This window comes from Strongylocentrotus purpuratus, unplaced genomic scaffold (assembly GCF_000002235.5).
Source record: "Strongylocentrotus purpuratus isolate Spur 01 unplaced genomic scaffold, Spur_5.0 spur5_scaffold_6, whole genome shotgun sequence".
Lineage (NCBI taxonomy): Eukaryota > Metazoa > Echinodermata > Echinoidea > Camarodonta > Strongylocentrotidae > Strongylocentrotus > Strongylocentrotus purpuratus.
In genome coordinates this window covers 13,177,140-13,247,987 of record NW_022145612.1, presented here as the reverse complement: position 1 = coordinate 13,247,987, position 70,848 = coordinate 13,177,140, and the positions used below count along the sequence as shown (strand labels likewise).

General features: G+C 38.9%; 6 protein-coding genes and 1 long non-coding RNA gene across 12 annotated transcripts in view; 3 read left to right on the top strand and 4 right to left on the bottom strand.

Moving 5' to 3' along the window:
* Positions 1-8,529, top strand: part of LOC105447346 (loricrin-like) — a 20,754-nt gene extending 12,225 nt beyond the window's left edge. Inside the window, exons 10-14 of the mRNA XM_030973111.1 lie at positions 6,252-6,467; positions 6,621-7,178; positions 7,215-7,457; positions 7,934-8,101; positions 8,501-8,529. Of these exons, the coding sequence (XP_030828971.1) occupies positions 6,252-6,467; positions 6,621-7,178; positions 7,215-7,457; positions 7,934-8,101; positions 8,501-8,529 (1,214 nt within the window). The remainder of the gene's footprint in view (positions 1-6,251; positions 6,468-6,620; positions 7,179-7,214; positions 7,458-7,933; positions 8,102-8,500) is intronic.
* Positions 8,530-10,267: 1,738 nt separating this feature from the next.
* On the bottom strand, positions 10,268-15,795 carry LOC584432 (spidroin-2). The gene is made up of 5 exons (XM_030973646.1): positions 15,686-15,795; positions 15,074-15,155; positions 13,935-14,717; positions 12,769-13,527; positions 10,268-11,137 (listed from the first exon to the last, which is right to left on the bottom strand). The coding sequence occupies exons 2-5, from the start codon at positions 15,144-15,146 to the stop codon at positions 11,103-11,105; spliced, it is 1,650 nt and encodes a 549-aa protein (XP_030829506.1). The 5' UTR covers positions 15,147-15,155; positions 15,686-15,795; the 3' UTR covers positions 10,268-11,102.
* A 3,594-nt stretch (positions 15,796-19,389) lies between these two features.
* On the bottom strand, positions 19,390-23,329 carry LOC100891540 (vegetative cell wall protein gp1). The gene is made up of 5 exons (XM_003727600.3): positions 22,784-23,329; positions 22,570-22,651; positions 21,523-22,164; positions 20,437-21,216; positions 19,390-19,953 (listed from the first exon to the last, which is right to left on the bottom strand). Exons 2-5 carry the CDS (start codon positions 22,640-22,642, stop codon positions 19,919-19,921), a joined length of 1,530 nt encoding a protein of 509 aa, XP_003727648.2. The 5' UTR covers positions 22,643-22,651; positions 22,784-23,329; the 3' UTR covers positions 19,390-19,918.
* A 3,328-nt stretch (positions 23,330-26,657) lies between these two features.
* LOC100894058 (protein fem-1 homolog B) lies at positions 26,658-33,554 on the bottom strand. Of its 2 annotated transcripts, none has more exons than XM_003727462.3 (2): positions 33,310-33,554; positions 26,658-30,111 (listed from the first exon to the last, which is right to left on the bottom strand). In XM_003727462.3, exon 2 carries the CDS (start codon positions 30,078-30,080, stop codon positions 28,743-28,745), a length of 1,338 nt encoding a protein of 445 aa, XP_003727510.2. In that variant the 5' UTR covers positions 30,081-30,111; positions 33,310-33,554; the 3' UTR covers positions 26,658-28,742. The 2 variants fall into 2 exon arrangements, with proteins under 2 accessions (XP_003727510.2, XP_030827810.1); XM_030971950.1 differs by lacking the exon at positions 33,310-33,554 and adding an exon at positions 32,728-32,861.
* LOC575820 (steroid 17-alpha-hydroxylase/17,20 lyase) lies at positions 32,965-51,121 on the top strand. Of its 5 annotated transcripts, none has more exons than XM_030971947.1 (10): positions 32,965-33,105; positions 38,699-38,884; positions 39,870-40,043; positions 41,456-41,549; positions 42,233-42,391; positions 43,255-43,463; positions 43,627-43,749; positions 44,365-44,604; positions 45,864-45,962; positions 49,180-51,121. In XM_030971947.1, the coding sequence occupies exons 2-10, from the start codon at positions 38,716-38,718 to the stop codon at positions 49,434-49,436; spliced, it is 1,524 nt and encodes a 507-aa protein (XP_030827807.1). In that variant the 5' UTR covers positions 32,965-33,105; positions 38,699-38,715; the 3' UTR covers positions 49,437-51,121. The 5 variants fall into 5 exon arrangements, with proteins under 5 accessions (XP_030827807.1, XP_030827809.1, XP_030827806.1 ...); XM_030971949.1 differs by lacking the exon at positions 32,965-33,105 and adding an exon at positions 34,441-34,533; XM_030971946.1 differs by lacking the exon at positions 32,965-33,105 and adding an exon at positions 36,575-36,621.
* A 2,609-nt stretch (positions 51,122-53,730) lies between these two features.
* On the bottom strand, positions 53,731-57,052 carry LOC100888526 (skin secretory protein xP2). The gene is made up of 4 exons (XM_030973109.1): positions 57,010-57,052; positions 56,253-56,954; positions 54,695-55,588; positions 53,731-54,267 (listed from the first exon to the last, which is right to left on the bottom strand). The coding sequence occupies exons 1-4, from the start codon at positions 57,050-57,052 to the stop codon at positions 54,233-54,235; spliced, it is 1,674 nt and encodes a 557-aa protein (XP_030828969.1). The 3' UTR covers positions 53,731-54,232.
* A 4,911-nt stretch (positions 57,053-61,963) lies between these two features.
* On the top strand, positions 61,964-63,599 carry LOC115929967. The gene is made up of 3 exons (XR_004066770.1): positions 61,964-62,048; positions 62,474-62,613; positions 63,164-63,599. It is a non-coding gene; the product is annotated as an uncharacterized LOC115929967 (long non-coding RNA).
* The last annotated feature ends 7,249 nt before the right edge of the window (positions 63,600-70,848 follow it).

Here is a 70,848-nt window from a genome sequence, read left to right as displayed (position 1 = left end):
ATACAATAACGTACAAGAATAACAGATCAATATTGAGTCCGCTTGAACAGGATAACCCACGAAAGCTTGAGAGCTTATTTCCAGTGGGGTCCCTGTACACATGTACATAATTAAGAAGTTGAAATAGTAATATTTACGTACAAGAAGAAAAGATTAAGGAGAAGAAGAAAAAGAGGGAGAGGAGGGGAGGAGGAAGAGGAAAATAATGATGAATATGTAGAATTTCTATAACGTACACAAACAAAATGAAAAAGTATGAACCGGCAGAAGAATAAAGATTTCAATCATTTAAAATGTCATTCGCTTCTTTTCTCTGACAAGTGTTAGGCATTCCTTTAATTTCCTCTTAAGATGAGCAAAGTTTTCTATTTCCTTTATATCATTTGGAAGTGAATTCCAATGTTTTATGCCATTGTAATAAAACGAATTACCGATACTACTCTTTCTGGTAAGTTAAAGTTGAATCGGCTATTTCTTGTATTATAATCACGTTTAATAGTCAGTAAGAAGATCGAAGTTGGATGGAATATAATGATTCAACTTAGTATTGTGCACGTGGTGCAATACAAGTTGTTTTGATCTTTGGTTGACTTCAAGAAAACCAGCTTTAGAAAGTTCGCTGTAGCCAACATGAGTTTTTTGGACCAGAACAGTTGATGAATCTCACCATTCTTTTGATCTGACTTGTTTATGTTATTTTACCATGCGGGTTTATCATAGTCAAATAAACATTGAATAAGAGCAAAACAAAGTATACGTCTTGCTTTTAAATCCATACAACTTTGATATAAATTTCAGACGAGAATTTGCTTTACAACTGATTCTACTAAAGATGAAAGTGAAATTGCGCTAGCCAACTCAATGCCTAAATACTTCACTGATTCTTTTCTCTTGATTACTTGATTATTGTGTGTCACTTTGAATTCAAATGACTTTTTAGAACTACTTTTAGAACAAAACAAAATGGTTTCTGTTTTTCCCAAGTGTAAAGAAAGCTTATTATCACTCTTCCAATCGACACACGTTGACAGCTGTTCACTGAGCTTTTCCTCAAGATATTTTGGATTGGGCTTTGAATAGAGTAGTAGGCCTTCGCTGTCATCTGCGTACAGTTTAAAGTCTTTTATACAAATTCACATATCATTGATATAACTTGAAAATAGAATTGGGCCTAAAATGCTTCTCTGAGGAACACCGCATGTGGAACGAATATCGTGAATGGCCACTACTTTGTTTCGATTAGACAAGTAGGATCTGAACCACTCTAAATTTGCTTAAACCCATTGCAGATCAAGGACAAAGGAGTACCATACCAACAGAGCGCTCCTGGGAAGTTTCTGTCCTCAAATAATCAGTCTAATGAATTAGACATGTTTCAGTCGAATAGTCATGTCGAGAACCAGATTGAAATTCATAAATTATATCATTTTCTTTGAAGTATTTTTCAATTTGAACACAGACCGATTTTTCTAGAATATTTGATGCTACGCTTAAAACACTAATAGGTCTATAGTTGCTATTATACGGGTTCTAGAATCTAAGTACTCTGATTGGTCAATTTACATCACGTGGACGTGCATTAGTTTTTTTCTACCGTGCACAAAAGTTCCCATCAATTTTTTGTTTTTGTTTTGTAGCATTCTTTATTGCATTCATTCAGTACAAAAAAGAAAGAAATCGTACATCTTCATTGATTAACATAACATATCAAAATGTAAAGAAAATTGTACATCCCTCAGAAATACATATTACAGTTTAATACACATTACATAATGTCTTCAATTAATTATACTGAAATATACTGAATTATACTGGGGTGTGTTCAGGTGGACCACTACACCGGGGTTTCCCGTACTCTTATACGAATAGTGCAGTTGGTTCTTAACGTGCAAAGGTAGTAACTCTTCTCTACACGGGGCCTATATATTTTTTAAATTAAAAAAAAAATTATATAACACACGCCCGATACCTGCCGATATTTTTTTCGCGTAATTCAGCCAAATTTAATTTGTGCATAATGCCAAGGTCACATTTTCTCTTCAGCTAGGATACGGCGGCCGTACGCCTCCGAAATCGAGAGATACTTGCGGCGGCCACAGAAGATCTGCGGTGGCCATGTCACCCTAGGTCGTATCCCTATCTTTACAGGCCGTATGGGTTGCCGTGGGATTATAATGCGGAGTTATAACTGTTTACATTTGTAGTTTTGCCGTAGAGATTAGACACGCCGTAGCCATGCCGTAGAGCGGTTCCACGGCGACCATACGTCAGGCGTACTGTAGCCTTGCGTTTTATAAACTCCAGGGGTGAACATATGGAAAAGTGATGTCTTTTGGTGAGTCTCGAACGCATGCTCGCGCGCATGTATTATAACCAATGGACACAGGCTACAAATACCGTTCTTTTGTCAAAGATATTGGTGTAACTAAAGCTATGGTCACAAATCAGAGCAGCGACCGACCGATCAGTAGCCTGCTCGGTCGCTGCTAGAATTAGGCATCGCCCAGCGATTACGTCGGTGCCCGGGCGGCGACCGCCCAGGCACCGAGCGTATTTTGGGCGGCGAGTGAAAAGTGAGCAGGCGCCGCCCAAATTTTAACTCCGCGCTAAAACTTCATCGGCGACCGAGCGATGCCCTTTATAGCGGTGCCTGGGCGGCCGCCGCTCGGTGGCCGGGCAGCCGCCGGGCAGAATTGGTTAAAAACTCGCCGCTCGGCCGCCGAGCAGGCTACTTTTGGGTAATGTGACCATAGAATTAGCAATGCAGCAAAATACAAGGCTGGCGCGAACGAAATGCTATTGTCTATATTTTGTTCTTGTATTCGCGTCGGAAAAGGCCTTGAAAGAAAGATTTTCAAGTGAATTTTGACACCAACCCTTCCATAGCAATGCACGTACTTGCACAATTCGAAGCAGGACACATAGTCGATAACCCCGTGTTTGAGACTCTGTATCCCAGCAACGGATTACCCTACGCATACAGCGCGTTCACTTTCCAGTGCGGATTTTATCCCTCTCTCTGTCATATATCAAAATCAAGCTGAATGGTCTAGAAAATTCGACGGAATCCTTGAAAAAGTAAGAAACATAATCTTTTCCGTCCAATCACATTTGTCGACACTCCGAGCTCATTAGCATAGAGAGTTATGACGTCATATCACGCCATGACTCGCCTTTGTGTGGCTGTGTGTGTAGGGTCATGAATTATTCATGAGACGTACTTGCGCGCGCTGAGCAAAGAAAGACACGCACAAATCCACTTTTTAGCTTTAGTTCTAGAAATCGTGTCACCACTTTTATTATTATTTTTATCTATTGACATTAATTAACTATATATAGGCCAATACAGCTTTTAAAGGCATTGTTTAAAGGAATCGTTGAGTTCTTGTTTCAGACCGCAAATGTCTTCAAAGTGCATGGTTATTGCTCTTATTCTTATTTATGATTATTCTGGTGCTCTTTTAGGACCTGAAATTGCTATGAAGATAATTTTAGACCCCAAAATGTGTGAAACTTAGCCAATACGCTCATACCAATTAATTCCACTTTCAAAAAAATATGGTGACCTTTAATTGATTCATTAGTTAATATTAAAAATACACAGGCCGGCTGATTGTGCATATTATAGCCAACACGAAAAGCCAACCGAAAGCCAACAAAAAGCCAACACCGGCATTGGCTGGAATAGAATGTATAAGGCGCTATTCAGTTTAGTTTTCAACGGCTGGTTCAAATTTTCGAATATTTGTGGTGGTACACAAGTATTAGAAATGTATATATTTATGGATATTTTAGACGTCTCTGAACCAATTTTGATCAAACAAAGATTATTTTGTAATTTAAATTGTATGTTCTTTCAAATTTGATAATCAGTTTTTCATTATCTCACCAAAAATTATTTTTTGTAGCGCCCTCTGCAACAGAACTCAACTATCCGTTTAACAATGTTAAATCTGAGATACACTGCTCTACGTGTTATCAGTGTCTTCAAAATGATCAAAAAGTGCCTCAAAAAAACAAAAACCTTTGAGTGACCGGTTTACCATACTCGTTTTCCCGGTAGACTGTAGTGTTATGAAAACCGTTATAAAAACGCAAAATTTGGTTTCGATTTCGAATAAAAAATATCTTGATAATCAGACAGGCTATCAGCCTGTAAAAGTTATGGGGTAAGACCAGGGGCGGCGATTTCTTTTCATAACTGGGGGGATGACATGCACATTTTTTACAAGGATGTTATGCGAGGGAGCGTAGCGACCGAGCAGGAATTTTTTTCTTCATCTTTATTAGTCTAAACGCTGCACTCTTGGGCCCTCTGGACTTAGATGTGTGTTGCAGTCATTATTCAATATTTGCTAAACATTTTTTTCTTCACTTTTTCAAATGTTCGGGGGGGGGGGGGGCGGGCGATCCCCTCTAAAAGAATTGAGGGGGACGTGTCCCCCCGTCCCCCCGGGATCGCCGCCCCTGGGTAAGACTGACTGACATAAAGGTATATAAATATCATTGCAGCATGAGCTAAATCCAGGATTTTGTTTCAGAATCTGAGACAAAGTTACCGGATCCCTTTAAAGTAAACCTCATCGAAGACTACATTAAAAGTGATGTGACCCATTTTGTAAAAAGACAGAATTTGTATTTAATAAACAAAAATGAATAAAATAAATAAATCAATTAATCAATAACGACAGTTAAATGTTGGACCTAAGTGTAATGCTAAGACGAATAAACAATGGCATTTTCTCTCATATTCTTTCGCCACTTAACCATAAAACGATATAATCAGTTCGTCTCAATGCCCGAGCCTCTTAATCTTCCCAAATTGTAATGAACTATGTTTCGCTGATATACTAAGCACGTTAATCGTTTATTAAATCCAAATTCATTTTCAGAGTAGAGTCATTTAGCTAGAGTTGGACGGGTCAGCCTAAATCCATCTGGATTACTCTCACGACTACATTACGGATAAAGAAAATGTTCATCTACAATTGAAATCAAAGAATAATTTTAAGATGGTGTTTAAATGACTTGAAGATTACCTGATCTTTGTAAGATATTATTATATTGTGCCTTAATTAATCCAAGCTAAAGTGTCCATGGGATCATTGAAACCATATTTTGACATGTACATTCATGTATATCGGCTCACATTAATGTTAAAACGCACATCCCCCCTTTTTGTTTGTTGGGAAGGGCGTTGGCGCGTGCTACATTATGTGAAAAGAAAAGAAGAAAACACAACAAAGGAATGTGTTAACTTTTCGGAGTCAAGTAAAAACATAGTTCTCGTAACAGTATAAATATGGAGACTACTCTCGAAGAAATCATCAGTTGAACTCTCTCTGAAAAGCTAATCACAAGCAACAGAAGCAGCGGAGAAGCAGCTAAGATATATGGAATAAAGTATCTGCTGTTTCAGAGTTTTTTACGACAAGTTTGTGTAAATTCAACTTCTATTTGCAAAGAACGGTAAGTGTACTTTTACTATTTTACGAAGTCTCAGTCTGTCTGTCAGTCAATAAGATAATTCAGTTTTATTGTGGAAAAGGTTGTTAACAAAAATATTTCATGACATTCGACTTCATTAGGGGAAGGGACGCCATGGCTCTGTGGCAGATCAGTGGTTTCGTACCGCCTTTATTGTACTCTCTTTGACAAGATTTAAAGCAGAATCTATGAAAACGAGTCGACGTGTTTGGGAGAACATCGATTAGGCAGAACGGTTATCATGATTATACTCGTGATGATTATGGGCTCGAAGTGAATGTCTCACAGTTGGTAGATATATTGTTTTGTTTTTACACTGGTAGAGTAAAGGTCGATAAAGGCAACACTATTCTATGCACATGCCATGGATGATAACATAAATTACACTTAAAATAACTGATCATAACAATTTATAACACCTATAATGTTTAATTACTTACATATGTATTTCTTGCTCTTCATATGATCAGGAAAAGACGAGCTGCACCATGAACCGGCTGTGGATTTCTCTTGCACTTCTTCTCATGCTGTCTGCATTATCAACCGCTGCACCAGGTACATCACCATTTTAACATTTTTTAAAGCAAAATTATAATATACTATGATAATAAATAATAATTTATACATACATAATCTATTCTCGAAACCCTATGATCGTATTCATATTGTCAAGGTAACCTTTATGATCACTTCAAACCAAAAATGAATCGTATGAGATGGCATTGCAAATTTCTTTCTTTCTTTCTTTTGTGTGTTTACCACAGCGGAGAGAACTCGAAGGAGCAGCAGCAGTAGCGAGGAATGCGACGGGTGTGATTGTGATGGTACCTGCGATGGAGATGGTGGCGGTGGTGATGGGGATTGTGGTGGAGACTGTGGAGGAGACGGTGATGGTGGGGACGGTGGTGGTAACGGTGATTGTGGTGGAGACTGTGGGGGAGACGGTGATGGTGGGGACAGTGGTGGTGACGGTGGGGATGGTGATGGTGGTGGTGGTGACGGTGATGGTGATGGTGATGGTGATGGTGATTGTGGTGGTGATGGTGGTGACTGTGGTGGAGATGGTGATGGTGATGGTGGTGACGGTGATGGTGATGGTGATTGTGGTGGTGATGGTGCTGGCTGTGGTGGAGATGGTAATGGTGATGGTGATGGAGATGGAGATGGATATGGAGGCTGTGATGGTGGCGACTGCAACGGGAATGATCATGGTGATGGCAGTGGCGGCGGCGGTTGTAATGGCGATGGTGGTGACTGTGATGGCGATGGCGATGGTGGATGTAATGGTGACGGATGTGGCAGTAGTGATAGTGACAGCGATAGCAGCAGTGGAAGTGATAGCTGCGGTAGTGGCTCTGGAGGATGCGACAGTTCTGATTCTGACTCTGACTCTGACTCCGACTCTGACTCTGACTCCGATTCTGATTCCGACTCCAATTCTGATTCCGACTCCGACAGCAGCGAAGAAGGAGGATGTGGTGGCGGCGGCGGTGGTGGTGGTGGTGGTGGCGCCGTTGGTGGTGGCGGCGGAGGTAACTGTGGTGGTACCAACACAATCTCCGTTCCAGTATCAGTACCAGTATCAGTACCAGAAGTGCATTACGAGGTAGTGAAAAAACCAGTATACATCCCAGTACCAGTTCCTGCAGGTGACGATGATGACGGCGGTGATGACATCGGTGATGATGGCGGTGACGATGGTGGTGATGACGGTGGCGATGATGGAGGTGATGATGGTGGTGATGATGGCGGTGATGATGGCGGTGATAATGGTGGTTATGACGGCGGTGACGATGGCGGTGATGATGGTGGTGATGATGGTGGTGATAGCTATGGTGGCGATTACTATGGTGGCGATTACTATGGTGGTGACGACTATGATGGTGACGACTATGGTGGTAATGGCGATGGAGGAGACGATGACGGCGGTAATGACGATGGAGGAGACGATGACGGTGGTGATGACGATGGTGGAGATGATTATGGTGGTGATGATGATGATGGAGGTGACTGTGGTGCATTGGGAGGTGGTCCTGGATGTGGTGCACTGCAAGCTGCCGATGATGACTCTCCAGGTGAGAACATGTATTTTCAAAGCTAATTGGGATTTTTTTTTCTCCTTATGGACACTAACTTTAAGAGAAATTCTCAATTGGATCTCCTAAATATGCAAAGTTAATTTCATGCTTGAAATTAGTGAACTTGTATCATATTGATAAGAATCCATTGAGGCAAATGAAACGTGATCGCAAACTTTCGAAAAAAATAATTAAATAGCCTTTTTCATCACGTTCTGAAATGTACGAACCTTACAATAACATATTACATCATGTGATAGCTGTAAATAATGCAAAAGGGTGTTTAAATCGCCCTTGCGTTGATTGCTTGAAGGGCTTTCAATCGGTATACTTGTTTATTATGCTAATCATGATCTTATTTCTCCTAGATGCTATAATGGGCTCACTTTGCTCTGCATGCCCCCTCTTCGTTTCCCGCACTGACGCGGTATGTGGATCGGACGGAGTGACATACGGCAATCTATGCGAGCTGCGTCATGCTGCTTGTCAACTAGGAGGCAACTCACTGCAGGTCGCCAGCGAAGGGGTGTGTGCGGGTAAGTAATCCTATTTCAACGCTGTACACCACTGATTAAAAGATCTCCTGCTTAAATACATGGTATGAAGGGATTTTCTTTCTCACATAGTATAAAGGTTCTCTTGTTTCGTGAAATTGATATGTAAAAAAACAAAACATATAAAATAGGACCTAGATTTACATGCATGTCATAGCTTGATGTTAGACCGAGAGTTGGGTTAAAGTTTTAAGAGGATGCAATTTTAATATTAAAATCTAAGTAATTGATTACAATGTGCATTTAAAAAACACGACCAAATGATGGCAATTTAATCTCATGGCATGTATAACAGAAGTGACCCAGCAAAAGAGGGCGTAGTACAATTCTACCAGAACATATTTATTAATGCGAATGCCATTTTCTATTTCTTTTTGACAGCGAGTCTTATTCAAGCTGTTGCTCCATAAGCCATTCATGAAGTGATTTTTGTGATGGACGATCCGATCAAGACAACTTATTGTGGACTTCACCATGTTTACAGAAGTTAAGTGCATATTGACGTTGGATACCAATTACATCGTAAGAATATGTAACGATACTTTTCGCGTGTGTGAGTGCAAAAGCAAGCTTATGACGTTGAGGTAAACTGAAGCTTTATATAATTTTAATCATTCATATTTACTCTTGCTAAACAGGTGATATTGCTATGTATATACATCTTTTCCTGCATATCTACTGTTCTATTGTGTTATGGTACTTTAAATTATCAAATTTTCTGATGAAAGTGTACTGATTTCAATTTTTTTTGCTACGTATTTTCGTTGCTATTTAACTCTTGTTTTTATATGTGATATTTCATGTATAAAATACATTATGTATACCATAATAAGTTATCTCTGATTCTAAATAATTCTTGTCTTTGAGCACAGAACGTTGTTGTGAATGGGTTGCTTTGATGATAGTAAATAATGCGGGAGTGGCATGTCAAAGGAGAGGCATTGTGACGAGAGGAATAGAGAGATATAGAGATATATTCAGGGGCGTAGACAACGGGGGGGGGGGATGAGGGGGATGCATCCCCCCCACCTCACAAGGTGGGGGGGATGGCATGTACAATCATCCCCCCCCAGGTTTTGGGGAATGATATTTGCTTACTAAATAAGTCATAATGATGATAATAATAGTAATAATAATAATGATAACAATTATAATATTAATTATAATAATAATTATGATGATGATAATAATAATCCTCATCATTATTGTAATTGTGTTTATTGTTATTAGCCGCATTCACACGGTGAAAGCTAATTCAGACGGTAAAAAAAAAGAAAATCTTACAAGTATTTTGTGGTTATCTTGTGGTTTAGAAACCACAAGATAACCACAAGATTAAACAGGCGCGGATCTACGGGGGGGGGGGTTTAGGGGGTTTAAACCCCCCCTTGGGCGGCCCAAAAAAAACAAAAAAACAAAAAAAAGGAAAAAAAAAAAGAAAAAAAAAAAGAAAAAAAGAAAGAAAAAAGAACACACGCTGGAGAGAAACCCTTTCAAGTGCAAATATTGTGAGATATTCAACTCATCTGGTAACTTAACCAAACACATGATAACTCTGGATATAACTGTGTATTTAACTGTTACTTGATTTGAAAAGACGTTATCATGCACTGCTTTTTATGGTCTCCATTGTGTTAATAGATGCCAGGAAAACATCACTTACGGGGTTCAAATAAACACCCCAAAAAAAAAATCGGCTCGCCGCTTCGCGGCTCGTGGACGATGCTCCGCATCGTCATCGTCATTATTTAGGTCAACCCCCCCCCCCCCTTAGCAAAAAAGCTAGATCCGCCACTGAGTCATCCCCCCCAGGTGTACGAACCTGTCTACGCCACTGGATATATTGGTATAGTGAGGGGAGTGAAAGAGAGAGAGAGATGGAGAGACAGACAGACAGACAGAGACAGGGAGGAAAGAGAGAGAGAATAAAACGGAATGTAAGATATGTAGAAGTAATATTTGTTGTTGTTGTAGTTGTAGTAGTAGTGGTAAAATTAGTAGTAGTATTGACGCAGGAACAAGCACATACAAATTATTTTCACCTGGTAGTCTTATTCACAAACATACATATTTCTTGCACTTTTGTCCTGCACCTCAATTCCAATTCAACCAACAGCACTCTACAAAAAAGGCGCTAAAGTTTATATCCGTTTTATTATTTCGTTTAATCACTTTTTCGAAATAAAAGAATAATAATAAAACAAAATGACATTTAAACTAACTGATCGGGGAAAAAAAATCATAAATATTGACTCTTAACAATAAAATATGTATATTAATAAATAATAGGACAAACAGGTCAGTACTCCATGAATATAATGCCACAATGAAATTCGATTAAATGAGAACTTTCACAAAAAAAGTACAATAGGATAATGGAGAGTTTTGACAATACATTTACCGATGGATGATATACACTGTATTGAGCGTCCTAATGTAATTACCTTTCATGTCTGCGTTTGAGCAGTCAAAACCACCCACATTCAGGAGTTTCAAATGTTACACAATAGCATATACATGATCGATATGAACCGTAACATTTGTTCCCAATTCCTTAATAACAACAAGATTTTTAACCAACTGATATCACAATACAAATACCAAAATAAATAAAAATTGAACATCATACTTGATTATAATAAAAAAGACGGTGAGGTCTTTATAACAGCAGCCTTTGAGAATAGTATGAAACTAACAAGTTTGTAATTCTTCACTTAGTCTCTCAACAGTGTCACTATAAATAATTGATTTATATCCTAAGTAATGTTAACAAACTAAAGACAAAAATAAATAAAGGGATAATAGGGTAAATAAATATAGATGCCAACATTCACTCTCGAGTTGCACCAGTGCCCGACCTAAGGGTAGATGTTTTCTCCAAAGCACATGTTAAGACGTCAGATGCACGTAGCCTTCAGTATAGCTAGGTTTATCGCTAGTCATGTTAATGTCACAGATCATTAGCATAGGACGTTTAGCACTGTTACTCGTTAAACAAGTTGACTTTCTTCAGCGAAGCTGTAAGGATTAAAGAGAGAGAAAGAGAGTACAAAGGGGAAAATGTTTTAAACTGTATTAAGCTTATCTTATTCGAAATGAAGTTACATGTAGCTTTTCTCGTTGGTTTTGTTCTTAGTAAGAAAATGAACATTAATACGTTTGTTTAATCTACTGGAATAGGGAGCATATTTTGTCATTAAATTACAATTATAGAATATTAACATAAAGTGGTCGAAATGGTAGTAATATTTCATCATCGCCATCTTGCATTGTTACAAACATAGCTGTCCGTCATTCCGAATGTAGATGGCGCTGTGCAGAAATAAGTTGGAACGAAATGTGATCCGCATTAGAGGATCACGTACTAGTACTAGTATCTGTCATCGGCTAATCATCTGTGGGTGTGAATCCCGATAGCATCAATTCATAAATACAAACTTCCTCTAAAATAATCCATGCACGTACTAGTTTTCAGCCAACTAGCGGATAAAAGAGGTCGAGTCTCGCAAGGAAGAGGGAAATAGGGGTAAAATGAGGCCGCCTGCAGTTACATTAATTAACCAATACGGCAGGAAATCAAATATCTTTCATATTTTTAGCCAAAAATTTGTATAGATAATTTGAAGCTCTAATAGGAACTAAAAAGACAAGATAAATAAATTAGGCCGACAACAGAAAGTTAAATTACAAACAAACGTTGGTTGAATATTCAAAGTACGAACAAATAATTAATTGACAAATTGTAGTGCCAGTTTTTTGTAACTTATGAACGGACGTGATCTTCCCCTCGTGTTCATATCTGTGTTAAGATATTGGCCGTATGGGTTTTCTGATGCAAGCATGCCAAGAAGGCATTGTGGCTGAGACCTTTTCCAAGCTGTCAATAAACTGCCGGTACTCATATTTTTTTTCCGATTAACCCTGTTGACATAACTTCTAAGGATTAAAACTTTGTCATTTTTTCTACGGTATTTACAGATAACAAGGTATTTTACATAAAGGGTAATTATTGTAGATTTTTTGTTGTTGGTATATAAATGACTTAAAGTGTCTGATTTCTTCATGATTAAGATTGATACACATTTGTTTAATTGGTCTAAATGTCCTATAACTTACAAATGCAACTGCCGATCTTTGCTAGTTTAAGACTTGAGTCATACGTTCTGCATGCTGCCAACTTTAGATGACATAGGGTTTTGTAGGTTCGATTGTTAGTGCCGCATACACGCTGCGCTCGAGATGTGTGGATTGGGCAATCGGTGCAGATAGGATTTGCCAATCTGGCTGTGCCTGCTGGAGAACACGAAAATCGAAAGAAAGATTTTCGGTTTCATGAGTGTTCCATTAACCCCCCCCCCCGACCAATGATTCTTTCTTCTTTTCCTCATAGATATTATTGCACGGACCACTCGGTTCCATTGGGTTTACTTTGGTTACGGCAGGAACCATGAATAAACCAGTAATAATTATTATGACGCAATTTTTCCTTTCGGTTGGCTGTGAGCTATCAAACTATTTACAGCACCGAGGTTCCTATCAATGATTATAAACTGCTGCCCTGAGATCCCTTATTATATTATGTCATACAGTAACCATGCAGGTACTAATTATGCTTTATTTGATACTAATATTGCTTTTGGAATAGTTACCATTGGGCCTTGTGTTCCCCTCTTCCTTTGCGCAATCGGCTCCACTGCAACCCTCCTCATTATCACTGTTGTCTTCCTTATCGCCATTGTCTTCCTCATCTTTCTTATCCTCCTCATCCTTGTCTGCATCTTCCTCTTCGTCTGCGTTGTCTTCTTCTTCCTCCTCTTCTGCATCTTTGTCTTCTTTGTCTTTATCTTCTTCATCTTTGTCTTCTTCGTCTTTATCTTCTTTATCCTGGTCTTCCTCATCTTTATCTTCTTCATCCTGATCTTCTTCGTCTTTATCTTCTTGATCCTGGTCTTCTTCGTCTTCGTTATCTTCTTCATCACCTTGATCATTTTGCTCTTCTTCGTCCATCGCAGACGATGCATCATGATTGGGGCCTGGAGCATATGGTGCAAACGGAGCACCGGGAGCGTATGAAGGAGCACCTGGGATGGGAGCATGTGGGGCATATGGAGCACGAGGTGCAGGAGGCGCGTGAGGATAACCTGGTGCAGGGGCAGCGGCTCCTGGAGCTCCACCTCCTGGTGGGGCAGCTAGACCGCAGCCATCTTCATCACTGCTGTCGTCACCACCCTCTTCACTGTCAGATCCACCACATCCGAGACCAGTGTCAGAAGGAGCATAGCCACCAGGAGCTGCTGGAGCATACCCGACAGGTGTGGCAGGGGCGTATCCTCCAGCAGCTGCTGGGGCATATCCGACCGGAGCTGCTGGGGCGTATCCTACAGGAGCACCGGGGGCAGCCTCTTGTCCTAAATAATAAAATAAACAAACAAGAAAATTATAGTTTCCAGTTTGTTTGTTGGGGAAGAGGTGTGTGTTTGCTGTGTGCGAGTGTGATTAGGGGGGAGGGGTTAGACCATGCTAAAGAAGAACGTCATGTTCAAGTTCAATTTCAAGTTCATTTTATTTCCATTTCTCGTATAAAAATACATTTAACAATACATTATACATATAAGCAAATATATAAATATAAATAATCAAAGGCTGGGCTCCAGTGTCCTCAGATAATGTTCGAATATTATTAACTAATATCTTTAACAAAAATTACATAATACGTTCGTCTGCATGTCTCTTACCTTATAATAGTAAGACATAGAAACAGAAATATCAATAATCAGAAGATGAGCGATTAAAAAAGAAAAGAAAAGAAAATTACCATGATAATCCTCCCCACTATCGCTGTCGTCTCCGTCAAAGTCGTAGCCTAATGCGCCCTCTTCGGGAGCATAACCAACACCGGAAGCAGCAGGAGCATAACCAACAGCTGGACCTACAGGGCCATAGCCCGTCTCTCCACTTGTATCACTATGAACTCCTGCTGCTGGAGCATAAGGAGCATACGGAGCCCCTGGAGCGTAGGGAGCAGGTCCTCCAGGAGCATAGCCAACAGCTGGACCTACATGAGCATAGCCCGTCTCTCCACTTGTACCACTGTGAACTCCTGCTGCTGGAGCATTAGGAGCATATGGAGCCACTGGAGCGTAGGGAGCACGTCCTCCAGGAGCATAGCCAACAGCTGGACCTTCAGGAGCATAGCCAGTCTCTCCACTTGTACCACTGGGAACTCCTGATGCTGGAGCATGAGGAGCATATGGAGCTCCTGGAGCGTAGGGAGGAGGAGCATAACCGACAACGCCTGGAGAAGGAGCATGTCCATATCCAGTTTCTCCACTAGTGCCAGCATGGACACCTCCTGCAGGAGCATGGGGTGCGTACGGGGCGATTGGAGCATACGGTGCCGCTGGAGCGTGTGGTGCAGGAGCACGAGGAGCCGCAGGAGAGTGACTTCCTCTAGTGCATGATCCTGAATGAGCAACCTGTACCCCTCCATTTCCATTCGTATCATCATCGTCGTCATCAACATCGCACGCATCGTCGTAGGTAACACCGTTATCGCCGCATACAATACCGCTTACTCCTCGTGTACATTTGTTTGAATCTGTAGTATGGAAAATATAGGGATTTTTGTCAGTTATTACCTTGGAACGAAAACGATGTCGGAAATCTAATGGTAGGTAAAAGTAGAAGAAATATTTGAATATCAGATTTTTATTACACTTTAAATATAATCAATGTTGGAAACATGTTTTAATGACTGAACAATATATCAAATGCAAGTGTACAATTTACGATCTTATGAAATTGTTGAAACTGGCTAGCCATTGGTGGTACTGCGTGCATTGAAGTATGAACATCAATCATTGGTGGTACTGCGTGCATTGAAGTATGAACATCAATTAGAATGAAATCGATGTCTTAAAGAGTCAAATCAATGATGAAAAGTGTTTCACTTACACGGTGCTGCATTTGAAAGCACAAGTAGACACAACACCATACCCAAAGCGGCCAATAACTTTGCGTGTAACATTTTGGAAATCTGAGGAGAAAGAAAAAAATGAGATAAAGCGAATGAATCAATAAATAATAACGGACTTAAACTATGAAGCGATGGACAAGTGCCTCCCGTACACATCTGAAGAGTAGTTTACTGTCGAAATTAGATGCAAAAACTATTTGTTTACTTTTAATGAGTGTTTCTCTGGCATGTACTCAAGAGATATTCAAAGAACGATTAGGCATGGTTGCAACTCTGCAATTAAGGACAAACATAATTACTTTTCTCGGTTTAATATCTGGTGCAGGGAGAGAAGGAAATATGATAAAGCAATGATATATAAAATATCGTTTCGGTTCGCTCTAAAAGTAATAATTACCATATTTGCATACTAACACGTTTTCTTATATAGATAAATGCAAATCAATTTTTCAAAATGATTCACAAGTACACTTTAAAACATTACATTTTGTTTGATTGTCAACTTCTGAGATATTCTTCTTTGCTGACAAACTTAATGCACTAAGAATATAATATGAAGAGTGCGAAGAAGAACAAACATGAATATTTACCCTTTGCTGGTTCGAGTGTAAGTGAATTCTTTTGCTGTTGTAATTCTGTGTTGAGCTCAGATGAGCAACTGATGAAACTGGTCCGAATCAGTCCGTATTTATACACCTCTCTCGACCCATCCTGTTCTCCAAAAATGAAGGGGGTGATTGAAGAAAGATCCCCTAATCCTTTATTAATCCTTTCCAACCAATTTAATATATATTGAGGCATAATAGGCGGTGATGCCCATCACTGCCAGCAATTAACAGAATCTCATGTTTTCCTGCTTTAGTGAAACAGTAACCGGACAACAGGAAGCACTTCAACTATTAAGTAGGATTATTTATCTTAGCATTTGATTATTTATCGAATGTAATCAATAGTCATATCATCAAGACATCGTTTAGCACTGTTAGTTAAAAACAAGCAGAGACCAAACGTTGCTTGCTATCCTTCCGTTTGCACTCTAAGATTGAATTGTTATTTTGGATTAATCTAAATCCAGTGATTAAAATAATTTCTTAGTTTGGAAAAAGAAAAGAAATTACTATCAAGATGAAGGATACTCCAACACTATGAAGTTACTTCATGCTCAAACACATTTATACAAATCAAAACTAACCATTTTATCAATGGAAGAACAAAGAAAGACATAAGCTCTCTATGTTTCACTATTATTTTTGAAGAGTGTTGGAAGGAAAATAAACTACCTGCTACTTTCAAACTTTATTTTTAATGAGAAATAAAGAAAGAAAGTGATCGTTGGATCAATGTTTATTTGTCTATACGATATAACATACAAACAAGTAGTGTGATATTACTCATGAGCTATTTAGTATACCCAGTTTATTAAGATGGATCCGGAGTGCACCCCCATGAAGGCCAAGGGGACAATATTGTTTCAACATGTACGTAGAGTTGCCCTCTTAAGTTACGCACCCCTCCCCGAGTGGACAATTTCTATCCCCTAATTACTAATTTCTAGATACACATTACACTCTCATGCCTTACAATAAATCTTTAAAGAGGGGGAATCTATCTCGTGCGGGGTGTCACTGGAAAAGGAAACCAAAGTTTGTTGGTAATTCACTCAATAATTACAAAAAATTTCCGTTTTTAAAATGTGCACAAAGCTTTTAAAAAAAAATCGTAATGACATATAATCATGATCCGTGAATCATGCATTAACAATTTCAGATAGTGAAAAGAGAAAGTGTGAGAAACCCAGTCGTTCAAAAAGACTGCTGCTACAAATTGGATTCAATATGGCTTTGACAATACAGGAAATAATTTTCTATTGTTGATATTTGGTTATGAACATAATGTATAAGATCATAGAACAACTTCAATATGAGTCCAATAATCAGGATGGAAAGACCACGCATGTCTGAGTTGGTAAATTAATGATTGGTAAGAAACGTTTGTATTTGCTAAGGTGCCTCATTTAATATCCTTAAAGAAAATATGAATTCTTCGTTAGTTCGACACATGTAAGTGTCCTGCCGATTGCTCCTTACCCCCTCCAGACTAGTCACTGATATCAATATGCCAATCATGTTTTATTACTCTTTGATTATTATAATATATTCCTTCAAAACCGTTGTCAAATTTTAAACAATCCAAATAATCAAGGAATTTGCCGTTCTATAAAGATGATTAAAGCTTATGTGGAAAAGTCTACGGTTCGAGTACTAGCCGGGGAACTACTACTATTTTACCAGAGTACAGCTTTTTTGTGGGGTAACCTCGCAATTCATAAGTCAAAAGGACCGCTATTCATAACGTGGTACTTTATACACGTAAAGGACCGTTGTTCATAAAACAGACAGGGGTCACTATTCAGAATTTATATTGGAGATCACTACTCTTAAGGACCGCTATTCATAATACGAAATCGGGCTCGCTATTCATAATACGAGAAGAGGGTGAATAGCGACCCTCTTCTCGTATTGTTATTAGAGGCCCCTATGAATAACTACCCCGATTTTGGAATAGCGACCCTTTTCTTCGATTATGAATAGTAGTCCTTATGAATAGTTACTCTTTTTGGTAACTAGAGAAAAGAGAAGAGTAGAGCTGGTGGACACGTTTGTCAGAGGTCTTGATTACAAGTGACCATGCAGGAGTTAATAGTATTTTAAGACGTTTTGATATATTAAAATAAACTGCCTCTACAAAAAATTGTAAGACGATGATATCATTATCACGATGCTTTGTCATATCTGAAGGGTAATCAATTTTGCCTCCCCCTTGTAAGAAGCGTAACTATACTGTAATTTTAGTTTTATAAAATTTATGATGGAGAAAAAGAGAGTCAAATTGTATCCTGGGCCACCATTGGGTCACACTATGTCTCAGCTTTGAATTTTTTCTTTGCGCTAGTCCTAACAATGACATACGTATCTCTCATGTATTTGAGGTCGAATAAAGTTGTTTAAATGTGAAGATACCTGGTTTTATCATATCCTGTGAGCATGTTTATATTGGAATATCGATGAAGTCTCTTGGCTTTCATGCGAGGCTTCTTGGGTTCAAACATTAATCGGGGCTTTTATCTGAGGACAAAGAGTTGTTATCCACATTTGTTCTTCTTAATCACCCAAATGTATTTAAATGGGAACTCCAAAATACTGGGTGAAGGTATATAGCAGGGCTCTTGCAATGAGCAGTATCAATACTGGAAACCACCCTGCGTATTAAAATAAGACCAAATTATTAATATTATCATTCCATTCCATAACCATTGTATTGAGCGCTATATAAGCGGAATATTATTATTATTATTATTATTCTTATTAGTGATGAATCTGTGTTAGTTTTAAGACTCAGAAAAGTTGGCAACTGGTAGATTAAAATCGAAATTTACACACCTAAAAAGAGATTGGCCTTTTGTCACCGGTATCATTCATTTGGTAGAATTGTGTACCTCAATAATTAGTGTGACTTTTTCCCGTAAATATTCTGACCAAAGTATCCGAACAATATCTTGGTCAAAATAAATCATCAATTGATGTGACTGTGACCAGGATCATTGGCAATATCTAATGACATTGACTAGAATGAACAAACCAGTTACATATGCCTTCTCTCTCTCTCTCTCTCTCTCTCTCTCTCTCTCTCTCTCTCTCTCTCTCTCTCTCTCTCTCGTGACTTCCTCTGGATAATTTTGCAGTCAGCTTGAATACCAGCTATCCTTGTCCTAAACTTCAGTACACACTCCATCTCATATTGTAAATTGTCCCATCTTTACATTCTTCCGTCTCTTTCTATATCCCTTTTGCCCATCTCAGATTTTCCTTGTGTCTCATTCATCTCCCATTCTTGCCACATCACATTACTTCGTTTCTTATAATTTTCTTTATACTTTCTCTTTCTCCCCATTCTCTCCCTATAATGTTACTTTATTCCTTCTATTTCTCTATATAACTTTTCTTTTTCCTTTTCTCTCTCATTCTCTACATGCATCTTTTCTCATTCTCTATCTCTCCAACTTTTCTATTTTTTTTCTCTCCCTCTCTCTAACTTTATACATGTATGTGCCTCTTTGTCTCTATCTACCTTTTCTCCTTATCTCTCACACTCTCTTTCCCTCAACTTGGTCCCATTCAATTCGATATTATTATTTACGGCAAGAGCCCATTCACTTATTACTCTTAACATGTGGTCACTATAATGTATTTGAAGTACCATTTTCTACTAAATTATGAAAAAGGAAGAAACAAAATTCACATTCTCAAATTTTATTCATATATCATATTGAAATATTCAAATAAACACATGACCATTATTAAAAAGAGTGATAAATGAGATAAAAGCATGATAATATTGTGATACTTCGCAATTGAAGACAATTTTTTAAATCAATAACTCAGTGATGCTAATACAAAAATTAAATAAATAAACAGGTAGTTACGTTTTGGCTTAAAAGTTAAAAATAAAATATCATTAATTGACAAACACAATATTAATGGAATAAGTTAAATTGTTACGATCGAATACCCAAAACCTAAGTATATCATTAGGTGTGGGTACATAAATACAAACAGTTACAGTATTTAAATAAGAAATAAATATGGTATACAGTTAAATAGTATTTCTTCTCTTGATTAACCGGCGAGCTTCATTAACTCAACACGCGAAAGACATTGTTTACTGTATCTTTTTTTTAAGCGTGAGAATTTCTGTTCGGGTCCTGCTTTCAACATGTTCACGACAAAATCTTTACAACTAAGTCCTTATGGGTCCATGTGTCTTCATGGGGATCCAATCCATTCTTGAAGAGCTGCAACTGTGAAGTGAATCAGACAGAAACAAGATCGTTGATAAATGAAACAAGTTAATGATATTCATACATGACATGGTGATATAGAGCATTTAGTTTTTTTAGGATAGGCCCGGGCTTGATGTAATTACGCAAGACTCTGTACGAAAATGTAAATCCTAGGAAAGAGGCACTGCATTAACAAACAAAGCTATTCACTATTAGAGAGGGCATCAAACGAAACAAATAGCTTAATAATATAACATGAAAGGGGAAGGAGCAAATACAAAAATCGATTTGGTAAAGAATTATAATGTGAAACAACATGTGGCAAAGTCAATAATATAATTACTTGGCAAAGGAATCATATGCTGGCGGAAGGTGGCCATGATTGTAATAATGTTAAAGGTGCTAGTAGTATGTTTTCTATCCTGATCACTCGTTTGTCTCTTCTGTTGATTTATTTAAAAAAAACTTTAATTGCGATTGGTAGTTTATGATGTGCCCTACCATTATTATCATCATCATCTTTACATCCAGATTCAGTGCATTCTTCTCCTCCATTATCACCACCACCATCACTGCATCCAACATCACCGACTGTACAACCTCCAGAAGGAGCTTTTGGTGCTGGAGCAGCTGGGGCAGCAGGTGCAGCAGGTGCAGCTGGTGGAGCAGGAGGAGCGGGTGCCCTCGGTGCGGATGGAGCGGCGGGGGAAGGAGCCCTTGGAGCCTCTGGGGTGTCACCCTGTTTCTCTGAAGAATCACTAGGTCCGGACGGAGCTTGGGGAGCAGGAGCAGGGGCATAGGGCCTCACTGGGGCACTTGGAGCGCGAGGTGCTGGTGGTGCTGGAAGTGGTGCACGAACTGGAGGGGCATATGGGAGTCCTGGAGCAGGAGGAGCCCCTGGAGCGGGAGCAGCAGCACCTCCTGGAGCGACAGCACCACCAGGAGCAGCAGAGTCACTTCCTTCAACACTTCCGCTATCCTCGCCATCCGATTCATCACCATCACATCCTTCACCGCTACCAGAATCGTCGCATCCATCAGCGCTTACCTCTGGAACTGGGGCGTATGAAGGTCCACCTGGTGCGTACCCTGGACTAGATGGAGCGAAAGGAGGTCCAGCTGGAACTGGAGCAAAGCCAATTGGGCCTGCTGCACCATCGCATCCTTCTCCGCTGTCAGTTCCACCACACCCACCAGTTCCGCCTGCACCTGGAGCGTATGCAGTTCCACCTGGAGCAGCTGGAGCAAAGCCAACAGGACCTGCGGGGACAGCTTCGTTCCCTGCATGAAATACATCCACAATTGTTAAATTTTCTCTTACTCCGAACAATATCTTTTATTTCAGGCAAAAATAAAAAGTAATCTCATTAGAATTTAAGAATATTCATACGTGTAGGCATGTAGGCCTACTTAAATCCATTATCGGTATCGAGCTTGTAGTGCATATGGGCTGAAAATGGGATCATGATAAAAGCTAATCCTATACAAGATTCCATATTGAATTAAGAATGTTTGTTTAATATTGATGGTCTTTAAAGATTGACTTTGCAAGAGCGACCTCTAAATGCCGACTTGTTACAAACATACCATAATACTCGTAGCCGTATCCTTCTTCACTGCTGTCGCTGTCATCTTCGTAAACGTAATCATAGCCAGAATCGCCTGACGCTGGAGCATAGCCGACATCAGTACCAGCTGGAGCATAACCAACAGCAGGAGCAGCAGGAGCATAGCCAACAGCGGGAGCCGCAGGAGCATACCCTACAGCAGGAGCGGCAGGAGCATAACCAACAGCAGGAGCCGCAGGAGCATATCCTACAGAAGGCGACTGTCCATAACCGGTCTCTCCGCTGGTATCACCATTAGCACCGCCTCCTGGAGCATAAGGAGCAACAGGGGCATAAGGAGCAGCAGGAGCATATGGAACACTTGGAGCAGATGCAGGAGGAGCATAAGGAGCAGCAGGAGCATATGGAGCACTGGGAGCACTTGCAGGAGGAGCACGAGGAACAGCGGGAGCGTATGGTACAACTGGAGCTTGCGGTGCAGGAGCACGAGGAGCTGCAGGAGATTGACTTCCTCCTCCGCATGGTCCTGAGTGTGCAACCTGTACCCCTCCGTTTCCATTCGTGTCATCGTCGTCGTCATCAGCGTCGCACGCATCACCATACGTAATACCGTTATCGCCGCAAACGGTACCGCTTACTCCTCGTGTACATTTGTTTAAATCTGTGGGCAGGAGAGGAGATCTGTTTTGTTACTTTTTCTATAGAAGATATGAGGCATCGACAAAGTGTAATTACAATCTCATTTTGCTAATCAAACACAATTCATATCATCAAAAAACCATGCTAATATGCACATTTTAGTGTTTTGACATCTCTACTGACAAGTCTTGCAATTTACAATATTATGAAAACTAATTATAGAGGTTTGTAACAAACTTGAATGTAAAATTGTTTAAAAATATACATTCATATATTTATATACATTATTATGAAAATAATCACTTAACACTCCGACTATAGCTCTAAGTCACTCATGCCTAAATTAATTAATAATAATGACCATATAGGATACGGCAGCTTCACGTGTCTGCACGTTTTAGATTGCTATGAAAAAAGTTAAACTTACAGGGTGCTCCTTTCGAAAGCACTGCGAGGTACAGCACAATACCCAAGGCGGCTAATACATTGATGTGGTTCATGGTTGAAATCTGTAGAGAAAAAGTAACACAGATAAAGAAGTAAGTATTCAGTGGGTACTGTGGAAGCACAGATAATGTACATGACTGTGTAGCAATTACATTTATTTAAAGAATAACAAACTTTGAATTAGAAATACTCACCACTGCTTTGTTCTACTCCAGAGAAGAAAACTGGTTACAGCTTTTTTGACTGCTCTCGAATTGTGAGAGAAGCAACTGATAATTCCACCAAACTTTCACTCCCTATTTATACAATTTATCGAACCACGTCTTTGCGATTGGTCATAAACTTCAGCTTGGAGATGTACAAAATAACGTTTGAAAACAAGATACCCGATTCTTATCCATAAATCATTAAAAATGTTAAGAAAATAAAGAGTCTTCCTGTTTTCATGTAACTTAAGCCCATCTTGAAGATGTGTAGCTTACTAGATGAGATTTTGAGAACTAGAAAAAATCACATTGTTTAAAATTTGGACCTATTGATCGTAATCAATACCGAGATTCATAACATTGAGAATTTCAAACTATTCCATGTGCATCCATTTCCAGCTTTGCCGCTTCATTCGATATCATAATTGATCTAAAGCCGAGAGCTTCCTACAAGTCGGTACGCAATGCTCAACAAAATATTTGCCAAAACGGATGTTACGACACATGTTGTCACCTATTGCTGTACAGTCCCATGCTGACGCTCTGGCAGGCGGGATCCAGGGGGGGGGCCGAGCGGGCCTTGCCCCCCCCCCCGCAAAAAAGAGAGAGAGGGGGAGAGAGAGAGAAGGAAAAGAAGGGAAAGAGGAGAGAAAGGGAAAGAAAGAAGAGGAAGAAGAAAAGAAAAGGGGGAAAAGAAGGAGATCGGGGGGGGGGGGGGGCAAAAGGGCGTTGCCTCCCAGCTGTTACCCCCCCCCTCCCCCATCAACAAATAAGAGAGAAGGAAGGAAAGGGAATGAAAGACGGAAAAGAGGAAAGGGAAGGAAAAAAATAAGAAGAAGAAAAGAAAAGAAGGTGGATATCAGTTGAAAAATTTTCGCCAACATGTTTTAGTTCGGGGGGGGGGGGAGGGGAGGGTCCTTGCCTCCCCCTTTTGTGACAGATGCCCCCAAATATAATTCAAACGTGGTTTATTTCTAATTCGATACCGGTGATTTACAAATGTTCCTCAATGTTAAGTAAATTATACTTTTTTATGCGTTTGTTGGAAAATGGCAAATTCATAAAGAAAGAAAGAAAGAATAGTGACTTGCCTTTGTCACAAAATAATGTGTCAACATTTGCTCATCTGAGCTTTCGGGGGCTCTGCCCCCTGGATTCCACCTAAGGCCCTATAAGGCAGGCACCTGGAGGCTCATCTGACCGTAATGTAATGCCTAAAACCCCCTGTACCCCAATTCGTGACCTGTCAGTGTCACATATAAGGTATTAAAATATGCTCATCTGAGGGTAATTCAATGTATAAAACCCCTGAACTTCTTGGGGCTCCGACCCCTGGACCCCACACCAATTTGTGTCCTGCCAGTGTTACAAATAAGGTTTCAAAATATGCTCATCTGACCGTAATTAAATGCCTATCCCACCTGAGCTTCCGGGGCTCCGCCCCCTGAACCCCAAACCAATTTGTGTCTGCCAGTGTCACAAATAAGGTTTCAAACCCCTTGGACCCCACGTCAATTCATGACCTGTCAGTGTCACAAACAAGGTATCAACATTATGCTCATCTGACGGTAATTTAATGTATAAAACCCCTGAGCTTCTGGGGGCTCTGCCCCCTGAACCCCCCACCAATTTGTGTCCTGCCAGTGTCATAAATAAGGTATCAAATAATGTTCATCTGACCGTAATTAAATGCCTATACCCCCTGAGCTTCTGGGGCTCCACCCCCTGGACCCACGCCAATTCGTTCGTGATCTGCAAATTTGGCCCCCCCCCCCCCCCCAAAAAAAAAAAAAAAAAAAAAAAAAAAAAAAATCCTGGATCCGTGCCTGCGCTCTGGCATAAAGTCCTTTAGTGGCGGGGTGTCAAAAATCTTTGAGTGACCGGTTTTACCATACTCGTTTTCCCCAATAGACTGTAGTGTTATGAAAACCGTTTGACAAACGCAAATTTGGTTTCGATTTCCAATCATAAATATCTTGATAATCAGAAAGGCGATCGGCTTGTAAAATTCATGGAGTTCCTGACTGACCTTAAAGGCAGGCTTTACTACTTCAGCCAGAAGGGATTAGACCACCAAGCGAGCCAGCGAGGTCACTGTGACAGGTGGCTATCTCATCAACTCAGCTCTCATTTAAAAAAGGAAAAAGAGGATCATAGGGGACCAACAGGCACCGATTGGGGAAGTTTCTATACAGAGGGAGCAAGTAGCTACAAGTAGAACAGTGTGCCTTTAAAATTTACAATTATCATTGCAGCATTAGCTAAATCCAGGATTTTGTTTCAGAATCTGATACAAAGTTACCGGATCCCTAAAACAACCCAAATACTAGGGAAGACTTCTGAATTATAATTTCACCGTCGCGTCTTGGATTGAGGGTAGAGAAAAATACCCCGACCCTTCTCGTTTGCTTCGAAATGAAACAAGTCGACTCATTTCAGGTTCAACTTTTTTACATTTCATTGAGACTAACAAGAACAAGCCGAGAACACCTTTACCATACCCCTGAATATTGCCTCCAATATAAGCTTGCTTAAACAAAATGGTCAGGATATTGACTATCAGGTCATCAAATGCTGACCTTTCCATCTTAACTGGGAGCATTAATTAGGTTGATTTTCGGGTTATAAAATGCTCATATTTACAGAAGTGGGGAATATTCAGTGGCGGATCCTGGGGGGGGGGGGGGCGGGACTAAAGAAATTAGTGCTCACTACCCCCCCCCCCCCCCCCTACTGAGCAATTATCGGCCGGCGCGATTGCAAATTTTCGGGAGCAAAAAAAAAAAGAAATTAGTGCTCACTAACCCCCCCCCTGAGCGAAATATTGGCCGGCACGATTTGTAAATTTCAGCACACTACTGAATTTCAAATTGATTTGAAATTTGCCCCCCCCCCCCCCCCACTAAGAAATCCGCGCCAGCATACAAGTACATGTATCCACTGCTTTCTTGAGTGTGTGTATATTAAAATGCACATATCCACTGCACCTTGTGGAAGCCATGACTTAAACAATGGTAAACACTTTAATGAGCACGCATGGGCATGAATATATAAATAAATGTACATGAGCAGTGTATGCAGAGAAGGTATGCTGGTCAATAGTAGAGAGACAAATGTCTTGGTGGGCTCTGAGAAAGGATGTGATTAGAGATATATAAGACTCCATGTTGGATTTGGGTGTGTCCCTTGCAGGACCTTCATGGATATTGAGAGAGACAGAAAACTGTTGTTCAAGTCTGAACCAATAAAGATGGAACCAAATGGAATCCTTGAAACTGAATCATGCGTCCTTATTACTTGGCTCGTTACACTCAATAATAATAATGATAATAATAATATAGAACAATGATAAATTATTGATTATGGTGATGATAAAAGAGAAAAACGAAAAGAAGAAAGCGAAGTTTTTGATTACCACGCAACTAGATACCTCTCTCTCGCTCTACTTTTCCATGTAATATAATATCTCTATCTGTATAATACATGTACATGTATCTCCCTACGTTATTCCTCTTTATCTTCCTGGCACTCTTTTAATCCCTTATCCAACCATCTTTCTCTCTCTGCTTTCCAACCCCCCCCCCCCCCCCCCTCTCTCGTCCAACTCTCTTATCAGTTTTATTCGTCTCTCTCTCTCTCTCTCTTCTTCCCCCTCCCTACTATTTCATGTAAGTATACTGGGAACATTTACATGTATACGATGAAGGTATATCAATTGTGTCCATAATATACAACAGAATCTGGTATCAGCACCCCTCAACAAAGTTTTCCCAAAAAATGGATTGTAAAAAAAAGGCTGAATAAAGACACAAAGTAAAGTACACGTAGCTGAATAATAATTATAAACCGTACAATCGATTGCTTAATTGAATAACAACTATTTTATCAAAAATACACAATAAAATCAACAGATAATATTAACAGTGTGAGGCAAAAACACCCTCCAGAATGCCAATATTTATTTGATCCAGGTATTACAGCTTATAACTCATTAAATACATATACATGCATATATGAATTTGTCTCCTTTACAGATAGTCTGAAATTAACATCAAGAACAACTTTCTGTTGACGTAATACATGCCTTGATGTAATAACTCAAGTTATACGCTCATTAAGAGTGTGTGTATATACATGTATATATACACACATGTAAGTATTTAGAGAAATCCAAGGGCGATTCCTCCTATCACTTATATTCAACGTTTACCTAATAGGCTCATATCGCCTCTTTGAGAAAATATAGCCCAGAGAAAATAATTTGCAAGAGTAATGGCAGATCACAGTTTATTTCATAGAATTCAAATTCTCGAAAATATGCATGTATGTCTAATACAATACACATTTCTCCTTTAATAAATATCTTTTACGTGTTATCTAATTTGAAACAGAGATTTCTAAAATAAAAATAACTATATATAAACAATGATTAAGGAAACAATCTATTTCAAGGATTTGTGAAGACATTCAGCTGAGTCATATTCATAAGTCTGTTTCTTTAGAAAATGCCACAAGAAAATGTTCTTTTTAAAATTCAGGGGCGGGAGTTTGGTATCATTCATTGTTTTCATCTAGCTTGAATGGACACCTATCCACAAACATACAAGCTGGAGATAGTTAAAAGATTGTTCTCTAACCCCCCCCCCCCCCATTCAATTTCCCTATTCATATGACCATGGGAGACCTAAAAGTGGACATACATGTATATTCACTTTTGAAAATTTAATCTAATCCTATCGATGTTAATCTGATTGGACTGCAACATTTTCACAAGGTTTAAAATGACAAACTGTACATACGTACAGTGCATGTTTACAGCTGTGGAAAGTGTATCATGAGGCCCATCCATATTATGCTACAAACAAGAAAATTCACGATATGATTACTTTGCATGAAGATTCAGGACCATCTGAATTCTTTTTATCTGAATACCCCATGTCGGGGAAGGTATTAGCTTTTAAATCTTGGCCCTGTTTCATAAAATGTCTATCAACAAGTTACAATTAACTATTATGAGCTAGTAAAATCATTGCATTTGATTGGCCGTTAGCAAATTTGAAATGTAACAGCTGTTACTAAATATGATAATATTAATATCATTTCATTTATAAAGTGCCTTTTCATAAGATACAAAGCGCATAAAAAGAAAATACTTACAAAGCAAAAGAACATTACTATACGAACAAAGCATACATTGATTACAAAGAGGAATATAAAAAGAAATTAGAAAAGATGTATTGCAGATGCAGACATGCCTTGAAAGCTGCAAGAGTATGGCAGTTCAGGCTTTTGGGGCAGTAACTTAAAAAGCGCTAAGCCTATCATCTATTTGTTTACTGGTTCAAGGGAGGGCAAGTGTATTACTAGTGGCCGAGCATTTATTATTAGTTTAATGAGACAGGACCAAGGGCAGGGAGTATCATGTCAATCAGACATTAAAAACCATCAGATACACTACCATCATGACTGGAATTATACCATCCACAATACTCACTTGCACTTGACTCACAGTCACTAGGAGAGTCTTCTAGGAAGAGTTCTGAGTCTGAGTATTCTACTTCCCCTGTAACAAGAACAGACAGATGTCTTGGTACTATGCCCTCATGCGGGATCTTGCAGCGAAGGATTGTTCTTGCTGCTATTTCTTGGAGAGGTAACGCTGTTCTTGGTGGGGATAACAGGGTCATTAGCTCTTCATTTTCTGGTGCATCTGGATCAAAACGGCTACTTTTACAGATTATCTCTTCCACTGTCAAACCAACAGCATTTTGCGCTTCAATATCACACCCATTGCGGATGAGGATCAGAGCAGTTTCCTTTGTGAAATGCTGTTTGGCATAATGACCATCACCCAGTAACGAATGCAACATTGATTTCCCGAATACGATTCGAGTTGCATCTTCAAATCGCACCATCCTTGAGATCAAGTGCTTCATACAATTCTCTTTCACTTGCTTTCGTCGGTACTCTTCCTCCTTCCCCCTGTTTTGGAAGACCTCCAATATAATTCATCAATGCGTTCCAAGATACAGCGAGTGATTGATGCACAAGATTTTTCACCAATTTGTATTCTAATAACTCTTACCATTCTTTCACCAAACTGAAGCAGTGATTCAAACATATTCTTTGACTTGGCACAGTCATGATAGAGAGCAATATCGAACAATAAATTGCCAACTTCATTCACCAAATGCCAGTTCATCTTGTGCAGATGGTCCTGGGAGTCTTTACTAAACACCTGAAGACAAAGATCTAGCAACTTGTAACACTCATCAAATACTTCATCTTCAAGTTTTGTGAAACGGATACCATTCACTATCTCTAAAAGGACTGATCCAAGCTCAAGTTTTGATTCCAGCTCCAATTGTATTGATTCTCTACAGATCTGACAACCTTGAGACAGTGTTTCCTGGATCTTTCCCTTGTGAAACATCACGCCATCAAGCCCATGCTGGAAAACTCTTTGCAAGATGTAGCCATCTTTCATTTCCTCTGGGAGCACTCTTTCTGCAACCAAGAAGCACTGGTTCTTTAAAGACGAATGATCTGACTTAATGTTTTCCCAGTCTTCTTGAGTCTTGCATTCCGTTGTTTCAGAGAAAAGAGAGAAAGAAGCAGCTGCGTCAGACTTTCCATGATTTCTAAAGGATGTAATGCCACTTTCTTCGTGAATAGACAGAGCTTTGCAGAAATGCGTACATGGGTGGTTCTCACCTGTGCAAGCAGGTGCATTGAGGTTGGTATTAAGGCCCAGTGCCACTCCAAGAATTTCATAAACTCTTGCCTTTTCTGCATTGCACAATTGCAATTCATGGGTTTTCCCCTGGATAAAGAATTCAACGATGTCTTGGAAGTTGTAAATTGCTGCGATGCAAGGAGGATCAAGTCCATTTGAGTTACAGGTCAGTGTTGCGCCATGATTGATGAGAAGTCTGAGGATCTCCTTTCTTGACTGTATGTCCCAGCCATTACAGTGATCACTAGCAAAAAGTGGAATATTTGTACACTTGTAGCCCACGGAAGCACAGTGCATCGGTGTGTTTCCATCTTTGGAGCCCTTTGCATTGGGGTCAGCTCCATGATCAAGGAGGAGCTGGACCATTTCCTTCTTATCTTTAGCACAAGCGATCATCAAAGGTGACCAACCATGCAGTTCGTCTCTAGCATCCAGATCAACATTTTGAGAAGCAAATATTCCTTTCATGTCATCAAGACTCACTGGATTAGGCAAATCCATTCTTGAAGCCAAGTTGAGTGGTTGCTGGTCCTGATTGACTGATGCCATTTTTCATCAAAAGTTTCACTTCACAGCAGATCTACAACAAGAGACAAGAGACAATATATAAACAAAATATAACAGATTACAGACATTTAGTAGGTTTATTGTTTTACCATGTAAGGAGTCGTAGTAAACGCACCTTTTTGCCACCAAAAAAATTTCAAAGTCGGGGGTGCGGTTTATAAACGGTACACCAAAAAAATTTTTTTTTTTAAATTTAAAAAAAAAGAAAGTATTTTTAAGTTTCAATTTATGCCCCTCCGCTATGCGCTATGCCTGGCAATGTCTCACAGCTCAGTAATCGGTGTGTTGACTCACCACTCGGAAACTAGAACAACAATCAAATTTTTCTGTCATCTTTCTGATAGATCTCAATATGTAGTTTGTAGTTTATAATAATAATTCCTCCAATTTTTCTTCTATTACACGGCGTACCACAAGGTTCTATCCTAGGTCCTCTACTGTTTTTTAATTTACATTAATGATCTTACACATTCAGCTGCACCTCGCACTAAAATGAAAGGCCTTCCTGCGTGGTTTTTCAACACGGACCTGGTTTGCTGCCGACAAAGTCGACCAAAAAAAAAAAAAAAAAAAAAAAAAATTTAAAGGGCGAAAAAGAGAGGTGCGCTTAATACACAAGGGCGGTTTATACACCGTTAATGACGGTAGTTTAGTTAACCTGAGAGCAGTTTAAATCCGGTTTACAAGTTCTCTCCAGGACTAAATCTTCTGAAATTGAAGTCAGCAGGACGGTATTCTGCATGTCGCTAACCTGTATGGCAGGTGGTCCATGCTAGAGTGCATTTCTAAAGCCCCAACAGACTGCTGGTCTAGGGCATTCCATGATCATCCAGTACTTGGGAAAAAGGAGTATTTATAAACATCCTTTCTGGCAAAGGGGATTTATAATGAGTATTGGTGGTTTCGTCTTAACCTTGACCCTGTTGATACTTGTATGTAATCCTTTTGCTTTAGGCCCACCTTTCCCTTGTTGATTTTGTACAGCATAACTAGACAACTTTTTTCCCTCCTGTGTTCAAGTGTTTCCCATTCTAGGCACTCCAGCAAAGCATAGAGAGTCAATGCTAATGCATATTGACCTCTAGCACTGCACTACTTGTTAAAGGTAATACAAAGTTTTGGTATGGGGTCATGAATTTGGTTCAAATGAACATATTGGATGCATATGCCGTCCTACAATATTCAGTGATCGTTGTCGCGTTTGAAATCGAGTCTAAAGTTATGAAATTGTAAATAATAAACTCTTTATGTTGTAAAGCTCCCTCTCAAGGTCAAGATATTAATCAGGCTATAAAACAATATGTCTTGACTAAAATCTACCGATTAGTTGTTCCCGTTCGGGAATTATATATGACAACTACATATTCTAAGATTTTCATGGTCGCAGCTACCATTGTATGGCCGTAGGCGCTATTTGAAATTTATCAAAATTTACCGGGAGCACCGGTAAATTTTTATATTCAATTTTTCTCGAAAGCAGAAGTAGTATAGGGGCTAAGTTTTCTAGTGCTTATAATACATCCCAGGGGCATCCAAATATATCAAAATTGTAAAGAATCACTATCCACCCAATTTTCAAAATTTCCCAAAACTTTGTATTACCTTTAATAGGCAGCATTTGTATACATGAATAGAGATATGCTCATAACACGTAAATGCACACAATCATACCGATGCGGCTGATCGACAAGACTCACAATTTTAATTTTCTTAAATTGTTCTAACATCGGTAAGTTGAAAAAAAATTGTATTTTACTGCTATTTAGGTGACATCAATTGTCACTAAAGTACCGATTTTGAGTGAAATCAGTTGAATTTTGTACAGTGGTGTTTGAAATGTTGAGAATCAATAGCACAGCTTTTATTTTTTAATACACAGCCAGGATAGTAATGCAGCTATGTGTGATTCTAGGCAGGTCTGCATTTGTGTGACACATACATGATACATCAAGTAAAAAGGGCTTTAAAGGTAAAGACCAGTATTGGAAACGCCCCAATTTCAAAAAATGAAATGGAAGCTTTCATTACCAATCATGTGAAAGAATGTGTTTTAACTAATACATGATGATACAAAATTTGCCAGGAAACCGCCTACTAATTCATATATTTGGTAAATTTGTTTCTCTCATGGTCTGTGAGAGATATAGGGTAGTCCCATATACATCTTTCTATGTATAGTGCTTGTAACTTTACGAAGAATGGGCCAAATTTCTTATCATTTTGATGATTCCAGAACCTTGCAGATGCTAGATGCTAGATGATCAACCTTTTCTGATCGATTCCACAACGTTTCTTTCACAATGCAATCGCATGACCATAACTGGTCTTTACCTTTAATTGTTAAATCCTAGAAATAAATCGATAAATATCTGCACTAGATTAGCCCTCCCTGCATGGTCACTCGTCACTGACAGGTGGTTATCTCATCAAATCAGCTCTAAATTCACATTAGATAAAGAGGACAATGGGGGACCAATGGTCACCGATTGGACATTGTTTGCTATAGATCTAGTCTACTCTAACACTGGTAAGCTCCAACACCGGCGCCGCAGGCGTCGGAGCTTCGGGTTCGTGCATGAAAAAACATTCTAACACACATTATCTCAAAATATGCAAAGAGAGTACTTACAATTTTGTCTTCATAGGTTGCTCGACTCCTCTGAGCATATGGATGACCACTTGAAATTATAATTTGAAGAAGTCTTCGATGGGAAAAAGGGGGTGATTCTTCGTCCTATCCAGACGATTCTTCCATGTTGTTTCGTCAATTCAACCGGCGAAGAGAAAGTATATATGCACAAGTACGCATGCGCGGTGGTGCGTACTTTCTCTGCGCCGGTTGAATTGACGAAACAACATGGAAGAATCGTCTGGATAGGACGAAGAATCATTCCCTTTTTCCCATCAAAGACTTCTTCAAATTATAGATCTAATTTCAAGTGGTCATCCATATGCTCAGAGGAGTCGAGCAACCTATGAACATGATGAACATGATGAAGACAAAATTGTAAGTACTCCCTTTGCATATTTTGAGATAATGTTACCCCAACCCGCTGTTACTGAGTGTTAGAATGTTTTTTTCATGCACGAACCCAAAGCTCCGACGCCTGCGCGCCAGTGTTGGAGCTTCCCGGAGTTACATGTAAGTCTACTCGAGCGAGCTCGACGCCATCGCACATATATCAGTATGTGGGACCGAGCCTGCACTTACCAGCTCGGAAAGTGTCTTGAAACACTCCAGTTCGGCGTCAGATTTGGGCTTGTGTAGACTCTAGTGCTCCGCGAGGAGAAATTTATGTACAGGATTCCGTAGTTTGGAATTCACAGAGTCATGAGCGAGCTGACACTAGACTATTATATATCAGAATCGAGGACAAGATAAGACTCGAAGCTGAAGAGGACTTGACGCGCTCCTTGAATGAATCTGGGGCCCGTTCCTAGAAACAACCGTCATGAGTCTAACTTCTTGACTATCACATTGAAACGTGTGTTATAGAATTAACACGCGTTTCAATGGGATAGTCAAGAAGTTAGACTTATGACGGTTTCTAGGAACGGGCCGCGCATATTTTTTTACACAACTGTTTAGCCACTTCAGTCAAATATACTGTGCAAACGACTAGAGACAGAGTCTAGCATTACCCTTAGCAGTTTTGTTGGATTGCTGGAGCTGCACATGCATGTGTACATACTCGTTATTTGTTTCGGGTTAAATCTATCCTCTCTTCTCTTTTCATTATGTATTTCTGTGTTCTCCTTCAATCTATCCTCTTCTCTTTTGTCATGTATTTCTTTTTCCCCTTCAATCTGCACTTATTCTCCTTCGTTATATAATTCTTTGTTTTAATTCCTTCAAATTACCCCCCAGTTTTCCTTCGTTATGTATTTCTTTTGTTCTCCTTTATTCCTCTTCTCTTTTGTTTAATGTATTTCTTTGTTTCTCCTTCAATCTATCCTTTTCTCCTTCGTCATCTATTTCTTTGTTTTAATCTGATAGATTCCCTTTCTCCTTCTCTAATGTATTTCCCTGTTTTTCAAGAGTCTAGATCTATGATCCTCTCAGCTCTTCAATTATATATTTATATGTTCTTCATTTGACTTATCCTCTTCTCTTTCCTTATTTATTTCCTTGTTTTTCCTTCTCCATATCCTCTCCACTATCCTTCTTTTCCCCTGTCTATCATCTTCCCTTCACTGGGTGTACGTGCTTGCACATTTAAGTGCGCTGACGACTTAGACTCTTTTACCAGAGCACTTCTTGAAGTTTTTTCGCGAAAATGGCTAAACAGTTGTGTAAAAAAAATATGCGCGAACGGGCCGCAGCGACTACAAGTTCAGCTTCTTATTGTTGTTGTTGTGTTTTGGTTTAGGCCTATTGGCGATTAGTCAGTAATTTGACTATTGTCACCAAAATACTTTACGGCACGTCACAGAGGTAAGAAAAAGGAAATATATGCTTCTCACTAGAAAATTATTGTATTTGTCGTCTATTTCAAAATAATAATGTTATCAATGAAATGAGTAATAAGTCTATTTCCTAAAATTATTGGAATTATCGGCACACTGGCAATATTACCCGTGAACTTTGCAATATATCCAAAATGAGGTGCCTGCCTGTCAAGGCGCTTGAAAACTAGCTTGTTATTCTTAGCTGATAACATATTCAAATAGAGGGAATTGCTTTCTGATAATATAGGTCACCGTGCCGTAGGGGGGGGGGGCACAGTGCCCCCCTCACTTTTTAAGCACCGAAAAGTGCCCCTTTTTACCTAGGAAATGTACCCCTTTAACTTTGTAGGAAGTGCCCCTTTTCACATAGGAATAGTGCCCTTTTTACTTTGACAAGTGCCCCCATTAATTTGTAAAAGTGCCACTTAATTCCACTTTTCACCTCTTATAAGTGCCCCTTTTATTTCCACACGTGCCCCTTTTCCTTCGACAAGTTCCCATTTTCATTTGCAAAAAGTGTCCATATAGTAAGTGCTCCTTTTCAGGTACGAGAATTGCCCTTTTTCACTTTTAATAAGTGACCCCTTCACCTTTGATGATTGCCCTTTTCAAATCTGAGAGGCGCCTCTTTTACTTTGACAAGTGCCATTTTTCTTGGTGCCCCCCCCCACTTTGGAAGTCGCTCGGCCGCCCCTTTGTCTGAACCTTACTGTTTAACTTTCGTGTCGACTCTGTATATTCTGAAAATGTTCGGTCATTCCACACAATACTCAATATAGCTTCAAATCCTGTTCATGCAATCCAAAAATAAGGTGCCAACCTCATTCCAGGCAGCACGTAGTTGACGCACACAGAATCATTTCAACTCCCTGGTTAATAATAGCTTCAGGCGCGTACGTAGGGGGGGGGGGGTGTTTTGGGGGTTAACAAATTGATGCTTCTTAAGCCCCCCCCCCCCTCAAATTTCGGGGGCAAAAAAAAGAAGAACAAAACATTGCTCACTACCCCCCCCCCCTCAATTTTCAAACACCATACTTGAAAAAATCCTGCCTACGCCACTGAATAGCTTGATAATAATATTATTCCATTTTTTCCCGCCTGTAATCTAAACGAATTATGCAATGCTGATTTTATGCAGGTGCAGAGGACGTGCAAAACATGGGAGAGTATCAGTATTTCCATATAAAAGATCAAACCTTTGTTTCCGTCACTATTCCACATATTACAGATCACAATGAAGTGGTAAACATTCAGGACCTTGCCAATGAGCAGATTAAACCTAATGAAGATATTCTTTTAATGTAATAAATGCTCCCACGAAACGTCTCATCTTATTAACACACCGGAGTTGTTAAATGTACAAATTTAGAAAACAATTGTCTATAGTGCGTCCAAAAAAAAAAAGGAACCGAGAATTATCGATGTTTTATCATAACTTAATCACAATTATAATTAATAAATGACACCTATTTGTAAAGCTTAGATCCTCCTCTGTCATTTGATGCACCTCATTATAGGAGCTTATTTCATGTATGATCGAGTGATTTTAAAAAAAATTGAAGAGAGGAAACCAAAAAGTCATTTGGCGGGCGGTATCTGAATTTCACAGAGAAAATAGCATTTCTAGAAAGTTCAATTTCTGCCCTTTCATATGACATCTCAATCAGAAAAAATGAGCCAGGACTAACAAAGTTCTGTTTGTTTAAATTTATGCTTGTATTCCCATAATCTCTAAGTTAAACGAGTTCGTTTTCACTGGCTGCTTGCCGTAGTACAGAGTTGACGATCAATATGTAAACAAACGGTATATATTCGGCATTATTTCTAAAGAGGGAGGTGAGACTTAGTGGCCCGAATTCACAACAATGGTACAAAACCCCCCCGGGGGTTCAAACCACCTTTGTGAATCAGAAAACCTCCCTGGTCTCAAAGCGCACAAACATTGACTGTTGTTATCAGACATAGGTCCACACAGATGCAGACACGTATCGCCTAGTGACGTGTCCAGTGTGACGTAGGTGAGACTTGATTATACAATATCATTAATCAAGTTTCTATCATTCTTCTAAAAGAGGTAGGTAAAAACTAATTTCTTTTTCGTTCGATCTCGCTGGTTAAACTTGTGCGTCAGCTGAGTCAGGGTATGTATAATGATACTGGCATTAGTTTTTACAGGTAATACTACTACTAATACGCATTGATTAGCATTGCCTACAAAATTAAAAATACATATGCTTTACTGTGCCGCGGCGTCGGTGTTGGAGCTTCCCGCAAGTCGATTTTTGCACTCTCGCAAACAATGCCTCCTGTTCATCCAAGCGTGAACACATACCACACAAATATGATACCAAATGATTTGGGATAAAACGCTCTTTCATAAGATGTATAATAATTTACTGTTCATAGTTGAGTTTTAAAATAATTACCAATTTTCTAGGTGTAAACTTTTTTTTGACTCACACGGTATAGGCCTCAATATTGCGATCTGCTTTACTCGATCTGCTCTAGTCTTCTGAAAATACTGCAACCTGAAATGAGTGGAGACTACAACTTCCACTGACTGCAATTTCAGTTAAAGTAGTACCTAATTAAATTTCTCGGTGTTTACAAACTTTACATCGATGATTAGATTGACATGGCATGAGCACATTGGTGTCATATGTAATAGAGTTGCTAAGGGAGTTGATATTATTTATCGATTAAGACAATTCCACGATATATTTTGATTATGTTGTGTTATGCTTTGATAATTCTACTCATTAATTATTGTAATATTACATGGTCAAATGGTTCTGATTATTTTATGACGAAATTATTTGTATTATAAAAGAAGGCTGTTCGAATAATTTACGAAGCCCCGTTCAATGCCCACACTTTGCCACTTTTTCAACAATTAAAGCTTTTAAATGTTTATGATATAAATAATTTTAATATTTCTATATTTATGTTTATGTGTTCCAAGGGTTTACTGCCAAATTACATGTCATGTGAATTTACATTCAATTATGAAATACATTCTCATGAAACTCGTAATGCTGGTAATTTTCATTTTCCTAAAATCCGTACAAATGTTTCAAAAAATACAATTTTTTTCAAAGGGCCAGTTTTTTTGAAAAATATCCCGTTTAAAATCAAAAACTCTAATTCAATGAATATTTTTAAACGATTGTATAAACTCCCATCTTTTATCATTGCATTCAATCTCAAAATAAATGATGTCACGTTTCAATTAATAAACTTTGTAATGTATTCCCCTCCCCTACCCTTCTCCTTTCGTCCCCCCCCCTCTTGTATCGATGTTTAGGTTTTCTCTGCTTTTTTTCTCAACAATACAGTGTATATTTTTTTAAGGGGTTGACGTTCATAAGGCTAATTGCCTTTTTTGTTGACCCCACATTCCCATAAAATTTTGTTTGCTCCTATTCCCTTTGTATTTGTATTGTTATCGATCTTGATCTGTATATCATGTTTGTATGTTTTAATGTTTTTATGGAGAATGAAATAAATGAAATGAAGTTAAATTAAATAAAACATATTATATAAGAGGTCTTATTCCAGCTGCGCATGCGCTGCCGCTCCAGCTCCCTTGCCTTGCAAGTTGCAGTGCATGGCAGGCGCGGATCCAGGATTTCTTAGGGGAGGGGGCCCAACTTTTTTTTTTTTGCTCCCGAAAATTTGAAAATCGCGCCGGCCGAAAAGTCGCTCAGTGGGGGGGGGGGGGGGGGGGGGGGGGGGGGGGGGGGGGGGGGTAGTGAGCACATTTTTTTTTTTTGATCCTCAAAAAAATTTCAATTTGCACCCCCCCCCCCCCCCCTTGAGCGCCAGGGGGGGGGGGCCCAACCCCCAAAAAAGGTAAAAATCACGTGATTTTACATGATTTTTTCTCAAGGGGGGGGGGGGCCCGGGCCCCCGGCCCCCCCCCCTGGATCCGCCACTGGTGCATGGAGCTCACTATACCTCTACCAGCATCTATATAGTCTTATAGAGTTAATTTCGATTTTCAAAGTAATAATACACTCTCATTCATTCTCTTAAAAGCTCGTAATAAAATTGTTAAGTACAGCTACGTCTCACGTTCCTAGACCATTTTCTTCACGCCTATATATATATATAAGTAAATCCATGAAAACTTCTTTATTCAATTTATATAGATTGATTAGAATCCATCATGATTGACCTCCTTGGAGCTGGAGAGTCTGGCTTTGGTCAGTTTAACGCCCTGACCATCACAGCAACCCTTGGCGTGGTCACTGCTACGCTGGCCCTCTGGACCATCGTGAGGCCAAAGCGATTTCCTCCTGGTCCAAGAGGCCTGCCTATCGTTGGCAGCATCTTCAGTAAGTCAAATGTAGATCCTAATTTACCAGGCACCAACTTCTAGTGATATTCCAACATAATGGAAGAAAAATACACAGGGTCACGAGAGCCATTCAGCTCCACAAACTTCAACTCCAAGAGAGCACTTTTGAAAGAAGAGAAAGGAAAACAGTGAAATACAAAGTCATGCAGATGTCTGTGAAGAATTAGAAGTTATGATACTATAGGGTGGCCTTTACGGCTAAGGCACGGCAGGTCTCTAACTTGCAGAGAACACTACAAACACATCTTTACTCCATGCTTGCATGTGGGAAACTGCCTGGGATTATACATGCTTGCAACCTTAGGGGTTTACTTGCATATATCTACATGGATTTACATGTACATTGTATTACAACTGTAACTAATAAATATTCAAATAACAGAGCTTGTAAATAAAAGGAGGCACATGGATATCCATAGATTTACGTGCATTGCATAATAAATGAGCTGCTATGAATATTCAATAAAGCATAACCAATCATACTGTAAAGAACAAAAAACAAAGGATAAACATGAAATGATAAACGTGAAAGGAGTTGGGGAGAGTGAACATAGCACGATAACATGTAGAGGGAATGGTGACGGTGATTGTGACGGAAAGAGCAAAATGAAGTTTGATGATAGCAGAATGCAAATAGACATATGGGAAGATAGGATGCTTTCATACATGCTTCAGTACAATGTCCTCTTCAAAATATAGCTCTACAATACCAAATCCAAAAAGAGCTCCTTTTCACAAGAAAGTATTCAAAAACATGTTACGATAGTTTGGTACTAGATTTTCTCATTGACATTGAACTCTAGATCTACTTGTATCTAGACTAAGTTTTTTGCTTTCTTATTTTTGCTGTTACTGTAATTGTTTGAGGTTTTATCATACGGCTCCTTCTCTTGAAATCTCATCTTGATATATCTTACTGTTAGTTAAATCTTTCATGTTTGTTATGCTCCTTTGGTTTTTAGGTATGAATGATTCTCCTGAGATTGTCTTTGGGGAATGGGCCAAGAGGTACGGTGATATCTTTGGCTTCAAGGCGGGAGAGAGATGGATGGTAGTCCTCAACCGTCAAGCATTGATCAAGGAAGCCGTCCTCAAACAGGGCGTGGACTTTGCTGGTCGTCCAGATTTCTACTCTTGTAAGTGGATAGGATTTAGTAATCAAATATCAACACGATATTTTATGCCATGACAGGGATAATTGTTGTTGGATATCAACATATTATTGTTTAATTATGATTGGGGTAATAATGTTGGAGCACCAGACAGTTACAGAATTGGTATGATATTAAGTAATACTCTATGCTATGACTGGAATAATTATAGTAATTAACATAACACTTTGATGCTATGACCGAGGTAGTAATGTTGGAGTGCCAGGACATATTGGTGCTTAATGTAAGGCTTTTTATAACTGTGCCATCCAAATCCACTACCTTTCAGCTTTTCTTGCCCGGGGTAATAATATATTTGTAAAGAGCTTAGAGACATTTGCGATAAGCGCTATATAAAAGCTAAATATTATTATTATTATATTCAGCTATACTTAAAGATGAAGTTGAGTTCTGGTCATGCGATTGCATTGTGAAAGAAACGGTGTGGAATCGACCAGAAAAGGTTGATCATCTAGCTTATAAGAATTTGTGTGTATTGCAAGGTTCTGGAATCATCAAAATGATAAGAAATTTGACCAAGTCTTGGTAACGTTACAAACACTGTACACAGAAAGATATATATATGGGACTACACGAACATGTGGCGTAAAAATCCTACCCTGGAGTTTTACGATGTTACATGACATATTTAGAATATGAAGGCATTTGAAGAGCCATGTTTTTCAGGGAACGTGTCTTATCTGATGTTCTTCCACACTTGCGTAATAAAAATGATAACGCTCACAAATTATTTTTCACCTCTTCCCAGAACTCGACCTTCTCTTTAATTATAACAATGTTGCTTTGCTTTTGTTGCATCGATCTTTAATCATGTAATTTTTGTAATGTTTAGATACTGATATTATATTTGCAATATCAGATAGAAGATGAAAGAGCAAAGAGGTTATATGTGGGAGAGATAGACAGTTATAATAGAGAGAAGGAATTGACTTTTGAGGTGTTGGCGGGTGCATGCAACAGTCACCGTAGTTATACTTCTTTTTGTTAAAGCTTATCTGCCATATAGTTTACAGGAGGGATTAGACCGCTCTGGAAGGTCACTGGACAGGTGGTTATCTCATCAACTCAGCTCTCAGTTAACATAAGAAAAAGAGGATCATGGGGGACCAATGGTCACCGATTAGGCATTGTTTGTTATATAGAGGGCGCAAGTAGCTACCAGTAGTGCAGTGGGCCTTTAAATCCTTGTAGTTTTCTCTGGGCCACCAAGATATTAATGCTAGTCAAATTTGTTTAACCAAAAGCGCATACAAAATATCGGCCAGTGTCGATCGTCACACAGTAGGGGTTAAAATGAATGTATGGAAAATTAATGTAAGCAAACATCAACTTACGTGCATTACTGATATTGTGTTTTCGTGTATTTCAATTTTCAGTGGAAATTTTCACGGATGGGTTCAAGGACATTGCTTTCAGCCCATACAGTGAGACCTGGAAACTTCATCGCAAATTGGCTCACACAGCTCTTAGGTAAAACTTAAATAATACAGTCAAACCTGCTTTAGCGACCACCTGTGTAGAAAGAATACATGTCATGTCTATAATTAATATTAGTAATAACAATAATAATATTTACCAAAGGTAACTTTATCAGTATTTAAGTAGGCCTAACTGTACGAAGAAATTTCACAAAATGGGCAAATTATACATGTAAGGAAAGCCTATATCATTGAACACAAATCCTTTCCTTTAAGGTTGTGTAAATATCAATTTAATACTTCAATAAGCATTTTCCAAGACCCTTCTCAGATTTTCAAATCCTGGCTTGAAAGCGAAATATAGGGGTCCTGAATCATGACGTCACACGTGGGACAGGGAGCTGGAGCAGGCACGGATCCAGGATTTCTTAGGGGGGGGGGCCCATTTTTTAATTTTTTTTTTGCTCCTGAAAATTTTCCCGGGGGGGGGGGCGGGCCCCGAGCCCCCGCCCTCCTGGATCCGCCACTGAGCTGGAGCGCTAGCTCGGTGCGCTAGCGAGAAGCACACCTACACATAGTTTACACATACAAGTTGCATAATGAAAGTGGACTAAAAAATATCTTATTATTTATTTGTTGTTGTTGAGATGTCATCGTATGAATAGGGCATTTCCAGTCAAGCGCTCAAACCACACGATGAGACAACTAGTTCTTTTCTTTCTTCCTTGCTCCCAGGCATTTTGCAACAGGCAAGCCTCTTCAGGATCTCATCTCCAGCGTCTACCCCAAGGTTGATAAGAAGTTGGCCATGACAGAGGGACAACCAATAGACCCTAAGGTCCTCATCAATCTAATCATGTACAACGTACTCGCACAGATGTGCTTTGGACGAAGGTGAGTTCTGCCCAACGGTATTGGTACTTGTTGGTAAGCAAGGTTTTTATTTAGTAATTTTTAGTAAAAAGGCAAGCAATCCAATTTTAACATCAGCTCGTCATGAAGCATAAAAATCAGGAGTATAGATTTAGTTGAGTTGGAAAGAAACTTTATATAGACAACAAGAAAATAGATTTATTTAAATCAGCAGTATAGATTGAGTTGAGTTGGAAAGAAACTTTATATAGGCAATAAAACAAATAAATTTATTTAAATTTAATTTTAAAAATATTTATGCGACTGTGATGCAAGAATATTTTTAGTAATTCATTATTAAATTCAAATATCAATTTTCTCGTGCCAGTAATTTTCTTTTTCAATTGCTTCCATTTATTTTGTCATTAATTGTCGTTGTAATTTTTATTATCGTTTTGTTTTTTCATCATTATTATTATTATTATTTGATATTTTCTTATGTTAGTTGAGAGCTGAGTTGATGAGATAGCCACATGTCAGTGACCTCGCTGTGTGGTCTAATCCATTCCGGCCCAGTAGTGGTGACGGTCTTTAACATTAATTCGATTTGAATTGTGTATTTTCCAGTGTTAAATTGACAAATTCAAACTGATTGTAAACTTCTCCAATACCCCCAATGTGTCTGACATAAGAATAAATTGTCATTGTCATTGCTCAGCGGCTTTATTCTACTTTAGGATTCAGTTGCAATGCGAACCCTAATCCTGTGCATGTACAGTGTATCTTTCAAGAAATAACGCCTGGTGAAAATGCGTCCACCGCAAGTGTCCGGCAAAATCCCTACAAAAAGGTACAATAAAATTTGTTTGTAAACTGATTTTCTTTATGTCATTATTGGATTGCAGTTATGAGTTGGAAGACCCTACTGTTGCGCAGTGGATGGACACAAACGACGACCTCAATGAAAAATTTGGATTAGGTCTAGCAGCAGACATGTTCTCTTGGGCCAGGTATATTCCCACCAGCGGTCCAAGGATGATAAAGGAACTCACAGAAAAGCTTTGGGGCTTCTTGCGTTTGCAGGTGGATGAAACGAGAGAAAATTATGATCCGGGTGAGCTACTGAAATTTCGTTATTTGATTGGCTGAGAGTATATCTGTCATAGAGACTTAGCATTTGTTATTGACAAGAAGTCTTATGAAACAGTCTTTGTCCAACTTCATGAACATGACTGAGTCATTACTAAATGTGTTGCATTTTCTATTCCTCTGCATAGAGAACATCAATAATTTCTACAGTCTACTTCTCAAAGCTCAAGAAGACGCAAGGAAAGAAGGAGAGAATGTGGACAAACTTACCGATACTCACGTCTTCCAGACGATTTCTGATATCTTTGGAGGTACATGTATGATTGATGTATTAGCTTGTCACCTGCAGGAACATGGTGGTCCTGTATGAATTCTAAAAGGGCAGGAGGGGGGCCGAGCCCCCCCCCCCCCCCCCCACCGGGCATGCATGTAATATACTTGAGGATAGATTAGAAATAAGAAATGAGTGCTATTTCAGTATGCAACACACACCAGCGTCGGGTGCGAATACATCACAATCAAGCACAAACGAGCTTGTCAATTTGAGATTGGCATAGTAGTGATCTTTTGTTTGTTTTTCTGCTCGCATACAAATGAACTTATTACATAGGTTGGATTGCCCTTAACTCTCTCATGTTAGGATCCCGGATGTAAAATCCTTTGTGTAAAATCTATGCAATGTAACTCAATTCAGTACAATTTGATGTTCCTATTAGATATGTCTTTATGGGTTAAAAAATGTATATTGAGAATAATTACATCTCAGTCAATTAACCCCTCCAAAAAGGTTAATTCTGATAGGACAAAATATTTTATTTTCAATGATTTTCTTTTTATTGATGACGATTAAATCTCAAAATTTGAAGAAAGGATGAGTTTCCAAAGGTCAAAGCTTAGGTCAAAACTCTATTTGTTGTATTTTATAGCTGGTACTCAGACAACCGTTGAGACCCTGTACTGGGCCATGGCTCTCCTAGTGACCTACCCAGAAATCCAGGCAAAAATCCGCGCCGAGATCGATGATGTCATCGGCCGTGATCGTCTTCCTGCCATCAACGACCGCGGGAAGCTTCCCTACACGGAGGCAACCCTCTATGAAGTGTTGCGGTACAGCAGTATACTTCCCATCGCTCTTCCACATAATACTACCAGGGATACAGAGTTTGGTAATTATGAGAAAAGCGTCTTCATCAATTAAAAGCCGTCTTAATTGGTGGATGATGGGGTGTATGGGGCACACCTTTTGAAATATACTAGCTACTGCTATGTCAGGCATGTTCCAGCACTGCCTAGAGAGAAAGATTGTGAGGCGGTATTGTGTGAAAAGCTATGACGCGATACATGTACATGTATAAAGTATTTTCAATTGCTTGTAGGTATGGTTAAATCAGGGAGGTGAAAGAAAGGAGTGGAATCAAGCCACTTTCTTTAATATTTTATAGTAAATGTGAAACTGGTACCTGGCCTCCGAAATTCCCCGTAGTGGAAGCGCGGCTCTGAGCATGGAACTTCAAAGCCGAGTGGAATGTAACACATCCCATTGTTATGCTTTAGAACTCACGAATCCGTTTGAATAAATTACAAGAGTTTCCACTCCTTTCTTTGACCTCCCTGGTTAAATGCATTATCCTGTGTATTCTTATTCTTTCTTTAGCTGTCTATGATGTCACATGAGGGATAAGGTAATTTTTGAGGATTTTCAGTAGGCTCAGTGGGATGCAGAAAATTGGGAAAATGTTTTCCCCAAATAAGCCAGTTTCGTAATGTAACCAAATTTAATGCATACGTCTTTGTGAAGTGCCTCAATACAAATTATTTCATTCACCTGATAAGAATAATAGTATTTCAATAGTCAGAATGCAACTGCATATATTAAGTGTTGCTAGGTAGGTCAAGCCATAATGTTTGTCCAACCTGGCAACAACTTAATATATGCAGTTGCATTCTGACTATTGAAATACTATTATTCTTATCAGGTGAATGAAATAATTTGTATTGAGGCACTTCACAAAGACGTATGCATTAAATTTGGTTACATTACGAAACTGGCTTATTATACCATGATACATACATGTATCTAGGTCAAATAGTTTATGTTGATGTATAGACCCAAACTCATCCGCAAAGTTATTGAAATAATATTATGTTTGTTTCAAATATCAATATTAAATGTGTGATGTATAAGCTACATGTATATGAATGCATCATCTTTTGTCAATTGATAAGTGTACTTGTTTCAATTGCACTCAGTGTTGCCTTTCATTCTTTCCACCTGTCTATAAAGGTCATGGTTTTGTATCTTTTGAACATTATTACATTGTAAATGGAACCTGTGTTTAAAACAGACCGCTAGTGTATGAAAACTACAAATCATGAAATTGTTTTTTTTTACATTGATTGTTTCTGGCTCCCGTTGACTTTGCAGGTGGCTATCATATCCCCAAAGGGACAGTGGTGATGATCAACACACACTCCATGCACTATGACCCTCAAGAATGGGACCAACCGGACAAGTTCCTTCCAGGTAAAAAACAAATAAAGTCTACGATGACTCTCCCAGGATATCTAAAACTCTATGAGCTTGGTTTGGGAGGATGGGGGTAGGAAATATACATGTTTTTTGGTGGTTATTTCATCCTCTAAAGAACCACAGAAATGATCAACAACTACTTCATGTACAGCCTCCCTCAACATGACTGAGAACTGGACAAAGTGCTCCTAGGCAGGGCTCCACACTATTTTTTCTGGGGTGAGGGGGTGTGAACAAACTTTTTACAGTCTGTATGCATGAGCCCTGGGTGAAAATTGAACAACGTTTGCGCCTGCTAGTGTTGAGCCCTGTCTTGGGTAAATGTAGATGGAATTCTTGAAGGGGCTCAAACATATTTAAATGATTGTTCTTTTTTTCAGTTGACACTCACTGTTTTCATGTCTGAGAACATGTATTAAAGATAAAGACCAGTTATGGTCATGCGATTGCATTGTGAAAGAAACGTTGTGGAATCGATCAGAAAAGGTTGATCATCTAGCATATAAGTATTGGTGTATACTGCAAGGTTCTGGAATCATCAAAATGATAAGAAATTTGGCCCAGTCTTCGTAAAGTTACAAGCACAGAAAGATGTATATGGAACTACGCACACGTGCGCGACACATGCGTTTATCTCTCACACACCAATAGATAAACTAATTTACCAAATATATCAATTAGTAGGCGGTTTCCCGGCAACATTTTTATCATCATGTATTAGTCAAAACATATGGTGGCCCTGAAGGGACATCGCGAATAGACTAAATCGTGAAAAATATGCGATAAAATTCACGATATCGTCAATTTTATCGCACATTATTCACGAAGAAATTCACGAAATTGACGATATCGTGAACTTTATCGTGAACTTTTCACTATGAAATTGACGATATCGTGAATTTTATCGTGAAAAGTTCACGATATAAAGTTCACGATATCGTCAATTTTATCGTGTACTCTATCGTGTACTCTATCGTGTACTCTCCTGACGGGCGCTTCGTAAACAAAACCAGCCCTAGCTGGGGGAGACAGAGAGAAGGAAAAAAGGGAAAGGGAAAGAGAAGATAAAAGGAAAGAAAGAATAATAAGAAGAAAAGAGGGAAACGGGGGGGGGCGAAGGGCTCTTGCCTCCTCTTCACTCCCCCCCCCCCCCTCCCCGCCAAAAAATAAATCAGAGAGAGAGAAGGGAAAGGGAAAGGGAAAGAGAAGATAAAAGGAAAGAAAGAAGAGGAAGAAGAAGAAAAGAGGAAGACGGGGGAAGGGCGAAGGACTCTTGCCCCCCCCTCCCCCCCGCCAAAAAATAAATCAGAGAGAGAGAGAGAAGGGAAAGGGAAAGGGAAAGAGAAGATAACAGGAAAGAAAGAAGAGGAAGAAGAAGAAAAGAGGGAAACGGGGGCAAAGGGCTTTTGCCTCGTCCCCCCGCCCCCCGCCAAAAAATAAATAAGAGAGAGAGAGAGAAGGAAAGGGAAAGAGAAGAAAGAAAGAGAAAAACGAAAAAGAGGGAGAATAGGAAAGAAAGGAAAAGAAAGAAAAGAAAGGAGGCAAGAGCCCTTCGCCCCTGTTTCCCTCTTTTCTTATTTCTTTTTCCTCTTCTTTCTTTCCTTTTATATTTTCTTTCCCTCTCCCTTCTCTTTCCCCTTATGGCGGGAGGGGGGAGGGGGATGTAAGAGTCTTTCGCCCTTCCCCCGTTTCCCTCTTTCCGTCTTCTTCTTCTTTCTTTCCTTTTATATTTTCTTTCCCTTTCCCTTCTCTCTATCTCTCTCTCTCTCTCTCTCCTATTTATTTGTTGGCGCGGGAGGGGGGAGGAGGCAAGAGCCCCTCTTTTCTTCTTATTCTTCTTCCTTTCCTTTTTTATTCTCTTTCCCTTTCCCTTCTCTCTCTCTCTCTCTTATTTATTTTTTGGGCGGGGGGATGCAAGAGCCCTTCGCCCCCGTTTCCCTCTTTTCTTCTTCTTCTTCCTCTTCTTTCTTTCCTTTTATCTTCTCTTTCCCTTTCCCTTTCCCTTCTCTCTCTATCTCTTATTTATTTTTTTGGCGGGGGGTGGGGAGGGAGGAGGCAAGAGCCCTTCGCCCTTCCCCCGTTTCCCTCTTTCCTTCTTATTCCTCTTCTTTCTTTCCTTTTATATTTTCTTTCCCTTTCCCTTCTCTCTCTTATTTATTTTTGGCGGGGGGTGGGGAGGGAGGAGGCAAGAGCCCTTCGCCCTTCCCCGTTTCCCTCTTTCCTTCTTATTCCTCTTCTTTCTTTCCTTTTATATTTTCTTTCCCTTTCCCTTCTCTCTCTTATTTATTTTTGGCGGGGGGGGGGAGGAGGCAAGAGCCCTTCGCCCTTCCCCTGTTTCCCTCTTATTCCTCTTCTTTCTTTCCCTTTCCCTTCTCTCTCTCTCTCTCTCTCTTATTTATTTTTTTGGCGGGGGGGGGGGGGGGGGAGGTAAGAGCCTTTTGCCCTTCCCCCGTTTCCCTCTTTCCTTCTTCCTCTTCTTTCTTTCCTTTTATATTTTCTTTCCCTTTCCCTTTCCCTTCTCTCTCTCCTAATTTATTTTTTGGCGGGGGGGGGGGGGGGAAGTGAGGAGGAGGCAAGAGCCCTTCGCCCCCCGTTTCCCTCTTTTCTTCTTCTTATTCTTTCTTTCCTTTTATCTTCTCTTTCCCTTTCCCTTTTTTTCCTTCTCTCTGTCTCCCCCAGCTAGGGCTGGTTTTGTTTACGAAGCGCCCGTCAGGAGAGTACACGATAGAGTACACGATAGAGTACACGATAAAATTGACGATATCGTGAACTTTATATCGTGAACTTTTCACGATAAAATTCACGATATCGTCAATTTCATCGTGAAAAGTTCACGATAAAGTTCACGATATCGTCAATTTCGTGAATTTCTTCGTGAATAATATGCGATAAAATTGACGATATCGTGAATTTTATCGCATATTTTTCACGATTTAGTCTATTCGCGATGTCCCTTCAGGGCCACCATAAAAACATACCCTTACACATGATTGGTAATAAGAGCTTTCATTTCATTTTTTGAAATTGGGACGTTTCCAATACTGGTCTTTACCTTTAAGTCTGATTAATGATCAATTCACTGTAGATTTTCAAAGACTACTACTATAGTATATGGCAACATGGGACAGGACAATATTTTGTTCGTAGAGTATTCACCTCTCGAGTCTTCTTTATGTAGAACATTAAAGCAAATCATTTCCTTTTCCTGCAGAGCACTTCATGGATGGTAGTGGCACTGTCCGTGATCATCCTCCAAGCTTCCTGCCCTTCGGAGCGGGTCGTCGTGGCTGTCTAGGTGAAGCAGTGGCCAAGGCTGATCTCTTCCTTATCTTTACCTGGTTCATGCAGAACTACACCTTTAGCAGGGCCCCAGGAAAGGAGTCTGAAGACATCTTGAAGATGATTCCTCAAACAGCATCTGGTAGAATCCTTCTCTCCTATGAGATCATGATCAATAAACGAGACTAGTAGGGTCTTGCATGGGCCAGTGTTTAATTCAATACTATATCAGAAAGATAATGCTACACAAGTGAATTCTAGAAGCATAGGAAAGTCCAGTGTAACAGGGCTGTGTCCATTCCTCCTATTTGTGTTTAAAGTGTTTTACTCCTTGACTTTTCTGAATCACCTGTGAATCTAAATATTTAGTGTTCTTACACGAATATAAGTGAAGGTTTTCTATGCAAGTGTAGTCTTATCAGATGAGGTAGGAAAGCGACGGTTTTCTGTTTTTCATTTAAAGTGGAACCATACACATAAATGGGCAATGCAAATGTATTTTGTCATTTTTTTTTTTTACCAACGACAGAATAATAATGATGACAATAATACATGTATTATTTGTACTATATCTGATGGCGGTAGGCCCTACTAATTTTCAATATTGACTTGATATGCATTTTATGAATCTGCAAATTGTGAATGTTATTAGAATTGTGACCTGAATTGTGTGACGTTGCTATTATTTTCCCTTTTTAAAGTGATTTGTATCTAGTGCTATAGAAAGATCATGTTACAAAATTCAAAGATGTTCACCTTTCCAATCGAAAAAACAGCAACTGTGGAATAAAGTTGTGTGGGTTATTTGTATGTATATTAATATAAACTTATCAGTAATAATTCTTCTCCGTGTTCATTGTCTGCCAGCATTCACTGATTTTCTGCTTGAATTCATTGATTGTCTGCTAGCATCCGTTGATTGTCTGCTAGCATCCATTGAATGCCTTCTATAATTCATTGAATGCCTTCTATAAGTCATTGAATGCCTTCCAGAATTCATTGAATGCCTTCTAGAATTCATTGATTGCCTTTTAGAATTCATTGAATGCCTTCTATAATTCATTGAATACCTTCTAGAATTCATTGATTGCCTTTTAGAATTCAATGATTGCCTTCTAGAATTTATTGATTGTCTGCTAGAATGAACAATAATAATAATAATAATAGTGGGTTCTTGTAAAGCACTCATGTCTGTCAAACTTCACACTCCTGGCGCTCCATGATAAATCAGCATTATTACCTCAGCTTTAGAATGGCTGCCACTATGGCACTCCACCAGCATTTCAAAGAAATAATTCCTACCAGGTACCCATTTATCTCACCTGGGTAAAGTGTGGCAAATGTACTATATAGACAAAATAATGTCTTACCAAAGGACATTAGTGCCGCAGCAGGACTCGAACCGCGAACGATGTGATCTCAGTCCTGTGAATTATCTACTAGGCCGTGACGCTTTTACCTCAATCAAATCATTTATTGTCTACTCGAATTCATTGAATTTCTGCTGGAATTCATTGAATGTCTGTTGGAGTTTATTAAATGTCTGCTGGAATTCATTGATTGCCTTCTAGAATTCATCGTCTGCGAGAAGTCATGGATTGTCTCTAGCTCGATCCAGACTTCATCGATCGTCAAAATATCTTTCAATTTTTACTTAATTCAGGATGATGTATATGTATTGAATTGAATAATTCTTTTAAATTTCTGCATTGCACAATTAATATTTGATCATGTTTTATATTCTGTATATAGAGACCAAAATGTTTTACAGTAATTAATAATGATGTAATTTATAACAACAAATTCTTTATAAATAATAAGATGGTGTTAATGGAATTTCGTAGTAAAAAATAAAACATAACAATTGATTGAAACCCATTGCCTATTCAGAAGTGATGTTTTTGTGTATAGCCATTAAACTATAAAACGGCATTAAAAAAAGGAGAACTAGCTAATCGTAGACAATTGATGTTAAGAAAAAAATGTGAAAAAATAAGTAGAGAGAAAAAACAAATGGAATTTGAGAGATATCAGAGAGAGAAGAAGTAGAAGTTACATAAATATCGGACAAGGAATCAAAATAGATCACTGTCTGTCCAAGGAGATATTGGTCTCTCTGTCTGCGGTCTCTTTGCTTGAAACTTTCTAAAAATCCTTACATGCAGTCATTGCTTTAAAAAAGGCATTCTTATACATGTACAAGGACTGTAATATCAACACAAATTGAACATTTGGGTAACCTTTTTTCCTCAATCTCTTCGTTGAAGATCATTTTAATAGTTAATTCATCTGATATCATGGAAGCCGTGAAATAATTATATTTTCATTATTCAATAAGATACATACAGCATATAGCTCCGTTTAGTCTCTTTTGAGAACGCCCCCTACCGCCAGAGTCCAGCAGCCTATAAACATGATAGCCAATGGACTTTTACAAAAAAAAATCGTTACAAATTCATTTTGTGTTTAAACGAAAAGCACATCCACCCGACGTACATGTACGTTGACACTAGCTCTTCCATTGGAACCCTCATGTCCCATTGACTTTTGAAAGTTCACTCACCCACCGTAATTTGATCAAAATAGGTCGCAAGCTCGCCATTGCATATATAACGCATGTGTAACAAGTCGAAATTTGGACGCAATTTACCACGCAATTGTAAGATTATAGGTCAAGCACACGAAAGATAAGAGGATGAATTATCATAGCTCAGTTCTACTTGGTTCATTATGTCCACTTCAGCCAACCCCCCACCGTAATTTTTCCATTTAGTCTAGGCAAACATTTTGCCGAGGTAAGCAAAACAATTAATATTCATGACACACCATGGACTATTCGATTATTAACAGCGGGGTGCAATTGTGCACCACATCAAACTCCCCTACTTTCATTCAAGTATTTCATTGTATTATGTAGTTTGGTAGGTTTATTTTACTGTTTAATTATCATATATCAATGATAGTTTAAAAATATGGAAAAGGTTCTTGTATTTTATATTTAGCAAAGCAATCTCACATACAAAATCACTATCAAGTGTCGTCTGATCCGCCGATTGCCGTCTGCTATTTACGTTCTATAGACGGCGAACTAGTTACGTTTGTGCTGGCGAAAATGAGACAACCGCGGAGCAATAAGCGACCATTCGGTTCAATGGTCTAAAAATCAGATTATTATTTAGTGATTGCAATCACCTAAGTCGATTCGACAACTGATGGCCGTTATTTTCCCACTTAAAGACATTTTCAAGCCTTTTCGTTTTAAGAGAAGTTCTAAATAAGTATTTTCTTTCAAATGCCGTTGGAATTTAACCTTCTAATGTTTTGGCCTGCAAATTGGACATAGTAACTTTACAGCATTAGTGAATAGATGTTTAAATAGTTACCAAGCCGCTATTCTAAAATATATCACAACATTTAGCCTTTTTTAAAAGAAGTCAAAAATTAACACTTGTCTTCATACATCATTTACGTTGTTTCCTCCATCTTATATGTTCTATCATCCCCTTAATTCTGCTAATACCAATGCTCATGGCAGGATTTTTTTAGTATCATCCACTCTTAGTTTCTACTTATCCATTATATATATTGCGTGTCAAGATGTTATGCCTGTCGCCGGTGAAAACATCAGCAATGAAATTCATTTCTGGCGATAAATATTGACTGGGTATGGGCCTAGTTATGCCTGCACGTTCAATGCAAAGACATATTGGTACAGTTTGACAGTTGCATTTTGATAAAATATCGTGGTTTATAGAATTGACACGGGGAATGCGGTACATTATAACAAATATTTACTTTTCATTTGTTTTGGTTATTAACAAATATAGCTTTTTTGTGATTTCGAAACTGCACTAAACCGTACAGTACAGTATGCAATACATTTTCAAGTTTTGGGCAATGTTTTTTAACCGTTCCCCCTAAATAGCAGTTTATATTTGTATACTAGTTATTAAACTGTACTAATTCATTTTATGTTATTGGTAAGATTTGTGTTAAATAATGATATACTTTGTTTAAAATCATATTCGTATTTAATGGAAATCTATTGTTTCAATTGCATATTGTTGGTATCTTGATATACTTGATGTACTTGTTCATTTAAATCACTCACTTAATAATTGCAGTGAATGAACTTAGAATTTAATGTTTCATCGTCATCCATCTTTTCACCTTTCCTTCTTTTTCTTGTTCAATTTCATTTTCTCTTTCCTCTTCTCTCTCTCTCTATTTTTATTCTTTCTCTCTCTCTCCCTCTTTTTACTCTTTCTCTCTCTCCCTCTCTCTCGCTCTCTCTCTCTCTCTCTCTCTCTTTCTGTCAATCAGCCACTAAGTCGAACTAGTTCAAATTCATCATTGAAAGAAATAGGCCTAACACATTATGTATGATATACGGTTACCAGTATCAATTTTTTAATTTTCTTTGACAGTTACAACACTTATAAGAAAAACATCAACACAGATACAAACAACATCAATTGAATAAGAACAGTATATGAATTGTGACTTTGCAGTCAAAGGGTTCTAAGGAAACCAGAATTGATTGATTAAATGAACAATGACATGTATTGATATATTACGATCAACATATAGATTTCAAATCCACAGACGATATCATTGAAAGTGATTTTGAGAACAAATGATATTTTGTAATATACGTTTTAGTTAGGTAATAAATAGTAATGTTGAAATATTATATTAAAACTTGCTTACCAAAAACTTCAACATTCCAGTAGGAAATATGAATATAAATATGAAAAAATTATTTGGAATAAATAATTAAATAAGTAATAAATATGACATAATATCGGTCTATAAGACTTTTCATTCATTTAGATTACACCCGAGTTTCATTAACTCAGCACGCGTCGTCAAATAATGCAGATTTGTTGTCATTACACTTTTGCCACGAGAGTTTCAAATCGGGTCCAGAATGTCACCGTAGAATTTACGCAGACGAAATGTGATTGCTTCGAAGATCAAGTGCTTTATGGAGACCCGATCACCTCATGAAGAGCTGCAACTGAGAATTGAAAGATGGAAATAAATAATCCGTAAAAAGTCACATGGGTATTGCCTGAATGTGCCTGTCGTTCAGTATAAGCTAAGAACTTGATACTTTAGGATTCATAGAAATGTAATGATAATTGTTTTCACGATTTCCATAACAGGGAAATCAAAAGAGAGAATAAAAGCAAGACAAAAATAAAACAAAAATTCGGTGCTAAAAGATATCGATGTCAGTGCAGTTTTATCATTAATATAATTGATAGTGCGTAAGCATTCTATGTAAAAAGTTGTTAACTTGATTTTCAAATATATAGAAATATGCAGTTGGAGAGTAAACATCATTTTTATCGAAGCAATTAGGAATATAAAGTTATTTCATGGGCAGGATGTCAAATGTCTTCTTAAAAGTATGTCTGATGGTTGTTTAAACTGTGTCTTACCGTTGTCATCGTCATCATCTTTACAGCCAGAGTCATTGCAGTCATTTGCTCCATTGTCACCACCACCACCACCACTACCACCGTTGCATCCAGCATCACTGGCTGTACAACCTCCAGAAGGAGCTTTTGGTGCTGGAGCAGCAGGTGCAGCAGGTGCAGCAGGTGCAGCTGGTGGAGCAGGAGGAGCGGGTGCCCTTGGTGCAGATGGAGCAGCGGGGGAAGGAGCCCTTGGAGCCACTGGGGCCTGGTAACCAGTTTCACCTTGTTTCTCGGAAGAATCATCTTTACCAACAGGTCCAGATGGAGCTTGAGGAGCAGGAGCATAGGGCCTCACTGGGGCACTTGGAGCCTGAGGAGCAGGAGCATAAGGCCTCACTGGGGCACTTGGAGCGCGTGGTACTTGAACAGGTGCACGAGCTTGAGGGGCAAATGGGAGTCCTGGAGCACGAGGAGCTCCAGGAGCAGGAGCAGCAGCCCCTCCTGGAGCGGCAACACCACCAGTAGCAACAGAGTCACTTCCTTCCTCACTTCCGCTATCCTCGTCATCTGATTCATCACCATCACATCCTTCACCGCTACCAGAATCTTCGCATGCACCCGCACCTCCCTCTTGAACTGGGGCGTAGGCAGGTGCAGCTGGTGCGTACCCTTGACCAGATGGAGCAAAAGCAGGGGCAGCTGGAGCTGGCGCGAAGCCAATGGGACCTGCTGCACCTGTGTCAATGCCGCCGTCACATCCTTCTCCACTACCAGATCCACCACATCCATTGGCCCCACCCCCAACTGGAGCGTATGCTTGTCCACCTGGTGCATATCCTGAACCTGATGGAGCGAACGCAGGGGCTGCTGGAGCTGGGGCAAAGCCAACAGGACCTGCGGGGATTGCTTCGTAACCTGCACGGAATAATAAAATGGAATAAACTAAATAAATTAAATAAATTTAAATCTTTTTATAAACAAACATTTTCAGAGAGGTATCATTCAACCTTAATCCATATCTAACTTCACATATGTCAACCATCTAAATGCTTGGAACCATTATCTATACATTTATGTTTTGTCTTGTAAAATAAACCTGTCAGGGTTGCAACATTGGATCTGGATAAAAGGCTAGCACTCTTTTAGTATGCATTGGTTCTCATACGGAAATAGGAACACTCATACCGCCAAGCTTATATTATCGGACAGGGCCGCTCTTACCAACATATGTCCCTCTTGACCCACATGATCCAGCTATAATGCTAAATGCAGGGCACCCAGGTAGAGCAGTATTAGAAATGAGAAAATCTTGGTGAATAAGAATTATTACCGTTCCTCTTTTTGTAATTATATAATAAATGTTGTTGCAGCCGTTGTTGCTGTTGTTGTTGCCGCAATCATCAATTTTCAAGTGCTTTATTAGGCAATCACGTGATATTCCTCTATATACTTAAATGTACCCATTTCCTTTATATTAATTGAATACAAACAAATAAAAATATGAATTTAGTCTGTGGCATTTCATGACGAATGTGAATGGGGAACTGTCCAGTTGCCAATACATTATAAACAAACATACCATAATACTCATAGCCGTATCCTTCTTCACTGCTGTCGCTGTCATCTTCGTAAACGTAATCATAGCCAGAATCGCCTGACGCTGGAGCATAGCCGACATCAGTACCAGCTGGAGCATAACCAACAGCAGGAGCATAACCAACAGCAGGAGCATAACCAACAGAAGGAGCATAACCAACAGCGGGAGCCGCAGGAGCATACCCTACAGCAGGAGCCGCAGGAGCATAGCCAACAGCAGGAGCCGCAGGAGCATATCCAACAGAAGGCGACTGTTCATAGCCGGTCTCTCCGCTGGTATCACCATTAGCACCGCCTCCTGGAGCATAAGGAGCAGCAGGTGCATGTGGAGCACTTGGAGCAGATGCAGGAGGAGCATAAGGAGCAGCGGGAGCATATGGAGCACTTGGAGCAGATGCAGGAGGAGCATAAGGAGCAGCAGGAGCATATGGAGCACTGGGAGCACTTGCAGGAGGAGCACGAGGAACAGCGGGAGCATATGGTACCACTGGAGCTTGCGGTGCAGGAGCACGGGGAGCTGCAGGAGATTGACTTCCTCCTCCGCATGGTCCTGAGTGTGCAACCTGTACCCCTCCATTTCCATTCGTGTCATCGTCGTCATCATCAACATCGCACGCATCGTCGTAGGTAACACCGTTGTCACCGCATACGCTACCGCTTACCCCTCGTGTACATTTGTTTGAATCTGTTAAACAAGGTAGCAAACAGTATTATCGTAGGCTTTATATAGAATAATTTACAAAATAATAGCCAGAAATTGTGAAGAAATAGCAACCAATACATAGAGCAAGTATTTACAAAAAATCCACAACGAACCCCATCGCACCCCTAATAAATCAAACAAAATTTTATTAAGAGTTCCAACCTGAAGTCTTATATTGACAAACCTTCAAAAGTGATGCATAGTCACCTAATGTTCTAGAATTTGAACAAAATAGTACATTTTTTTTGGAAGAAGATCACGAGCCTATGAGCCTTAAATGATCGACATTTGAATAATTGGTTTTATATCCTGCATGAAAAATTTGTTGGCTTCTGATTGGTTGAGAGCTTGTCACATGACCAAAAATATTTAAGCTATTTTTAGAAAGTACTATATGAGAGTACTATTTTGGTTTACTATTTGGGAGTTGAAAAAAAAATGTGAATTTTTTTTTTGAATTGAATCAATTTTTTTTTTCAAACCTTAATTTAATGAAAACAAAATATTTTAAATCTTTTTAGATAAAAATTGACATTTTTTTGTTCTAAATTTTTTTTCCCAAAAATGTTTTTTTTTTTTTTTTTTTTTTTTTAAATACATTTTTGATGCAGGATATAAAAACAAATATACCATGCCTTCTATTCGAGGTACTGGTTAAACTATGGGCCTCGGTGACTCCAAAAGTACCATTTGCTTCGGGGCTGCGCCCCTCAGCAAATAGTACTATTGGAGTCACCTCTTGCGCATAGTTTTAACCAGAACCTCTCAAGGCAGTGTATATTTGTATAATATCTTGTGCATCTCCCCAAGGGAGGACAATATTAACAAAACTTACATGGAGCTCCATTCGAAAGCACTGCAAGCAGAAGCACAATTCCAAGTGCGGTCAGTATATTCGTATGGTCCATGTTTGGGAACTGTACAAGAAAAAAAGACATCCAAAAGAACACAGCCATTAGTGATAAATCATTTTGGTTTTAAATATAGCTTTAGTTTTGTAGAGTGCATGATACGTTAATGGGAAAATAAATGATAAAAATGACGAAATAATTCGTAAAAGTGTGAAGGTATGGGAAAAACACTGATATGGAATACTCACCACTGCTTTGTAGGTCGATTTGAGAGAAGAGTGATACAATGCTGTTGTTCTTGTCTTGGTTTTGACTGCTCTTGGAAGCTCACAGAAGCAACTGATGACTCCTCAAACTTTCAATCCCTATTTATACAATTTCGAACCATTTCTCTGCGGATAGGCTCACACATCATTTGAATATGTAAATGATGAAAAAATAAAGACCCATTTTTCCCCAAACGCGTCCGATTCTTATCAATAATTACTTAACAGAAATTGAGTACTTTCCTGTTTGCAAGTAATACATGCTCAGCCAGAAGATGTGTAACTGACATACTGAAAGTTTGTATTTTGTATTTTGTTGTTGAGAAAATGGAATTATTGATTGTAATCGATACCTAGATTCATCAGACTATGCATCACAAGCTATACCACGTTCAGTAACTTCCTGCTTCACCGCTTCAATTCGAATATCATAATTGATCTAAAGCTAAGAGCTTCCATTTCTTTAAATGAGGAAGTCGTCCTTTTGATATAAACTAAGATATCATTCTCAATCTATAATCCTTCCCAGATTAAAAGGGGATGTAGAAGCTTCTTCAAAGTAAGCTTTATGCATAGATGGTAGTCATATTTTCTTCAGGTATAAGGATCCGACTGTTCTCGACTAATGCGGAAGACGTGTTCTGTCGTCGAAATACTTCAAATCTCAATGTTATTGTTTTAGTTTTATTGGTGTGTATCATTCATTTATGAACATTTCACGCCTCTGTAGCTTTGATTTCAATTGACTATAGCTCACGAAAACGACTGTCCACGAGAACATCATTATCGGTCTCGCTTGCCTGGGACATTCTTGTTGAGCGACAGCCCACAAGACCGTCAGGTCAGTATAGCGTGGGCCGTCCTTTCAGAATGTTCTCTAGACATAAATTGCCGATCACGTGGGCTGTAGCCTCCCTGGTTTCTATAAAATAAATTATCTGAATGCTCTTGAGACAGACAGCCTATGAGACGGTTCACGTCCCGATATATTCGATCTCGAGGGCCATTGGTTTATTGGGATGTTCCATATCTTTTTTAAATACAAAATATATAATATATAAGATATTATCTTGTTCCAAACTTTTTGATATTTTCAATTTGTTATACGGTTGTACTTGTTATTGTGTGTTTTAGTGTTGCGTGTGGCGGGGGGGGGGGGAGGGCGGAGTGGGTGTTCTCTTTCTCATTTTTAAATTTCATTTTCTTCTTTTATCATATATATTTTTCTTTCTTTTTATCATAACCCTTTTTTTCTCTTTGAAGGAAATGTTGAAAATATATTTTGTATGACAAGTTATTTGTAACCTTAAATGGAAATGTTAAAGTTCACTTGCAAATTTATTTTGATCTATAAGAAGATTATTTGTAATCTTAAATAAAATGTTATAAATTATGGGATGTCGGTCTCATGTGCCTTCCAAAACATATCAGTTGTTGCCATTTGTTTCTCATTGAATTTTGCATGAATGATACATTTCATACGAATCCATATGTGCATGCATCCACATGCCAATGAACAATTCTTTGCAAGTCATATCAAGAGATGGGGAGTCTAGTCTGAGATTAACTTGCTTTTAATAGACCAGGTAAAAATTAGACAAACACAAATAATTTTGGGGGAAACCCGACAACGAATTAGAGTCAGTAAAAGAATATCCCCTTTATTAACAGTTGTCCAATTTTTCTCAATGTTTTTGAAATTTGTTTGTCTGATATTTCTGCTTCTATCTTTGACAGGTTGTTCTCAGGCTACACTCCCCCCCCCTTTTTTTTTTTTACAATTGATTCATCCAAATATATGACTGTGATAAGCGGGAGCAGTCTTAGTCTAAAATATATCCCAATTTCCAATATACCTTGTCTAAATCTATTGATCAAACAGCCTTTAAAGAAGTTGCATTTTCGACAATTTCATGATTAGTGTCAATTATACAACACCTACGTGGATCCCTGTCATTTGATTGGAGGATTGTTGGTCACATGATATTCAATAAATGGTATATTGCACGGTCGTGCATTTTTGGTTATATGCGCCGTGCATTTTTGGTTATATGCAGACTGCGTACCTCTCTGCCGTGCGCGCGCGTATCCCTGCGTGCAAAGACGTTTAAATATAATTACTAGACGGAAAGCAGCACGCGCGGAAACCATGCAGACGAATGGGATTAGGCTCCGCCTCTTTTGGATCATTTGAAGACAAAATAAGCTACCGAGGCGGCTTTTTGATTGGATATGAGCCTCATGAATATGTATTTTATCGATAGTATCGTTTAAGAAACCGGATAATATATTTGACCTCATTGCGTCACTTTAATTATGCAGATTTATGCACGACGCTACTACACTCGCACAAACTGAGAAGAGTTAGTTCATTGAGAATGGGTGAGTAATTGATTGAAATATGAGTAGATTAAGTGAGTTTAGTCATCATTTTGAAAAAGCTGCAATAGTCTTCGTGATGTACGGTAATTTCGTTACATTTGGAGACAGTTCTCAACAGATTTTTGGGGAAAAGACTAGTTAAATATTGCTCTTGAAATTGCACTTTGATTTTCATCGTCATGAAGTAGTTTGACTGCGGTTTGCCGTCATTTCACCCTAGTACTCCAGTTAAGGCCCCGGCGTTCCGGCAGGCCCACCCCGGGGAATTTCGGTGCTCATTTTGCATCAAGATCAAACTTTCTAATCAAGTTTTATTTCAGATTTGATCGTCATCATGAATCTAATTCACCAATCATCGATTTAATTTAAATCTAGATTTAACGTTTCACCTTAAAATAATCTACGAAGCATGATTTTTTTGATAATCCAAGTGGATTAATTCTTGTTAAAATCTTTAGTAGATCTAGATCTAGACCTAACTTAGATGTGGACTCGGATGGCTTTACTAAATATCAGTGCCATCCGTTCGCTCAGTTGCATCATAGTTCATACGCGGTGCGTGTCAAAAGTTATTTCTATACCAAAATTATCTGTGACCATTGATAATCAAACAACTCCAAATCCTATTTAATTTAGATGTAAACCTGGAACTTATTAATAAAAAATATTCAAAAAACATCAACACTAGGATTTGTTTATTTAGATTTTGTGTGGGTTCAGTGTGCTTGTCAAGTTGTCATTACTCGTCTCTAGTATAGATCTAACAGTTACTACTAGAGCCTAGTCCATAGAGTCTAGTAGATCTACTAGTACTAGATCTAGATCTAGATCCCTATCAAGGGGGGGGGGGGGGGGTGGAGGGTTTAACATTTTGAAATCGGGCCAAAAATTTCGCAACGACTCAGCCAGCCGCTGATTAAGCGGGGAGGGGGGGGGGGGGGGGGGGGGGAGAGGACATTTTTTTTTAGGTCATCCATTAGGATTTTTTTTGATTTTTTTAAAATCAACACTAAAAAAGGGGGGTTTCCAGAAAAACATATAGACCCTAGAGGTCTAGGTCTACCTAAAAAAAAAACTCAAGGGGGAGGTCTAACACCCCCCCCCCCCTGCGTAAGTGCCTGACCCCTATTATTATTACTTTTAATATATTAGAGATTTCTTTCTTCTCCAAATCGTGCAGTTCATGTTGATAAATCTGTTTGTGTAAGAGAAGACCCCTAGTCCACAATTATGTTTACTTATGTAGTCCACTTCTTCTTGTCTTAATAAACCAATTCTACTTAAGACTACTTTATATTTATAGGCCATATAAAGCACTTTTGAGGCACAAGTTAAATCTTCCATTTAATTTTACTTTGTACTTTGGTCCATTAAATTGGAATGTTGATTTTCACACCATATTAAAATTAAGGCCAACCATGACATGAAAAATAGCTTTTATGCTAGATCTATATTGATTTTGTTTTCTTTTTGTTTCAACAGATTAAAACTAATGAAGAGCTGGAAGGAGTTAACTGATGAGTAGACATTACAACATTTCTTATATTTGCAAGATGAAGCTGAAAGTCCCATTGCAGGTAAAATTTTCAGGATATTTAGTACACAAATATTAACGACCACCTATCAATTCACTAAAAAGGAAATGGAACTAAGTTTATGTTGCAAGTGTATATAGTGGAAGGGATATTTTATTCTAGTTCTTCCCTTTCTTTGTTTACAAAGGGATTTGTCCTTATTTACAGGAGGTCCTGTGTGTACAGAACGATGTCTAATGCACATTCAAAGCACTACATAATAATAATAATGATCATACATGTAGGGTATACACAGGACCCCTCATTACTTTTTTTTGTAAGTGGTCCTTTCACTTCTTGAGCAATGAATATGAAGAAGAACACAACATAAGATTAATGAAAGTCTGTTTATAGGATGTATTATGGTTGATATGTATCTATTATTATCACTTTTAATTGAAGTACCTACATTGTTTTCTCTTATGCAGGATGATGCTTCTCTACAGTGGATGATAAAGGCATGCTGATTACAAACCCAGGAGAGGAACAAAGAACAGATATTGACAGAAGCATATCTAGAGATGCGGGCCTACTACACTTCATACGAGCAAGTGTGCTAATATACAATGTAGGTACCCCCAATAACCTATTGTAGAACACATATCATGCAGAAAGTTATAGATCTGAAAAACATATTTTTCATTGTCCGTTACTTGTAAAAGAATACTTGACTGAATATCACAATTGTGATTTAGATTTAAAATAAAATGTTGATATCGATGAAATATAAGTCTACATTACGTATGTTTTAATATCATTATTTCCAGTCCATTCTCTGGTCCAAGTTGTGTGGTCATTTTATGTCCCATACTTAACCGAGTATTATTCAATTTTGAGCACAAGTTCACAATACAAGTACATTGTACACGTATTACTTATTTCATACCTTGTCTGATCCAAGCTCCAGCAGGCCTATCGTCTTAATGGGATCATCAGAAATAATCTAACATGTGGTCAGTAACTAGTCTTGTAGGTAAAATAGTTTAGGTTTGCCCACTAGAATCCCAAGTGAATATTAGTCCTTCCTCTTTTTGTCAGAGCAGGTATCAGGGTGTATGTTATTAGTTGTTGTTTATTTTCTTATACACTGTATCTTATTTCATTTTTCCATTCAACAGACTTGGGTTATCATCACAGCCCTTTCTTCTGAAAACTAGCCTACAACTTCATCAATGAATGCAGAAGACATCTTCATGGGACTACGTCTTAAAGATGCAACCCTCATATAATGAAAGAGGACATTAGAGATGGGTTTAAACTTGAATATTTACATACTATTTATTTATTATTTGTATTATATATTTGTAGAATACCACATTTAGAAAAAGCTAATAAATTTATTATCTTGTCAACTTTCAAATATTTAAAGATAACTAATCATCAATGAATAAACATTAACATTTTAACAATGTCAACTACCATCTTATATGATGAAACTGAGGGCTGGGCAGAAAGAAATTTCCTTGAAATTTGAGTGATAAAGATCTATCAGTCTATATCAGAGATTGAATTGATCAATGATATTTTAATTATAATTATACATGTTGAAATTCATTTACCTCAGTCTATGGACTTCTGTATTTGAAGTTTTGTAGATTATTACATCATTGCTGCTTCAAGTATTGTATGTAAGAAGGTTTGAAAGACAACCCTCTAAATGCACTAAATATGGAAACTGCTAATCATCATTGCCTTTTGTATCCAAACTGCTAATTTTAATAGAATCATGTTTTGATACTTCCTAGCTTAAGAAAACGGGGGGGGGGGGGGGGGGGCTTGTTATCCTCTTCCTGGTGCTGTTTCTACATGGACCATGTAACAGGTTGCAAAAGTGTAAACAATATTATATTTGTTATATGTTTATATTAGAAGGATTTAGAAAATGAAAACGTTTTGAATTATAGAATTACTGTTGCTAGAAGTAATGGCAGTATTGATGTGTAAGGGAATGGGGTGGTTTTCCCAGTGAAATTAATGGTATACCAATGTAAAATTAATACAAAAAGAGAAAACTATTCTTAAAAATAAAATTATAAAGGACATGGGCCTCCTAACTAACAAACCACTTCTGGGTTGTTGTTGTTGTTGTTTTTTTTTTTGGGGGGGGGGGGGGGAGGGGGGCAACCCAATTCAAAATTTCCAGCGTTAAATTCCATTGTCTTTAAACAAAAATTATGTCAAGATGTTGAAAAACAATGTTTCACTTTCCGTTTTCAAGTTAGAAAATTTGAATAAAATGATTAACATATTTTCCGATCTCTCTGGTCTCTACATTAAACATGTTCAAAGCTCCTGCAAAGGCTGCAAAAAGGAAAAGTGAAGTTAATCCAAGTGAAATGTGGACAGTAATGGAGTGAATATGGAATGGTTGATCGTAGTTGATAACGAGTAAACGTAAATGAGTGGTAATAACAACTACGACTGAAAGTGAGACAGAATGAAACTGCAACAGGTTGTTCAGTCAAGCAGGCACGTAGCCACGGGGGGGGGGGGGGGGGGCCAAAAAAAGAAGAAAATTCCACGATCGGTTGAACTTTTTTAGACCCCTTTTTTTACCTCGATCGATTACATGTATGTGCCCCCCCCCCCCCAAACATCAAAGTCTGGCTACGTGCCTGCAGTCAAGACAACAAACCGTTAGTTGCAGAAGATAATTTACGAAAGCCAGAGAAAGAGAGAGAAAGGGAATCCTTAAGGTACGATGAGAGTGGGTGGAGAAAAACCATCCACTGTGCCACATAATTTGTTTGTCTAAAATAAGGAAACTTTATACATTAGTATATTTAAAATGTATAATCATAGCCAGAGAATGTGTTGTTATATGGCTTATAGCATGTTTTATTTAATAAAACAAAAACAGACCCAGTTATTGATAGACTAAAAAGGGAATAAGATCGAGACATTAAGAATATCAGTATTTCTTATTCAATGAAGTTAAGGCCACTCCCCCATATCGCGATGCATCCTGGGTATGAGGGGTGGAGCTTAGCAAGCCTGAGATCTGTGAAACTGGATGGTTATTATTTTTTGGACAATAAAGAGATTTTCAGAAAAATTTATGCTGGAATAATAATAAGTAGAGGTGTAATGATGTTTTCAAAGGCTACTTAGTTGGCGTAAATATTCAGAAATGAATTATACACGCCATTAAAACCTTAAAAAAAAAAAAAAAAACACAACAACGAGTGGAACTTTAAGGTCCACTTCCCGATGCATCCTGGGTACACCAGCTGTTATACTGGTGATCGATAATACAAGTTCGAGCGCGTATTTCACCTAACGGTGATCGCATCAGAATATTCCACGCTGATTCGCTGAATCACTTTGCGTTGCTAGCGCGCAGCGTGATGAATAAATTACCCATAATTCCGTACAGTAGATTATTTGACCTCTCTAATTACGCTGATACGCGTATTGTCTTTTACCATGTAGTGAACATCATTCCAGTACACTTTTCGTGGGGAGCATCCTACAGAATGCATAATTCATAAGGCTCATGAATTATGCAAGGTAGCTTATTTTGGCTTCTAATGGATCCGGACAAAATGGCGGAGCTTGGGGGGCCTGCCTGCGTGTATCTGACGTGAAGGCAATCTGAATGTAATCGAGAAGGCTTGAATCCAACTTGAATTTATCTTTAACATAAGGAGTAAAGCATAATTTGTTGATTAACTTTCTATTAGATCTTCTTCGATGTTGTATAAAACAAATAATGAATGTTTTTCATTCGATCAATAATGCGAATATTTTCATTCGTTGAAAGATTAACATTAATTCTATTCAACTCGGCTGACGCCTCGTTGAATAGAATGTTAATCTTTCAACTCATGAAAATATTCGCACTATTGAACTCATAACCATTCATTATTTGTATACTATTAAAGGTACTATGTCCCATTTGCAGCCAACATCAAATTCTGTAGAGCTTTGCAGGAATTATGAATATGTCATATCTAAACGTTAGCAGCGTGCTATTATTCAAATTATGCAAGGAAACCCGTTTACTTTCTAGACTTCACTGTCAGACACTATTGAGTGACTGACTGTTCAATATTACTCTCTAAATTAACAAAATACATCGAACCTATATCGTGGTGGACAATGATGATTTAGTAACTAGGTTGGAATTTAAGATATATATAAATATATGATGTACACGGTGGTGTAGACAAACAGGTATTACAAATTGAAATATTACTGATCATGTGGACTATCGTCTAACAACGTAAATGTAATTGTTTTGTTAATATCTTTTAAATCTTTGTTTATCATGTTTATGTTGAATTACTGTAACGGACCAGCCCGTTACAGGTAGTTATCTTGCAGAAAACGTAGAGGGCAGTAAGCTTTTGGGGCGTAAGGGCTCAGAGCGCGATTACGGACGCACCATGCGTAAAGCAGCTCTCAGAGGGTCTCAGATGCTATAAATTGCGGTATCGAGCACAGGTTTCGTCACTTCGACGCTGGCTCTCGTCTTAGTCAGATAGCGAACTCTCCGCTTTGCTCCAGCTGAGCTAAAGTAAGGAAAAGGATTGGAAGCGAGAAATAGAGTTCCTACAAAAGGCAATCCCTGCCTTTACTACTTGTTGAGATTAATACAGATAATTGGTGTCGGTGTTAACTATGATAACGTGTTGGAGAAGTTGACTTATGTTTGTATTAATAAAGTATACAGTTAAACAATCCATCGTTTCATAACGTGTAATTAGTTGAGTCTCCATAGACTGATGTAATATAATCCTCTCATAGAGAATACACGTCCAGCTATCCAAAACACCTCTCATCTCCACACTCATATATTTTGGGAAAACGGAGCCACGTCAGGGCCTCTAAACTACAAGCCAAATAGAAACCGCTCGCATTATTCAGGATGGCAAATTCTTCGTCAGATGACGGTAATAGAGGCAAGGGACAGGCCAGTCCTCCAGCATCCAGGACCCGTTCTAGGATGGAGGGCCGTAACACGTTTGGTGTCAGAAGTGGGATGGAGGACGAGAGGAAAACTGGAACAGATGGCAGTGATTCTACTTCGAGAGATGAATCAGTTTCCATTAACTCTGGAGTACATCGTTCAACAAGTATGAAAAAGCAGAAGGCGACGGCTTTGATGGAAATCGCCGAATTGAGGCAGCAGATATCGGCAATTAATGCAAGGATTGAGGAGCTATTACAAGGGTTCTCAAACATAAAGGCTACCGACGGAAGGTCGAAGAAGAAGAAACATAAAAGGCGTACCAACACGCAAATGTCCAGTAATGTGACGTCAAGTTCGGATGAAGTACAACTAAAGTCACAAGAAGAATCCTTGAATACAGAAGGGATCCAGACTTCTTCACTGTCAAGCAAGGCAGTGAAAGTAAGTAAAGAGCAACGGATAAAGAGGCTACATCGGAAGGATGAGTCATTGCATGCAGCTATACCAAGGAATAGAGGCATCTCTATTACGCCTGACAGATATGATGGGTCTACCTCATGGATCGACTACTGCGAGCACTTTGAATCCTGCCGTGCAGTGAACGGCTGGAATGATGAAGAAGCAGGAAAAATTCTGGCATCATGTTTGAGAGGGCAGGCTTTGAGATTGCTGCGGGAACAGAAACAGAGAATGAGCTTCAATGATCTGAAGAAAAAGCTGGCTAACAGGTTTTCGGATTACGGACAAGCCGAAAATCATTTGCTGGAGCTTAAGCAAAGGCAGAGACGTGAGGGCGAAACACTCAAAGAGCTAGGGCAAAACATCAGAGAATTAACTTCCTTAGCTTATCCAGAGTTAGACTATGCTGTACGAGAGAGATTGGCGAAAGGGCATTTCATGGATGCTCTACTGAAACCCAAGCTCAGAGAGGCTATATTTAATTCTCAGGATAAGACACTAGACGAGGTGATTCATGTAGCTGTAGTAGCTGAGGCCTTTCACAATTCTGAAGATCAGAGGATGAGCACTAGAAGGACATCAAAGTACTGTAGGGGAATGACAAAGGAAGAGGAAATGGATCAACAGCCAGCCGACCCAACCTCTGAAGTGGTGAACACCCTGATCAGCCTGAAAGAGGAAATTGTAGGATTGGTGGCGGCATTAAAGGGCGCTTTTCAGGCGTCTCAACAAACCGCTAACTCTGATGGAAAGCAGCAACGGGAGAAATCAGCTGTATCTGATGGTTGTTGCTTCTACTGTGGAAAGAAGGGGCACATCAAGAAAAAGTGCAGAAAAAGGCTGAAGAGTGAGGCTCAAAGGCAAACTGAACAACAGCAACAACAGGTCTCAACAAACGAGGAAAGGCCGCCTCAGGGGGACGTGCATGGTGCGGCCAATGCAGCAAGATCTGACAGCCCCACAACAACAAATACCACAGAACCAATAGGCACATCTAAGCACAATAGCGAGATGCACAAAGGAACATTAAAGGGCATGTATATACCAGTTATCATCGCCGGGCAACAGTTACATTTTCTTGTAGACACTGGGGCTACCGATACATACATCTCCAAAGCAGGATATGTGAAACTGATAGAGCAGCCTTCTATTGAACCTACTACAGAGAGAATAATGCTTGCAAACGGCTCAAATATGAAGGTGGACGGCAAGATCCACACTGAAGTGACAATAGGCCAGGGAAAGGCAAGGGTTACTTTGATTATCGCTAATGTATGCGGCGATGGAGTCTTGGGCATGGATAATCTACTATTGTTAGGAGCAAAGCTTGACTTGAAGACGGCTACTCTAGAGACCAAATGGGGATCAGTTCAGTGTCGCCATGAAGGCAATACCGCAACCTGCTTCCGCATTGTAACTACGGAGATGCAGACTGTACCTGCAGGACGAGAGAGCCTTAGTACAGGAAAGACGTCGCCACTGAGACGGAGGAGGAAACAGATGGTGAACAACTGTTCGAAGCCACTAGAAGCCTGCGTCAAGCTGGAGGCGGATGTAAGGTGACGCAGAAAACAGAACATTTCCACCAGGGATGAAGATCACCTATCGATACGAGTCACTGTACCTGCCAGATGGAACAGTATCCACTCGTATTACCAGGGATACCTAGAAGGACAGGAAACGAACTAACTGTAAAAACAAAGATGAACTGTTAATAAGACAAAACCTTTCAGGAGGAAACAAAAGGCATCCTTATTGTTTATATCTATACATGGATATCGTAGTGTAAGCTATTCATTTCTTTGTAAAACACCACACCATTATCTTTTTGGGAGAATTCAAGGATGTGTCATAATGCACAAAAATTCATGAAAATAATTGGCATAGAAAGCACTCGCTGTAATGGTTATATTCAGAGTTAATGTCCATAGAATGAACATGTTTTTATATGAGAACTTCATAGAAAGAGATTATGAAAGATATAGAGGGCATTCATTCTTATATGCATGTCAGTAGTCTTAAAGAGTAGAGGACCTAACTCTCAGTATGGTTAATACAGCGATGCTTAATTCAATATGTTTTAGTGATTATAGATATTTTTTTGAAACCCCTCGTATTAATGTGAGGGTGACAATGTGAGGACACATTCCTTGAAGAGGGGTGCTGTGTAACGGACCAGCCCGTTACAGGTAGTTATCTTGCAGAAAACGTAGAGGGCAGTAAGCTTTTGGGGCGTAAGGGCTCAGAGCGCGATTACGGACGCACCATGCGTAAAGCAGCTCTCAGAGGGTCTCAGATGCTATAAATTGCGGTATCGAGCACAGGTTTCGTCACTTCGACGCTGGCTCTCGTCTTAGTCAGATAGCGAACTCTCCGCTTTGCTCCAGCTGAGCTAAAGTAAGGAAAAGGATTGGAAGCGAGAAATAGAGTTCCTACAAAAGGCAATCCCTGCCTTTACTACTTGTTGAGATTAATACAGATAATTGGTGTCGGTGTTAACTATGATAACGTGTTGGAGAAGTTGACTTATGTTTGTATTAATAAAGTATACAGTTAAACAATCCATCGTTTCATAACGTGTAATTAGTTGAGTCTCCATAGACTGATGTAATATAATCCTCTCATAGAGAATACACGTCCAGCTATCCAAAACACCTCTCATCTCCACACTCATATATTTTGGGAAAACGGAGCCACGTCAGGGCCTCTAAACTACAAGCCAAATAGAAACCGCTCGCATTATTCAGGATGGCAAATTCTTCGTCAGATGACGGTAATAGAGGCAAGGGACAGGCCAGTCCTCCAGCATCCAGGACCCGTTCTAGGATGGAGGGCCGTAACATTACCCTATCTTTAATATCCAAGTCACTTTCAATTGTTATTATATTTCTTTTATTTCTAAGTCTGTTTTCTTTCTTCCTTTTTAGTCTCATCTTTCACAATCTCTCTCTTCTATCTCATGTTCATATATTCAACAAAATAACCCACATTACGACGCATTACATCAACTTATTTCACTCGTGTTTATACAAGATCCAGTACAAGAAATATGTTTTATATATTGCTATTCCCATATATTTCTCAAATGAAATCGAACAAAGAAAACATAAGTACGAATCGTCTGCTTTCTGTAATAATTTAAGGAACAGTCAAAGCTTCCGCGCTTCACGCTAAAGGGGGAAACTGAATTCAGATAAATAGAGCTTGATAAGAGTCGAAAACGGTGCAATGAATCGTCTTCTTTCTATAATAATTAAATCAAACGTCTAAGCTTTTCGCGCTTCGCGCTGGAAGGGGAAACTGAATTCAGACACGGATTAAGAGTCGAAAACGGTACACGAATCGTCTGCTTTCACTAATGATTTAAAGAACCGTCAAAGCTTCCGCACTTCGCGCTAAAGGGGGAAACTGAATTCAGACAAAGAGGGC

Excerpts from the sequence above, each read along its gene's own strand:
- LOC584432 (XM_030973646.1), bottom strand. The coding sequence starts at position 15,146 with ATGTTACACGCAAAGTTATTGGCCGCTTTGGGTATGGTGTTGTGTCTA. Across the intron at positions 14,718-15,073 it reads GCTTTCAAATGCAGCACCGT|ATTCAAACAAATGTACACGA; the intron begins GTAAGTGAAACA and ends TCCATACTACAG. Across the intron at positions 13,528-13,934 it reads TAGTGGGGAGGATTATCATG|GACAAGAGGCTGCCCCCGGT; the intron begins GTAATTTTCTTT and ends TTTATTATTTAG.
- LOC100891540 (XM_003727600.3), bottom strand. The coding sequence starts at position 22,642 with ATGAACCACATCAATGTATTAGCCGCCTTGGGTATTGTGCTGTACCTC. Across the intron at positions 22,165-22,569 it reads GCTTTCGAAAGGAGCACCCT|ATTTAAACAAATGTACACGA; the intron begins GTAAGTTTAACT and ends TCCTGCCCACAG. Across the intron at positions 21,217-21,522 it reads ATACGGCTACGAGTATTATG|GGAACGAAGCTGTCCCCGCA; the intron begins GTATGTTTGTAA and ends TATTTCATGCAG.
- LOC100894058 (XM_003727462.3), bottom strand. The coding sequence starts at position 30,080 with ATGGCATCAGTCAATCAGGACCAGCAACCACTCAACTTGGCTTCAAGA.
- LOC575820 (XM_030971947.1), top strand. The coding sequence starts at position 38,716 with ATGATTGACCTCCTTGGAGCTGGAGAGTCTGGCTTTGGTCAGTTTAAC. Across the intron at positions 43,464-43,626 it reads GAGAGAAAATTATGATCCGG|AGAACATCAATAATTTCTAC; the intron begins GTGAGCTACTGA and ends TCCTCTGCATAG. Across the intron at positions 44,605-45,863 it reads TACCAGGGATACAGAGTTTG|GTGGCTATCATATCCCCAAA; the intron begins GTAATTATGAGA and ends TTGACTTTGCAG.
- LOC100888526 (XM_030973109.1), bottom strand. The coding sequence starts at position 57,052 with ATGTATTGGTTGCTATTTCTTCACAATTTCTGGCTATTATTTT. Across the intron at positions 56,955-57,009 it reads CAATTTCTGGCTATTATTTT|ATTCAAACAAATGTACACGA; the intron begins GTAAATTATTCT and ends CTTGTTTAACAG. Across the intron at positions 54,268-54,694 it reads AGATGATGACGATGACAACG|TTGCAGCTCTTCATGAGGTG; the intron begins GTAAGACACAGT and ends TTCAATTCTCAG.